The following is a 72,089-nucleotide window of genomic DNA, read 5'->3' as shown; positions in this document are numbered from 1 at the left end:
TGTAGATACTGTATATGAGTAGATTATATAATACTTAGTGAGGATTTAACTGTCAGCTAACCCTGATGGAACAGTGCAGGGTTTTATGTTTAACATTTTTTTTAAATCCTCACTTATCATGCCGGGCTACTGTAAGTCATAAACTGGGACTGCCTGCTACAGATGAACTAATCTCATTCAACTTAAAGGAATATTTTTTTCTTTTGTGCATGTGCAAGTATTTTGGTGACTGTAAACTCCACAGCAAACCTTTAACAGTGACACTGTAGATTTTTACCGCTAAATGAAATTCTAAACATTGGTATAATATATTAATAGTAAATCATTGTCACCAACACAGCAAATAAATCCTCCTGTTCCAGTTTTGCATATGTCTCATATGACATATAGGTAACTCATTTGCAAATACGATTTACCGTTACTTTGACAACATTTTCTGTTAAGGCAGTAAACAATGAGACATAGCATCTCAACACCTGATACCAGGTTTCATATTCTGTTTTTTTTTACTGAAAGTCCATTTAGTTGCCTTAGGCAAATACTGAAAGAAAAGACAAAACATTCACTATTAACATTTTGTGGATATGTTAAATTGTTTAAAATATTTGACAGTAAAATGATATCTGAGCACAATCATGTTTCCCCTAAAATATATTAAGTTTATGCTAAATAGTGGTAAAAACAGTGTTCCTCCATAATGTGACATATTCCTGAATGAACAGTTATATGTAGGGAGGTTATAGTTGAAGAAGGATTTAAACAAAACTTTATGAGCGATGTGGAGCTTCACCTCTGTAGTTTATAGTAGAAGTGGAGGATGAGGGAGAAATGAATTAACCCATGTTTTTACCAGCTGACATCCAAACATAGGTATGACCATAAAAGAGGTATCATGACCATAAAAGAGGTATCATGACAAACAGGAAATGCCGCAAAGTGGCACTTCAACAATTTAGTACCATACTATATAGGGGTTTCACCAGATAACATTTAAAATGATCAAAATCAAAGCAGCAGAGGCTGAGATACCCTGACTTTAAGTTCCTGATGTAGGTCAAGCTCCAAAAACAATGCATCCTGCATTTCTCATAATGCAACCAATGTCTTATGTTAGATGCCTTATATGTATTTCAAACTTCATGTATCGAGATTATACTGCAGGGTTTCTGTTTACAGTCTCCAAACCCAAAATACAAAGATAAAAATATCCCAAAATAACCCTGATGACATCATTAGGGTTATTTTCTTAGACATGGCCAGACACCACAGTACATAACAGACCTTTTGCACCCTCACACCATGAGCCACACCACTACCCAGGGTTTCCTAAGTGTAGCTCGGATAAGTTCTTTAGAATTGGGAAGATTGTTCTCTCCAGTCGGCAGAACCAGACTTTTGGAATAGTTTCCCAATAATCTTCAGGTCGTTGGACACTGTGGACTCTTTTAAAAAGCAGCTAAAAACTGTTCTGACAGGCATTTGGGTAGCATGTGTTGTTTTTATGATTTAATTTGTCTCTTATGTCTGTTCCTCTTGTATATATTATCTAGTGTCTTTGTTTTATTCATGTGATTTGTTTTGATTGTATTTGATGTTATTTCTTTGACTGTGAAGCACTTTGTGGCGGATGTCTGTGAGAGGTGATATATAAATAAATTTTGGTTTCTTGCATGCTGTCTTAGTGGATCCACGGAGGGTTTATATCAATGTGATCTCTGTATTCAGCTGACAGGAGGAGGAGCAATGTGAGTCGCAGTTGTGTTCAGCTGGCTTGCTAACATTAGCCACAGATACAGCTATATATTCAAGAGTATCCTCACACAACTTAAGATCAAAATTGGAGGGTGTGTGAATGGTACAGCTTAGGTTGGTACTCTGCGGTGTTTTGTGCTGTCACGGATGCTTCGTTAACTCTAGCTGTGTCTAGGCTGATCAGTATATTCTTCCTGTGTGTTAAACCACAAAGGTCTCATTTTCTATTATATTTTAAATACATATGCTAAGAACCAAAAGGTTTTTGGACCCATCTGTATATACCTGGGTTACATAGAAAAGCTGTGTGGTGTAATGTGTGGGTGTATATGACAACACTTATGTAGAGCCAGAAATCTCTGTGTTCATTTGCCAGACGTTGTTGTTGAATTGGAGTTCAGCAGGATCAGTTGCCATGCTTGAACAGATACTGGCCAAACAAAGTATATCCAGATCTTGTTTGAATCTGCCTCGCAATCCTTTGATCTCCTCAAAGGAAAATACTTTTTTTGTGGTGCACTCAAAAGAGAGCACATTGCATTCTTTCACTTTTTTCAGTTTGGTCCCAAAGAACAGATGGCAAAACAATATGATCCATCCATCTCTATGTCTGATTATTCCTACTCAGTTTAATTGGCAAAGACAACCCCAAGTAAAAGTTAGTTCATCTTCACTTTGAGAAGTCAAGTGTGTAACACATTTCCACCACCATGTTGCTCTCATGCTAGTTGGTCTTCCTCTCTGATGGTTGGTAATACTGCTATCGGTGTGGAGACTACCTTAAATTACCATAGCTGACCTGTTCATCTGAGGTGCAATGAGTGCAATGCAGCACAGAGAGATCGCCTATGGAAAGAAAACATAGGCCTCTGGTGGCCTATAGATACTAGACACACTAGATACTGTCTCCAGCTACTCAAGAAGTTGTAGATCAGAGGTTTGAAAGAGGAACTGCCCTTCTGAGTCTGTTCCTGGAGAAGGTTAAGTTACGTCCCCTGGCGTTCAGAGTCAACCTGGAGATTCTCCTACACCTTCATTGTTCAAGAGAACAGATGGTACTACATGGTTTATATGGTACTATATGGTCTATTTTGGTTAACTTGCTCTAGAGTTTGCTCTTGACTTGTTGTCTTTTCACAATATAGTAATGTAATGTGAGTTCTTGTTCACTCGGGGGGCCACGGACATTGATGTGGATGTTTTAGTCTCCACCAACTCTTGAGACAAATATCTCTTTAGCACCTAAATGCTCCACTATGTTCACCAGCTAGTTGTGACCAGGTATGTTTGACATGAGGTGTTGAGGATGATTTGGGAACACAACAACATCATCTAAAAGAAGTTTGAAAGGGAAAAAAGTACAAGCAGTTAGAAGATCATTCTGTCTGTTGTACATGTCCATCAAACTGTACAGATCCAGACGTTCAACTTTGGCCTACCATACAATTGCCATAGTCATGAACACACAGTCACCAACATTTTGGGTGCAATTACTTTCAGTTTCACCTCTACACTGCTCTTGTTACTTGAACGATCAGACTTTGTAGCATTGTGGCCATGTTCTCAAATTTCAGGAAATACTTTGGCAAGTGTTATGTTATCATAACCAACAGACATTATGGCCAACGTAACTAACGTAAGTTGTTGTTTAACCCGTGATTCTGTTGTCTCCTAGTGAGGATACCTACTATATGTCATATCAGTCTTTGCATGCACGAAAGGTTCTCATTCGAACTGTTTTAGGGAACTGAGATATATTTTTTTATTGTTGCAGGCACTGACCATGTCCTGACCTTTGGTTCGGTATTTTCACACCCTGTGCAATGTGCATAGTGCAAAAGTGAGAAGAAGTGCAAAGACATGTGAGTTGCATGTAGATGAGGCAGCTATGGGTGAGATGTGGATAGAAGGATTTTTTTTTAAAGCCAGGCAGTACGTAGAGTGTGCATATGCCTGATGACTGGAGCTGGGATTTTGAGTGATAATGCATTCTCATGAAATGTACCTTTTTATTGGTTTGTGGCAGTGACGACCGAGGTCAGTATTTCTATGATCCTGGATACAGTTCACTGAAGCTACCATGATTATTTGGTTAGAATGGTATTATAATTTACACATCCAGCTCATATACAAACAATCATTGCCAACATGCCATGTTGATATTTTAATGGTTGTTTATGTGAAACTCTGCTGGCCTAAATCACAAAGTGGGACTGTAAAAGAGACAGCCTGAATGTCACTGACTAGTCTGAGTCTACTGGCATCTTATAACAAGAAGTTTGGTTTAAAAGATGGGTCTTAAACCTTTTACCTTTACCTTTTTCTTGCCATCTCAGCCTGCAAAAGGTACCTTCATTTGATTATTTTAAATTACTTACGCAATGAATTTTCAATACTTCGACTACACATGTACATACTTACCAATCAGACAACAGTCCTGTAATAAACAGAACAGCAAAGCTTATTTTTTACTGTTATTGACTATTTTCAGAAAGGTTACATATGGTCTTTCTGAGGGCTGCAGTTTGCATGGTGTTTCACTGGACTACATTATATTGAAAGGTGTTTCTTATATTCTGTCCCCATCTTGCCTCCAGATTGGTTAAGAAACACATAATGTAGTCCAGTAAAGTTTCAACACCACCACTCAACATTTTCTCTGAAACCACCATAGAGCCCGACTGATCCCATAAAAACATCACATAAAGTGTATTTATAGTGTATAACCATAGTATAGGTTCAGTACAGTGTACTTCTGTGTGTGTATCTATCTCTTAGTCATCACATTTATGTATGTATGTATGTATGTTTCTTTTTATAGGCACACTGTACCATATGGTATGTCCTCTTACCAGGGTTCTCTGCGTATGACACGTTCTGCTGGGACCAAGCGGGTCAGGAGAGGGGCGGCAGCCCAGCGTTGTGTATGTGCGGTGCTGACTGACTCTGTCTGTAGCAGCTTCTGCACTGACAGGTAAGTGTACATGTCGTATTAATCATCAGCTCACACACACATACATATAATAAATATCACAATAGATGGGAGACACCAACAGGGAATGTGTCTTCAATCTGTATGCTGGTATATAAACAGACAATATGGTAAAACGCAATGATAAATAATTGATGAATACTGTACATCAATACACACTTAGAAATGTGCTTAGATACAGATTACAGTGTGTTCTATAGATCCACTCCAGACATGTTTTATGATATATAGATATAGATAGATATATAGATTTTTTTCCGCAAAAAAAGAACAATCCTCATTAAACCCCCTTCTCTATTGCTGAAAAATCCAGACTAGATAAATATAAATACTGCTAATTCAGTTGCTTTGTTTAAGTTTTACTGTTGGACACAAGATGTTTTCTGCTTGTGCACTGGTGGCTTCAAGTTTACATATCACACTTGTGTAAATTGAACATTAGACCCTGATTGGCTCCAAACTATTTGTGATGTTACAAATCATGCTTGTAGGCCTGCCCCTTAAAATCAGATCTTCAAAGAGCACAGAGAAACTGAACTGTCCTCCTTCAGAAGATAAATGTGAAAGCGGCCTTCTATAGTATCAAACTCTGCACATGCTTGTACCCATATTTCATTCTGCAGAGTGAATCTCAAGCATCCATCCAAAGTAAGAAGAAGAAAAGCACATTTTTGAGCAGAGGAGGATTTTGTGTTTATATACACATATAAACTATAAATGTTAAATAGGGGGGGGGGGTTAAAGCAAAGGGCTACCTATAAAAGGGTGTAAAGTATTGGAACAGCCAGTTAGTGGTCTTTACCATTGTGAATTATGGCTAAACCAGCAACACCAATTAGACGTGGCCTTAACAGTGGTTTTTTTTCTCTCAGCAGGCACAGGAGGCCACCCCGGGCAGCGCCTAAAATATAGAAAGGTTCAGAGCTACTCTGAACAGAGGACCTGTTATGAAATGAACATACTACATAAGTGACATGCTCATAACCTTGAAGGTGGACAATAGTTGGAAAAGAAGCATGATCATTACATGTACATTCGTGTAAGTGGACACATGTTTTTAGTGTGCTCAATGCCTTGACATCAGACTGATGGATGATTAGCTGTCAAGCTGCTTGCACAAAAGTTTAAACTGAGGGGTACCAGTAGGCATGCTAAAGAAGTGCGTGCCAAACCCCTCCCACCCACCCCACCCCCCCCTCGACCCCTCAGCACTCTCTTCCATGTGTCCTTTTCGGCAGGTTGGACGATGTTTTTCATTATCCTGCCAGGATGGTTTACACAGCCAGTTTGTGTCAACTATGAAAGACTTTGGCAGGGTGCGTTCATCACACATGTCCATACCACGTGATGTGGAAGCCACTGCAAGAGCTGTTGCCACCTGACTCCACAAGACATCACCACAAGACACATATCACATGGCCGTGTGGTCTCCACAGGGACAACATGCAACCTGCCTCTCTATGTCAGGCGTCAGGCTGTCATAGCCAGTAACTCAGCATTATTGTTATTTTGGTTAGTTTTCAGCAATTGTTAAAAACTTGGAAATCTCAACTTTTCAGTAAATTACTTCAGTTCTCACTGGTATTTTTGGAGGTTAAAGGAACTGGAAGCTGAACTCAGCAAATCCTTACTTTTTAATTTTGCAGTAATTCTTCTATTAAGCTATTATAAGTCTTGTGTATATGAAATGTGTTTCAATATATATAGGCTATAAATTATATTTTCGTACAATACCTATATGTACAATAAAGATTTATAATAAGATGTTGTATATAGAATTAAATATGTGATCATGCTAATCAACAGTCTTCTATGGTAAAGAACCCAGTCTGATAAAGAAAATTGCAGTGTACCATACATACATTTATGGTACACCTTATTTATCAATTGTTTCCTTTGATTATTGGGTCGTCAATTAATTCCTCAATCGAGCTACCATCGACAGGGACAAGGTTAAGAATGACAACTAGAACTAGTGGTTTGCTGTGAGTTGTGCATCTACAAACTGTCTATTGAAGGTCTCCCCACCATATTTCAGTTTCAGTCTGCGACAAAAGGAAGACATGGATTCCTTGCTTTATATTTAAAATATTCGGATGCATATCTGGCTTTAAGCATATTTAATATGAAAATGTTACCCATGTAACGTGACATGAAAAATCTCTTTGCATGGAAGATTGATCAGTTATAATTGGTGTTTTTACATTCAGTCTTAATTCATATCACCAGACATTGAATTTGGCTATAGCGCTAGCTTATATTTGTTCTGATTGAAGCATGTCAGCAATGCTTATTGTATTGCACAGTACTGCCAGGCGCACTTTATTCATAATGTTATCCTACATGTCAGTATTTGGCAGATCTAGGTATGCAGGATGATCTATAGATGTTTAAAAATGGTACCTGCTTATTAACTTATGCCTCTACACTATACAGTACAAAGATCAAACTATCTATTAAAAGTATAATTTATGCATGTGTTGCCTATGTAGGTGCCTCCCAATCAAGTTAACATTGTAACAATATAATATACATATATAAACAGAATAGTCAGAAGGCTACATGTATAATGGGCTGGACATCATCAACCAACAGGCCATTGTAGACCATAAGGCCAAGGCCATAAGGCAGATTCAGACCACTACATTTAACAACAATAACTGTTCAGCTTGGTAGAAGCCAGAAAAGTGTATGCCCAATATTCCTCAAAATCCTCTTCATATTGGACGATTCTGCAGTGTGTGATTTTGGTCCAATGGCCTTGTTTAATGCCAATCCAAAAATAGTTTTCATTATGTAGAGAAGGGTGAGAAGGTCCACATAGTGGAAGGGGGGATTTAGGCATCAGACTTACCTGTTGAAGACCACATTTTGCTTTTTGCCACAATCCAACATTTAATGTTTCTGGTTGTCTTTTTTACTGTCACCATACTATTTCCCTTACCTGAACCAAGTGTTTTTAGCTACCTAACCTAAACCATACCACAGTGTGGACGCAGGGGTGGTGAATGGGTGTATAGCATTCCCAACTTTCATGAGTGACTGAAAACAGCATTGTCTTGACACGCTGGGTTGGGTCGACTCAAGGTAAACAGCAAAACACTGTGTTAACACTATAAATCCACCAGGACTGTGCATTTGCATGTATGTGATTGGCCAACGAAGCACATTCTTGCGTGATGTTACATTGCGTTGTGGCAAAAATTGAATCTGGTACAGCTTTTTTGCTGGATAACCTTGGGCTGTTTTGCTTGAGGTCTCTGTGTTGGCATCTCTATTTCATTATCACAATGCCCACATTTAAATGAATGAGTTGGAACATAGCCAAAGACAGGAAATTGTATCCTGTCACAATCCAACAGCAATTTTTTTTTATATTGCCATGTGTTGATGTTTTTTTGGGGGGAAAATAATTTTTGAGACATCAGCAATTGATGTTGAATGACAACCTCAATCATAATCTGGGATTTTGTTGAATCGTCCAATATCAATGCTCTGTCTGGTGATACTGTTGATCTAAGCTTTGTTAAACCTGTTATCTTCAGCGTGATAGGGGCTTGTGCCTTGAGGCAGTTCCTTCTTATTTTCTGTTAGTGATCGTTGTGGGATTGTGGCCAATAAAACCGATTCAAGAATGTTCCCCATAAATTCTCGAGTAACCACAAGCGGTTGCAATGACACACCAGAAATGTTCAAGTAAAACATGATAAATGAAATCATTATGTGAATAAAAACAAGAGAAAAAAAACAACTTTAATATTCCTTGTGGTTGTTGCTGATATGCATTGAGAGAAGTCCAAAACCAAATAACACGCTAAGACACCTGGGAAAATACAAGGGTCAGTGCTGGATAAAATGTAATCAAGTTGTGCTTTCTTGAGCTTCTTTTCATCTTCTAATAACACTTGGTATGAGCCTTGCTTGTGAAGGTATAATGAAAGTAGGATTGTTTGTTGTCAGGAATATGCTAGGGGAAAACACCCCATGGTATAACCATATGTAGTGCTCTTAAAAACCCCCAGCTAATCTACTTTTTTAGAACCGACCATATTGTATTTGCAATTTTTACAACATTGAAAAGTCACTGTGTGCTATCTAAGGACTGAAAGTTGTTGCTCTGTCAGACTTTTAGCAATATCATCTGTGGTTTGATTAGATATTGCCTGACTTTTATCATTATTTTGTTAGCAAACTTATTTTATGGTTCTTCCTGTCATTAAAGGTAGAATCAGTGATTCAAATCCAATACACCTTTTGTCAAGTTAAGCAAATATCTCCCTAGGGCCTGCTAGCTGTGTATTCTGTGTGTGTGGTTAAAAGAAATCTGGTGTCCATACACAGCACTGGTTCTGTAAATGGGCATGCAAATACAGTGATGGAGTCTCTTTCTATTACATTTAAACCTTTAGTTTAAATCACACAAATGCTCCGCTGTATATGTGTTTTCAACTTATTAATCATAAAAATGACTTAATAAATACAAACACTGTGGATTTCCTCCCGTTGAGCTGAAACTCTTTGTGAATCACTGAATGCAGGTCGTGGGAGAAGTGGGTAGGCTGCAGAGAAGCGGAGAGTGTGGATGTGTTGTGAGAAGTAACTCTACAGCTGATGCATCACTCTAGATTCCACCATATTTCTCTTCTGGTCATTGCCATAGTAATGCATGCCTGTGAATTTGGGGGGTAGAACTTCAGAAGGAGTACACGGGGAGTTGAGTGCTTAGTTCAAATATCAATAATGTTTCTCCAAAATGACTGACTCTATCTTTAATGCATTAAAGTTTGGCCTACTTTTTGTAGAAAAACAAGTTAATTCTGTGCAGTGTACTGTATCAGAAAACATATTATTGGCTCGGAACCCCAGCCCAAACTGATGCACTATATTACTTTGGATTGCAAGTGCATGAAGAGTACAGTATGATGGGCTTCAACCATCATCTGTTCATATTGTTGTTTTTGGCGAGGCAAACAATTTCTACAGTGAGAAGGAGCAGATCTCAAGGTAGAGGATGTTGAGGGATTTTAGCTGTGCACTTCATCAAAGTTAAATCACCTGGAGGAACGATAAGACATACAATAGAAATGTAAAGACACATTACTGATGTGTCAGTGATGTTCAACAGAAGCATCAAGAGAGGGAAATCATTACTTTTGTCTTTGCGTGATTCTTCACATTCGATTTGTGAACCAGACCTCCTTTATGAAATGAGCTGCATGTGCAACTGAACTTCAAAAAAAAGTCACATCTGGAATGTCTGTCATAGAAGACATAGAAGTCTACACTGATCCCGTCTCATCCTTGGGTGTGTCATGGCCCCAGGTACTATCTGTGTCCACTGCTTTTCATCTGGCATCTCTGAAAAATAGAGGAAATAAATAAAATAAAAAGAATAAAAACACATAAGCTGTAAAGATGGAATCAGGCAGGCGATTGGTTTTACTGAATGTGCAAACATAAAAGTAACATGGTAAGGGACATGACTTGTTTAAATATGTACATAATTAAATAAGGAATCCAAACCCAACATGTGCCAAGACTATTTCTGTATTTCTAGTGTGTCTCCACATGATTAAATAAGTCCCATGCATGGCAGGGCTAAACTTGGATGTTTATGGTTCCCAACCAAAAAATGAGGACAAAGCCAAAGTAGTAGATCATTTTCTGTTTACAAATTGAGTGAATTAGCGAACAATGAATGTGAAACATTGGATATGGATAAAGATATTGAACAAGTATGTGTTACAGAATTTCTAATATTGTGTCTCAGGTGTCAAGAGTTTGACCTTTTAAATGTTACCTTTTGTATTTTTCATTCATTAATATATGGGGGGAAACTACTCCCCCATTTATGACCATGGAAGAGAAATGTTTCCAATTAAAGTTGCTACCTTTGAGACTAAGTATACATGAGAGGAAAGAGAGAATGATATGTGGTTTTTATTCGTACAGCCGATCTTTATTTTCCATGTGTGCAGGTGTCTATATCGATTTATTGGCATTCAATGATGTCTATAATATAATGTCTTTGTGTTTCCAGTTGCACGTCGTCTCAGTTCCATAGAGTGAACCTTAAATAATTTGACACATATCTGATCAGTTTCCATATGACCGCAGTCTGAACTGTCTGTACGTGATGAAAAATTTAAATTAGAAGGTGAGATATACAGTCTGTGATGGCTGTAGGGAAAAAGACGCTGGGAACCATGCTGTATACATGACAGCATTTCACAGCCTCAGACTTCCACTATTTCATCTAAACAGAGAACATATAACTCGATCCTGGAGGCTCAGAAGAAGCAGGAAGAAATAAAAAATCAATCAAAATGAAACTTCTCACACAAAAACTAGTTTTTAGCAATATGTCAATCAGCTGGTGAGAGTACCACTTTGGTCTAGACTGAAGTATCTCAACATCTGCTTGGTGGATTGGCGTGAAATGGCAGTTGACTTTGATGGCTCCCACAGAATGGATCCTGCTGGGCTCCTGTAGCGCCACCATTACTTTGACATTTGTGGTTTTGAGTAAAATGTCATAACAACTTCTGGATGGACTGTCATGAATTTTGCTACACAGATTCATGTCCTCCTCAGCATGAATTGTAATCACTTTAGTGATTCCATGATTTTTCATCTAACACCACCATTGTAAACTACCCTGTTAGCTTAGCAATGAGAAAAAAACCAAGTGTTTTTCAGAGGAACCCCGAAACAATGTGAGAGGAGGACACTAAATTATATTAAATTAGTGTCCACTTACACATCCCCAGACATGGAGCATGGTTAGTATTAATAGGGAGTCATGTTTCTGGTAACCTGATGAATGCCAGTCCAATATTCACTCTCCTCTCAGCTCTGATTTGTTCTTTTTTAATTTCTTTGAAAAATATCAGGCTTTTCTGACTTTATCAGGCTGAACAGGTAGTGTACAGTGACCTTCTTCTGGAAACTGGAACTAACCAAACAGTGCATTTGTGTCACATAAAACCAAAACAATGAGCTAAAAGAAGCTAAACAGTTGGGAATAAGTCTCAGTGGATAATATATTGCTTTTGAAATAATTGCAATAAACAGTATTATTGTCATTTGAAGATCATTTTATACCACTGATATAATGATAATATAATAGCATAATAATGCAAGGGGGTGGGGGTTGGCATTGGAGAGTGGGTGCTACACTTGTGTAAAAACACAGACTGTCATGGTTGGGGACAGAGTTATTTAACTTTAATTCTTCTGCAGTCTCCACCCAGAATGTACACAGTGAGGAATGGAGGACACTACTTGCTTAGCCAATGTGACATGATTAGCCTCTTAGCTGCTAATGTGAAGTGTGGCAATACTGAGGTAAAAAAAAAGATCAAGGTAATTTCCATGTATCATATGATAAGTCCATATAGATATAGTCCATATGACACATGATGATTTCAATAATTACGTTATTGTACAATAAGTTGGTAACATAATTATTGTCACAGGCCTGAGATTTTTACTTCTACCACAATACAATAAATATGAACACAGTTTTGTTTTTGATGTTCATTTCCACAAAATGCATCTACTGACTTTACTTTTTCTGGTAGTTTTTCTTCCTATCTAACTTTTCAATGTTGTGTACAGCACAAAAGAAATTCCATCCATCAATATTGGCAAACATCTCAAAAAGAAACATATAACCCAATTGATCTGTGAAACTTGCAGGTGGGGAAAATACTTTGTGATTAACAGGATATAAGCAACCATATAAAAAGTATTTAGTTGCAGGTAAGAGGCAATGGTGGAGAGTGATTATCCAATATGATTGTCTGTATAGTTCTGGAGCAGCAAAGATGAGATATATGACTAGTTATTGGTTACATGACTTGTCTTGGTTATTGCCTTTCTTGGCGAGTCTGAAAACAGTTTATCACTTTGCTAAGCATGTCAGGTCTCCTCCTGTTTCATGACAGGATTCACACTTGTTTTATGTCCAAGTAGTTTCATGCCTGAGCTCACGTCTCATGACTTTTACTGCAAGATCCTTTATCTTAATGATGTGAAGACAGATCCCACACAACCATACAGTCACTGACGTCTGGTTATAATAACAGTAAATTACAAACACAATTAGTTTTGGTGCAGGATTTTCCATTTTAGCTGGTTTATGGAAGCTGCAAATCAACAGCATTACCAAATGCATGTAGATGAAACTCCAGATGTATCACTTAAAGGACACTTAACTGTAAAGAAAAAAATGGGTCGCATACTCTTTGTACCAATGTGAAAATGATTTTATTCTTCTGATGTATTTTTGTCCACAAGGTTTCCATCAAGGTATGGCAGAGAGAAAAAGGTTAGGATGTTCATAGGTTTGGAAACAGGTGTTCACAATCACAAAAAGAGAGTGCAGAAAAATACACTTCTTGCAGATTACATGGAAGATTGAAAACACCCTCCATACAATAGCTTGAAAAATACCATACATGTCTCCAAAACTTACTTTTGGAATGTCAGTTTTAATTTAGGTCCCAGAATTCAACAGAATCTATTCTGTATATGAGAGCTGGATGAGAGGAGTCATTCCTCTCATACTGCAGAGAAGATGTTTGCAGTCTCAACCACAAAATCCACCCTCATGTCTTTTATACCAGTTCAAAGCAGGACGACTTACTGAATGAAAAGAGACTTTAGAATATTCTTAACATAGGAATATTATAAGAATGCATCTGGTAAAAAGTCATATAAAGCAAATAGCCGTTTGTATCTCCAGAGGGAGTGTTGGATTTTCAGTGAGGATCAAATACAGTTTCACAGCAACTGAATTCAATCTCATAATATTACATACAGCTTTAAGTTTATTTGAATTCAGGTCCAAACTAATGAACTCAATTTGAAATGATGCTGTTCAGATCTGGTGGTTCAGTTCCATTCAAGTAAAACAACACAATTCCAAATTAAGTGATTCAAATTAGTTTAGTTTAATTTAGTTTATTTCGGTCTTTTTACATGTGTGCAATTCAAATACACATGTAACTACCCAGCCAGCATGTCCATGTGGGCCCCATAAGGATTAAATTTGGGCTGCAAATATGGGTCCCAAGTGGATTTGTCCACAGTTTCCATGGTGGCCCCACCACTACACCTTCAAGTGGGTTCTGACTGGGTTTCAAGGGAGGCCCAACTGAGTGAGGATCAGAATGGACCTTAATTGGGGCCCATTGTGGGACCCATGTTTCTGAAAAAATATGAGGCTCACACAATTTATACCCATGCCCGCTTACTTACATTTCTTATGGGGCTCATACAGTCAGCCCACGTGGGCTTCACATGTGAGGCCCATATTACTGAAACCATGTGGGACCCACAAAATGTGCCTAGTTCAAGCCGATGCCCACTCAATACTCATGTAGCCCACATTTAACTCATGTGGGGCCCACATGGACATGCTGGCTGGGTAATCATATGTTATTTTGTTTTCATCTCCAGTGAGTGACAGTGACAAAAAGGCAGTTTTAATACAATTATTCAAGTTGAGCAATTTTAATTAAAGTATAAGTGATTCAAATGTAGTTTCTAGTAACACGTATTTCTTCCCATAAAGTGTACAACATATTATTTACATTCATAGTGAGGAATTCAGAGAAATTGCACACCACTTACATTACTCACTAATGTATGTTATCGATATGGATTCACCTTCCAAGAAAGGTTCAAATCCATGGGGAGTCCTGCCACTGTGACTGAACATACACAAATATAATGAAAAGATTGATTTTCTAGTGTGTACTTAAAAATGCTGAAAACACCTAAATCTGCTGTCAGGAAAGATGACAGTAATTTATTCTGACTTGTGTGGTCGATCACTGTCAATACAACATTATCATCCCCCAAGCAGAACACTGGCCCTGAGTATCATCGCACCATCTCAAATGACATCCAAACATTTGAGGTTGTGGCTCCGCCGTCAAGATGAGTGATGAGTCTCAGAGCAAAGAGAGGTGAGCGAGAGGTCCATTACAAATCTCAGGGGACTTAAGAAAGCCCTTCACTGCTCTCTCATAACATGCAGACATCAGTCAGTTGACTTAGATTAAAACGTGGTATTTGTTTTGGACAGATGAACTGTGTCAACTTCAAAAGACATGTTAAGTAAGAGGCGCAAATGACAAGTTGAGGACAGAAATGATAGCTTTTTAAAATGGCAGCTTTACACACCTAAAAGTCTGTTTTTCTGGATTTTAAATAAGGTAAATAAGACAGCATCTGGTTAAATGTTAAAATTTCACAGGCAGTAAACATAGTATTTAAAGGGTATTTTGCGATTCACCACCCTGACCTCTGTACCCTAATGTTTTACCTTGGTATGTCAGTGTCAAAAGTCCTTCATGCACCATATGTCCTCCCCTATTCACCTTCTCCATGCATGGAGCACATTTCCGCACTATACTAAAGATTTTTCTGCTTTGTGCCCCCAGTGAAGGATTCAGCTTTCGGACGCTGTCAAAATTGATCATCTTGGTTTCCAAAAGTAAGTAAGTAAGCAGGTTACTGGTTACTGGCTTTCTTCTCTAACCTGATACCAAAAATGTCAGGCACAATTGAAGCCTGAAGTCAGGGAGGTGATTATAGAGAAACCTGATTTCTCCAGCTCCCCCAGATATGTATCTGCATAACCAGGTTTCTAACCTTTCTTTTCTTCCTTACGCACATGTGCACAACAGAGATGTCAGGGAAAGCACCGCGGCAGTGTGGATAGGTTGACATTTTTAATTCTCATCAAACTGGTAACTACCTCATTTTGAGACTGAAGTCAGTGTGGCTTAAAGTGCCAGCAACAACTCCAAATAACCCCCATTCAAAAAGCATCAACTTCTCTATAGCCAATCAATTGAGTCATTATGGTCTCCATTGCTAAATTTGGGCTCTTTAATAAGTGTGCTAGTGGTCATTTTTGGAAATATTGCTACATTATTAAGATTTAAAAGCCTTTAGTAGCTTTGATGATGTTGAGTGACAACTGTGATTGACAGTTGGTTCACCTGCTGCTCTCTCCAGCTGAGTCCAACTACTATCATAATATTTTGGTAAGTTTAATGTTACTTGATAATGACGAGTGTTGGTGAACCTTTATTTTTAAAAGTAATCAATCACATTACAAAATGACTGCTGTTAAAAGTAACATCATATTACAGCATTGCCTTCTGAGAAAAATAACTGGTTAGAGTACTTTTGTGTGTAATTCCTTACACTAATAGCAAAAATGCAAATTAAAGTGATATGCTTTCTAAACACACCACATACCTTTCTAAACACATGCTTCTTCAACTTTAAAGTACAGTTCCTCGCAGTTGACAGGCTCTGCAGGTGTCCTTATCAGTGATAATGAACTACTTTTTTCATTCTATGGTGGCATATTTGAGGGTACTTTATAGTGGATATATTTACACACTCAGCATTCAGATTCTGTGTTGTGGGACGTGTTTCTAGAGCGTGACCTTATTTGGAAGGTCCTTGGTCCGAACAGAAAAGATAGCACCAACCATAATCTGACTCCAATGCAAATGAACAGGTCACCATCATACTTTGTTATGTACATCTTGAAATATAGTCAGTTTTCACATCTTAAAACAAGACTTTTATGTCTGGTAATGTCATGTGATAATGCCAGTAAACTCATCTGATATAGATGATAGCAGTCCCATCATGCCTACTTATTTAAGGGGACTTATTTCAAGGGATCTCTACATAGCAAGTTTGGACTGTAGAAATTAGTTCTGTGAATTTTGATGGACCTATCTGTACATATGTGTAGCCTACCCAAAAAAACCCAGATTTTAAGACAGATTTCAACTGACCTGACAGTAACCAGATAGTACAGTTCATTTCACCTACTGATCAACTAGAGAAGAGCTAAGCTGAGTTCCAAGAACATCATGGGGCTTGTACCAATGTTCAGTTTCATTGGATAATTTGGGGGGAAAGTTTGAGTTTATTGGCTTGGTTACCTGACACGGGTGTCAGCTAATTTCATTTAATATGTATCCTGTGAGACTCCGAGAATCTCTATTGGAATCATAAACCTTGAACAACAACCAAAAAAATACTTAATCAGATTGCTCTTAGGAAAAATAACCAGCCGCTCTTTTGTACCCAGGCAACTCCTGAGAGTGAAAATGTGCGTGAAAGGTGAATTCAACAGACCTCATGCTGCCTTGTGTATTTCTCTCTGATTTGTTCTGGTTATTATCTGGTTGTTTTGACTGCATTTTGTTAAGCAAAGTCTAACAGAGGATGTGAGCGTATGTGTAATGTTGCTTAGTGTTGTTTGAAAGACACTGCTGGTTAGATTCCATGACCCATTGCTTGTTTTACATTTGCACAGAACCCCCAGTGCATTCTTGTTATGCCAGAAGATACACAAGCAATTTATTATTCATTCCTTCCGAGGAGTCAGCATTTCTGTGTCGAGTTAAAGTGGCGCAAATCAGTGCAGCTGGCATGAGTTGAAACAATATTAATACAAGAAAGATTGAAACCAAAGTCTGTGACCCATTCTTCTTCTTTGTGTTCTTATTTTTTGCTTTGAGCCCTGCGCTACAGCTTGAGAGGTGAGGACCTCACAGGAGACTGCACGCAGCTTTCCAATGAGGTTGGTCTCAGAAATATGACCTGTGGTGGCCTTTACAGCACAAACCTCTGACTGGTGGAGAGAAAGAGGGGAAGTCAGAGGCAAGTGGAGATACCCACTCATCTCAACACTTTCACTGCATACTGTATTGAGTGTCATTTATATACATTACTCAGTCTAGCTCTGTCAAACACAAGCATTGGAAAGTCGCCCAGCTGGATTTCTATGTGTGTCTACATTCTGAGTCCACGCTGTGTGCATTACGCTCATGGCACAGCATTATTACAGTAGAGAGGATATAGCAGTAACTAATATTCAGTTTTTCTGCACATCAGATCTGTAAGGTATTACACACAGATTCCAGGTTTATCCAGTGAAATGATTTGGAATAAAGTAACCCTCCTCAGGATGACTCCTGACCACCATCGGGGCAATGAGGACATTTTGTTTCCTCTCTAGACAATGGAAATGATTTGTTTCTGTCTTGTCGGGTTTATTATTACATGCTTAAGTGCATTGTTGGGTAATATTTGCAGAGATATTAGTGGCCTTACACTGAACTCTTTAATCGTTAAACCAAATAACCAAAAATATGGCAACAGATATAAATACTGCAAACACATTTTACAGGACCCTCTGTTACTTTGTTTTGTCTCATTGCTCAGGTAAGAATACATCATGAATTCAGCTATTAGAAAGATATTCTCTGCCATTGTCAGTAGAGTGATATTTGAGGTGTATTATTGTGTTAAGGTACTTCACAGTACATAATGGAAGTGAACCTTTTTTCCTTAAAAATATATATGAGGGCATTTAAAGGGTCAATTCAACCAAATTACTAAAAACAAAACAAAAAAATCTCTCTTAGCTCTAGAGCAGGGGTGTCAAACATACAGGTCATGGGCCGGAACTGGCCTGCCAATGGGTCAAATCTGGTCCACTGTATTTTTCTGCTGCTTCAAATGTTGTCAATCAGCAGACCCTGTGCATAATAATCTGTAAAACATAAATAAAAATTACGCATTTTTCTTAATACATTTCAGGCTGTTCATCTCTTTTGTGAATAATTGGTTTATTAAACATATATACATTATTTTTTGTATGTTATTGTGCAGTGGTTTTACTGGTTTGGCCCACTTGAGATGGAATTGGGTTGTAAGTGTCCCTTTAACTAAAATGAGTTAGATATCTCTGCTTTAGAAGTATTTCTTTGTGCTTTCTCTGAGATTTCTACCTCTACCCCAATGCAATGGTGGTGAATGAAATGTAATTTGTGCTGTCACAGTATTGCAAAGCAATTAGCACCATTGACTCACAGCAAGAAGGTCTTGGGTTTGATTACCAGGCTTGGCCTTCCTGTGTGGAGTTTGCATGCGTGCCTTTCACCAAGGTACTGACAGATGACTGATCTGGAGTTGGTCTTATGATTGGTTAATACAGAGACTGAATGTCACTGTATACGACTATATATATGACAAATGAAGTACCTTATTTAAAAATCTTTGATCATGTCACCTTAATTGTTGACTTAAGATATGTCCAAGAGAGTCTTAAGATTTTTAGATTCTAATGAAAGTCTTGAGGTGAAGGGCATTTGAACTGTGTCCTCCAACCTGATGATAGCTTCATAAATTGTGTATCATATTCTCAGTTATAATTTATCTTTAGCTCTCACTTTGGCAGCACTTCTTGCTACCAACATTCCTGCAGATGAGCTCACTATTCCTGCAGGTTTGATTTGTTTTCATTTATTGCAAAAACAAAATTTCCTTCACTAATTCATGTTTCCCATTCTTCTTTGTGGTATTGTAGTCACTTTGGTATGCCATACACAGTGGGATCTCAATGTATTATACAAGTCTATTAATCTATGGGGCCCAGTGACAGCTTTCTATGACCTACTACATTTGAGTAATGAAAAGACGGGAACTGTAGAAGATCTCGTGGTCATTGTTGTATAAGTTATGTTTGAAGTTGAAGAGCGCTCAGAGACCAGACCAGGCTTCTGTGGCTTTTTATTTCCAAAGGAACTCATTCATCTGTCAAAGACAATCATCATATGTGAGGCAGAATGTAGGAAGCCAAGGTCTCCAGAGCAAAGTGTTAAGTATGTGTTCTCTGAGCTCTCAATGTCAATGTATTTCTTTTTCTTCACTCAAACAGTGTTCCTCCACATAGGAGGGTTAGCTACAGTTCAGGTCAATGCATAGCCTGTACAGGACTAATTTATTTATCCTCCCATACAGGTGCTTAGGGTGCTTATGTTAGTTTAACATATTGGGGAAAATGTCATGACATCCTGTACATCACATACATTGTTGAAACTAAGCACCTTATCCATGAGGGAGAGGCCACTGAAAGTCTGTACCAAGGGTCATATTTTTGTTAAATTGCATACAGCTGGTATCCGGTTAGTTTTGGTTTCACGTTACAATTATGTGAGCACACTAAAGACATACCTACATCCTGTCATCATGTAGCCTGTGTCTCCCTATATGTGGTATTAAATGATTTGTTGACGGGCGCATGTCAATTATTGGCATGTTTCCTTTTTGGCCTTCTATCGATGTTTGAATTAATGACTGAAGACATTTATTTTGTTGCCACTACACTATATCATTCTACTACAGTTTCTTTATCTTTATGTGGCATTGCTTTCCATCCTCTCATATCCTCTCTTTCTCTCATTCTATCTGAAAATAGATGGAAAGTGTCAGCAGTTTTTTTTCAGATTGATTTTTCATCAGACCTAATTAAAAACTTGATCTCTTTCTCTTCTTCCCTTTCCAAATTCTGAAGATAGCTTGTTGGAACTTCATGTTCCTGAAGGTCCAAAGCATCCAAAAAACAAAGCATGGATTTCAAATCAGACAGTAAGAGTGTCTTAAACTGCTGTAAAAAAAGGTTGAAATGTTCATCTTCATCAGAGCACAGTTCTTTGAGAAACATAATTTAAAGAGACCCAACATTCCTACATGAGCAGCATTTGGCGATAGTAGCAAGGAACAACTCTGGGTGATCATCTGCCTTGACTGGTTGGGGTTGAGAGCAAAAGAGAGGGAAAGAGAGAGCAAGTGTGTGTGTGTGTGGGGGGGGGGGCAGAGAGAGGAGAGAGAGGCGCAATAACAACAACACTGAAAATAATAGGAGTATGACTAATGATGATAACAATAGCAGCATGCATGGCCAGCTGTCAGGGCTTGGACGTCCATGGCCTCAAGGCCTCTGCATCCACCTGTGAGGCGAAACAGCACAAGGAACTCAAGGGAAGACGTGAAATGTGTTGTCATATAAATTAAGATATTGTTCAAAATTCAAGCCTGGTGTTTTTTTTCCCTCTCACCTCACTCTCAAGCGTTTCATCCCAGCGCTCTAAAGCACCTTGCCAGAACTTTTCTGCCAGAGAAAAACACTATATGGACACACGCCCTAATGAAGTCACACAGGCCTTTGACAGCTACTCAAACTCATATTTTTTAAACTATATTACCTTTAAACAGCTGCACATACAATCTATCTCACCACCTCCTCGTAGAGTTGATATGCAGGCCTAGTACATTATGAATGTGATTTCATCTCTCTGGCTCCTTATCAGTTGTCTCCTCTCTCTACTGAAAACATTAGTATCATTTGTTACTAGTGTCACATAAGTTACTGGTACTTTTAACTATCTCAATTTCAGAAGACAATTCAAAATCTTATATAATTTAGAGTTTCATTCCCCTGCATTTTTGCAACGGCTTTAATGATGAATTAATGCTACTTTGCAGATCATACTTCAAAGCTCATAAAATGGAATTCATTGCCAGAGTTGAAAGTACCACCTGCAGCCTTCATAAAGTAGTCACCATTATGAAAAACATTTTTACTGCTTATTAAGAGTGCTTAAGCCAACAAACTGACTAAAGCTGAGATATATAGCAACAAGCACTTTCACCAATATGCAGCCTAGAAACACATTCCTGCTTGTAAAGTAATGTCACTTACATTAGCTAAGATCAGCTACAAATCATACCAGACTAAGTAATATGTTATTCATTGGCCTTGTACATGTTATTGTTTATGCATATTTGCACTAGTATATCAAAAGCCTAATCAAATCTAAAGCATTGATGTGTTGGCTTAAGCTGAAACAATTCATTTTAAGTTTATATAATAACATTATCATATTTTTTTTATGACGCATGCCTCATAACACACCAAGGTATTTCTAAATGACCAGTTAAAACAAGACAAACAAAACAGCCCCCCCTCCCCCCCAACAAACAACAACTGCACTTTAAAAAACACTGTTGTAGCCTACAATATATGTTGCAGCTCTACTGTATACAGTATGTGAGCTGCTGCATCTATACATGTATACATAAATCATGTTTTCTACAGATATGTTGAAGGCCAAACAAGATATTGGTAATGCTATGACACATTTTTCTTGTCATCACTATATACCAAATGATTCTGTTTAATAAGAAACTACAAACAAAATGTTCATATTTCTTTTAAAAAATTGGAAACAAGGCATGATTCTCATTACCATGACCTATCTTATTAAAACGTGAAACTTTTCTCATAACATCATAATTCAATTCAATTTTATTTTTATAGTGCCAAATCACAACAAAACTTATCTCTCACTTTTCACATAGAGCAGGTGTAAACCATACTATTTAATTCAATTAAAGAGACCCAACATTCTCCCATGAGCAGCATTTGTTGACAGCGGCAAGGAAAACCTAATCTTTATTGGGAAGAAAGCTCAAGCAGAACTGGGCTCTAGGTGAGCGGCCATCTGCCCTGACCAGTTGGGGTTGAGAGAGAGGGCTTCAGGACAGACACCAAACAATCTGCATTAATGGCACATGAATAGATAGAGAGAGGGAGGAGGAGAGAGGAGCTCATTGCATCATGGGAAGTCCCCCGGCAGTCTAAGCCTATAGCAGCATAACTAGGTGCTGGTCCAAGGCAAGCCTGGCCGGCCCTAACTATAAGCTTTATCAAAAAGGAAAGTTTTAAGCCTACTCTTAAACGTAGAGAGGGTGTCTGCCCCCCGGACCAAATTTGGAAGATGGTTCCATAGGAGATGGAACCTTCTACTTTTGGAGATACTGTGAAGCACAAGTAAGCCTGCATGCTGGGAGCGCAGTGTTCTTAGTAGGTTGAAAGGATTAAGAGAAAGATTTTAAATTCTATTCTGGAATCCAGTGCAGTGAAGAAGCACCGGCTAAAGTAATATGATCTCTTTTCCTTGTTTTTGTCAGAACACGTGCAGCTGCATTTTCGACCAGCTGGAGAGTATTTAGAGACTTGTTAGGACAGCCTCATAATAGTGAATTACAATTGTCCAGCCTAGGAGAATCGAATGTGTGGACTAGTTTTTCTGCATCATTTTGAGACAGGATGTGTCTAATTTTTGCAATATTTCGTAGATGAAACAAGGCAGTCCTTGAAATTTGACATTTCTGATTGGATTCTTAAAATTACATCTATTCCTTCTTCCATGCTGAAAATACAGAATCTATACAGAATCTTTTCAGTTTAACTGCTGAATGAAAGGTGTCTCCTACTACACAGTCCGTTCTCTGTGTTTGTGCTCTGAAGGTTTCATGTTTTCTCATTGAATTAAATATTGGACCATGATTGGCTCCAAACTAGTTGTGATGTCACAAAATCATACAGTATGTGCCTGTATTAAACTGACGAATTTCTCAGCAGATAAAAACAAATCTGTACACTGCTCAATGAAGCTTAAACATCCAAGAGAACAATTTGCAAAATACATTTTTAACTGGAGGGGGACTTCAAATATTTTGCATTATATGGCTCTGAATATTACTCAACATACTGAAATAAGATACACATTCACTCACACATAAAATAACAAAATAAACGTGTCAACCCTCGTGTATATTCTAAGCCTAGGATTTAAATAAATAAGCCTGCTATTCATAAATCAGGAATCTGTCAGGCAAACAGTTTCAAAATACAGACTATCCACACACAAGGGAAATTTCAATACGTATATCTCAGGGAGGAGTTACATCAGGATACTGTAAACCATTTAAAGTTTTGTTTAAACAAGTGAAAAGTGATTGCAGATGTCGCGCCTTATTCACCATGTCAACTGATGAAGGCTAGAGGTGAACGGCAGAGCCAGGACTGGCTTCACTGGACTGTGGAACTGCTATCTCAGCGGAAACACTTCCCACCCAACACAACAGAGACTACTAGTGTCACTGAAGTCTAGAGACAGAAAAGTTTGTTTTTATTCTCGCAGAAAAATTATGACATCTGACATTGTTTGCTGGCAATGTCAATCATTATTAGTTTAATAGCTTAATTCCTCCAATGTTCTGCCAATATGAACAAACCACGTGCCTGATTTATCACAATCTCATTTCATCTTTAGGTGGTCCGTTTCATGACATGATCAGTCATCACCTGTCATACCAATATAGTCAAAGACAGTTGCTTGTATAATGAAATACTTTTAAAGCCTCCATCTTAATGCAGAGAGAACGCAAACTTTGATGTGAGCGTAAGTTAAGCCACTGCAGCTGGAACTGGATTTGACAGCTTTACAGAGATTTTGGGAGTATTTGGCCAGGGGTTGATCTTCAGGTTGCTTTGTGTAAAACACGCCTTTGGGAGAAGGTAAAGCCAGACATATTCATAAACTTGCCACACATAACATTATGTCTGCAGTTCATCATGTGATTGGATTATAGTCCATATTGTTTAGAAATGAGTCCAAAGACATGTTAGTGGCTCTTTGAGGTTGACAGATATGACATGCAACACAGGTCCAAACCAGGGATAGTGCATTTATATATTATACATCTCAACCACAAGGCCAATAGGGCACCCAAGAGTGTGATTAGTTTTACAGGTATTTGGTCATAAACTTAAATATTTGACAAATTGAAATTTTGCTAAATAAAAAGTCAGAGGATCCAATAATTGAAGACTAACACCTGTATTAAAGTGCAGTTATGGTACAGGTACATGGTACATTTTGCCCGTATATGCTTACTTAAGCTGTGTTTATGAGTGTTCTTAAATGTTTTTCTGTTTTGCTTAAAGCATAATGTAAATACCTTGAATGTATTTTCAGTGGCCGAAGAATCATCACACGTTTAACTTTTACTAGAAAGTCCAATAAAACAGGGTAGAAAGTAACGGTAGAATTAAAAAAGTATGTATTTATAATAAAGGTGGGGCTATTTATAACAAATTTAAATACTGCTGGATAGTTTAATCTGTAATAATATATAATTAATTAATTTGATATTTTTGCATTAGTAATCTGGATTAGTAATGTAACTAAAGTAGTAGTAACTAAAGTAGTAGTAACTAAAGCTGCACAATAAATGTAGTAAAAAGAACAATATTTCCCTCTGAAATGTAGTATAGAAGTAGTAATATATAGAATAGAACAGAATAGAACAGAATAGAATAGAATAGAATAGAATAGAATAGAAAACCTTTATTGTCATATGAGATTTGGAGAGCTACACCAGTTCATTGCAAGCATTTGTCTATCACACCGCCAGATAGTGAAGTATAATTTATTGCTCCAGAGTCAATTAGCAGTGTGCTTTACACCTCGGCCCATGCCTGCCACTGACACGGTCATCTAAAGTATCTATGCCACTGCAGGTAGTAGAGCCAGACCGATATTGGCCAATATTGGCCTATCACAGATATATCAATATCAGCATATGTTGTCCGATATGCACCGATATTATATATATATATATATATATATATATATATATATATATATATATATATTATATTATAAGTTATATAGGCAGCTTTTTCTGTATATTTGATTCTTTTTTTAAATTCAAGTTTAATATAAATTTACACTTTTTTTTTGTTGTGTTGTATTATTTATAGTCATTTATAATTATTAAATTCCCAGTGTAGTTTCAGTGCATTAATGTTGTTTTATACAGTAAAAACAGCCTCCTTTGTCACGTGTTTGACAACTACATTGCAAAAAGATTACAAAGATTATTGGCTAATATATCGATATCAGAATATACCCCTCCCTCCCCCCCCCACCTCAATATTGGTATTGGCATCAACCCCAAAAATCAGGCTCTGGAAGATAGACACTGAATGCAAATGATGTATACCCATTTTGACACTGAGCAGTAATGTTCTCTCCTCAAGAGAATGAGAAAATGTGTCCAGACCTTTTGCTGGTACTCTACTATAGTATTGGGCAATTCCAAACCTCACGATTTATGTCCAGTGCAGGAATTAGTGAGTTCTTTATGTAGTAAAACATAAAGTAAGGGTGTGTAGGTAATGGTTGTGGATGGGAATGTAGCACATCTGACTTCCATGCAGTAAACTACAGTTCTCTCCAATCACAGACTTGTAATTAGATTTATCCTTTCCATTAACTATAGCCACAATTTGTCCTGAACCTTAGTGTCGCCTAATCTGAACCATGCTGTAATTCCTCTTGGAGATATTGGAGAAAGCGAGAATTTGAGAACACATTGCCATAAGACATAAAAACATGTTGGCAGTGAACACAGTTTGTCAGTGAGGTTGCATGCTGGATTTTATACAGTTGTTAAAAAATGAGTGAGACTGAACAGCTGAACCCACTAATTACAATGTGATGTCCCACATACCACTGTGTAGTTTGATATTTTGTGTTCTCCAATCCAGCACAATGGAGGTGAATAGTATTTCATTTCTGCTGCTTCAAAACAAAGGATTTCATCACAAAACTCAACAGAAACATGTCCTTGGAGATATTGTTATTATTATTATTATTATTATTAGCCAGACTCCCTGTTCCTCCCTTATGTCCATATATAGTTTAATCTCAAAGAGGTTTTCAAGGCCTGTTTGAAGAGAGGAAATGAAAAACAGGGGGGAAGGTAATGATAACTGTGAGACGCTTTCAGAGTAAGACCTGTCTTACTGCCTCTCAAGAGGAATAACACAGGTTCTTTGCAAGGACTACAAACATTATTAGAGAGCATTACCCGCCCCAACATCAGACATTCCATCGGGGCAATAGAGCCGAAGCTCCATGCCAAACTCGGCCGGAAGGGAAAAACAGGATACGATTACGGACTATTTGAACATTTAGTCAATGTTATATGTTATGAGAAGATAAGATAAAAATGAATGAATTATTCCTGTGAGGCAATTGGATTGTTTCAACAGTAAACGGTGAAACAAAGATTGGAAATAAGAGAGAAGTAAAATTGTAGACTCAACAAAAACAACGGTTGTAAATCAATGTACTTGTTTGTATGACATGAAAAATATACTGAAGTTACATAAGGAAATATGGAGTTATCCCATAAAATATCGTTCATGTATGGGGGAGGCACGGTGGTGCAGTGCCTAGCACTGTCACCCCACAGCAAGAGGGTTCTAGGTCTGCTTGCTTGCTTCTGGGTTCAAACTGAGGAAGAAATACACATTTGGGTTCAGACCTGATTGTCAAATGATGTTTCGGAAATATGCCTTGATCACTCTGGCCCGTGATGATCTCACCTTTAATCTAGTGATGTCTGGGAACAGCCCCTTGATCATTCCTGCCCCCTTCCGATTTTACCTTTTACTACAGTACCCCCTCATGTTTTGGACCCTTTTCAGTTAACATTGACAACTGACTGTCTGAGAATCACCTCCCCCTACTGAGATGGGGGTGGTTCTTGTTTTCCCTCCTTGCCTTTTGTTTCTCTTAACCTGCCTTGACCTTATTGTATAAAATACTTCCATTTCTTTTGTTCTGGGTCAGTCCACTGTCTCAGACCCTCACCAATATTCCAGGATATCGATAAACACCATCATCACGGCAAAAGTTGAACAAGGAGTGACTTTCTTTAACAGAACCAACCAATCAATTGGGGCCCTTTGGTGTGGAGTTTGCATGTTCCATACTTGTGTGGGTTCTCTCAAGGTACCTCCCACAGACCAAAAAATGTGATGTGAATGTGAGTGGTTGTCTGTTATTGATAGGCGACCTGTCCAGGGTGTACCCCACCTCTCGCCTCAGCTGAGTTTGGCTCTAGCTCCCCTGCAACCCTCTAGAGAGAATAAGCACATAATAATAATAAAATAAAATATTGGACTGGGTGGTAACTGTCCAGTAGATACATTCAGAGCTTAGCAACTGACTGCAGAAATACGCATCTTCCTGACTAGATGAGACCTTGGTTGTTCCGACAGGAAGTGTTGTATTACAAAGCTTTCCATCATCCTATTTTAGCTTGGAGGAGAACAGGTTGTTCATGTTACCATGCTGGAATCTGCCCAAAGGCCAGAAGGTTAGTCAGAAAGAGCTTACTCAACCTTTTTTAAGAAACCTAAGGGTTTCTTAAAAAAGGGGGGCATCAGTGAAAGACACTAAAAAAAAGTAGCAAACAGTAAGGGTGACGGGTTGTTATGGGACTACTTCTGATTTCAATTTACACCAGCAGTGCGGTTTTACTTCAGCTGTCAAAAGGTTGCAGGATTTGCCAGAGAATCTGAAGAACGCACCGCATATGTAGAAACACACACACACACAAACAGACACACACACAGACACACACACACACACACACAAACACAACACAGGCCCGTAAACAGGCAGCCCTGCAGACTCAGGTGGCTTTAAATGCAGATCAGATTTCCTCTCATTACTGACTATGTTAAACTTCACAGCATCAGTCTTCTCTGCTCATTTAGAAAAAAAACATCAGGTCAATTCAGCCACATTACAATGTCAAGAACTGGTTTTCTTCTCAACCTCATACTTTAACGGCATTATTAGGCCGAACAGGTGGAAAATTCTTCTTCTAAAGGAAAACAGTGTGCAGACACTGAATTATGAGTCAAATTTGACTCAATCAGACTCAAATGATCTTGGTTCAGTGTTATAGGCACAGATAACAGTCTTTGTTATAAGTCAAACTTGTCTTTAAAGGTTTGAATGTGACTGTGGTGTTGGGTCATTTTATTTTAATCAATCTGATGACAGATTTGAATTGGACCGAATATTTTTATTTGATCATGTACGATTATTTTAAGTAAATAATCAGAAATCTCCTTTATATTGACATGTTGGCAGAAGCTTGTGTGATGTTGTGTGCTAATTTTGGTGGTAATATAATGTTGTGTCTTGGTTCCAAAAATCTTTCATATGTTGTCTAGACACAAGCAAATATAAGTTTTCCATTCACTGATGTTAAATATATTATAGTTTGGTTGTTATGATGTACAATTGGTTCCAATATTCCCCAAACCGAACTCACTGAAGATCTTATTTTAAGGCATCATAACTAGTTTGGAGCCAAACCTGGTCCAGCAACTTACACAAGTGTGATGTGGAACCTTGAAACCTGGAGTGCACAAACACTGAGAATGGACGTTAGTGGACATTTAAAGTCCCACTCTACTAAAAAAAAAGAGAGATCTTGCAGGAGATATATTGTAACTAGTAGTTCAGCTTTTTAAATGAAATACAATTACATATTCAGAGTTTTGCTGATTTTTAATGAGGTAGAAGGAGTAGATGTAATTTTAAGAATTGTACAGCTAGTCTTTTTTTCTGGCCAAATCATATCAGATTACTGTTCCAAAAAGAGACTTTTTATGTCTTGATCTTTAATGCATCATGTAGGCCTACTTCATGGTTGTTTCTTAAATCTGATTGCATTTCACCATGTTACATTTATTAATAAGAGTAAAAACACAATATTTCAATGCCCCCCCCCCCCCCCCCCTCCTTTTTACTGCTGGAAATGAACCAACTGTCTGAATCTGATCGGATGCCATTTTCAGTACTTGACAGCATGACACTCATTTCTTGATATTGATTGATTTGATTGGTTCCTTGTTAAACCAGAAGACATTTTTAGATAGTGTACTCAAAGGGAAAAGGGCACATAATATTTGTGTTCCAGATTTATATCCTTAACATTGATTTTGTGTAAATCCTGTCACTGACCTTTGAGTGAACCTCACAAGGGGTACTTTCTGTTTGAATATTTTCCTGCCCCTGTTTAAGATATGACACACCTGCTTGGATTCAACACCAATCATGTTCACTTAAATGTTGTTGAACCCTAATCAACCCAACAGGAGCCAGGTCGGATTTACACAAAAGGGAACAGCAAGATGTCTAACACTCTTCACTTCTCACTTACTTAACACCCTGTCAGTGACTAATGAGTGCTTAAATCTCCTCCGCTCACCTTGCACGCACGTGAAAACAAACCCTCTACTTATTTCCTCAGGATCTGACTTCTCACTAGTATTCCTACACTCTCACTAACAGCCAATAAATTACATTACTCTATCTCTGCAGATTGAGATGACATGGGAATGACGGCTAAATGAGGTGTTTTCTCCAGAAACTCATTAAACAAAGAACTGTAGCGCACACACACATACACACTCTTTGGAGCCAAGGAAAACTCCAAACCTCTCTACACGCTTAGTTTAGAGTCTGTATTATTGAAATGAACAGCACATTAAGAGTGACAGCTGTTGGATGTGTTTATTATAGTTTGTTAATCCAACTGTTGCAGCAATATCTCAGCTTTCTGGCACATGTTAGAGCATGTGACCTTCAAACTGAGATTAATATGTCAATACAGATAAAGCACAAAGAAAACCAAGTTGGCCTTTGATACGTCTTCACACTGTCAAACCCATTGAGTAAATGACGCATATTTTACTGCTTTATTTTCATTCCTCTTGGGTGTGAATAATTCTACTCCTGTAGTCTAAAGCGGAGACAAACAAGCTCATCGGATCATCAATCATCAGTTTGATGTCTTGATTTGTAGTTTCACAGGTGGAGGACACTTTTCTTGACATAGTAGTGGTGTTGCGTGTCTTGTTTGGGATAATTGTCCAACATTTGAGGCGATCAGCAGGTTCCTGTCCTTTGACTCATACATTCATCATTCGGAGCGTTCCAGGTCTGAAGGGGGTTGCACGCAAGCATCGTCTGAGGAGACTGTGAAGAAGAACCCCCCCCCCCAAACACACACACACACACACACACACACACAATCATAACTACTCTGTGACTGTCATTGTCCCTCCCTTTCTCTCATTGCCTGAGGCTATTCATGTCTTCTCATGCTCAATGGCATGTCAGACGGAGAAATGAAACCACAATACACCTATTTACAGTTTATCCCTCTCAGGGCAGCACAGTAGCTGTTTATCACTCATACGGTGACTACAGGTGTATGGTATGTCTCATCTGAAGGAGGAAACATATACACAAATTGAATGCATTATCTGCCACATATTTCATACATTTACTTAAAGATTACATAAAGTTGAATTTCCAAACATGATGAAAACAGCAACATCTTGCGAACATATGGGAGTTTTTTTAAGGATTTTATTCACTTTCCCAAACAAGTATTCTGGTGTGCGTTTCAAGGCTGTCTACAGAGCGAAGCAGCCGTAATCCTGGGGTATTTGAAGACTAACTGACAGGCAGTGCACGGAGCAGTGAATTAATCATGGCAGCTGCTCTGCTGTACACCTGCACTGCGCTGCCATCTAGTGGCCGTTTAGATACATAGCCTGCTTTGATTTTCACTGGACCCCAAACTAGTTCGTCCTATTGTCCACTCCTGCAGACAAATGGGCTCTTTGTTATTAATACTGCTTCAAGGAACACTAGTTTATTACAACCTGGGCTAGATCTCCATTCAGTTGTATTGGTTGTAACAATATTGCTAAAAAATAAGTTAAACGTTGATCGTAGTTTTGTGTTTACATTTTCCTCTGCAATTATCAATATTAGGAGTTGTCTCACTTTCAGTTTGACCTCCACAAAAAGTGGCTCATATAATGTGGAAAACCTTTGGCTTGTTTAAAATCTACTCAATCACTGTGTTCATACTTGTTACCCTGCTGAACCTTTTTTGGGCAATGTCCCCAGATCACTGTGGTGAGTGAAACAAGTAAATAACCAAAGCTATAAAAATAAAAACCCAAAATGTAATAAACTGTAGCTTTCTTTTTAAAAATGTACCCAGTCCCCCTGAAATGTACTGAAACTCTTTACATTCAACCTCAGAAAAATACCAGAGACCTTATCTCATAATAATGATTTGTAAGATATGAATGATTGTAAAATAAAAACTATTTCATTAGCTTTTATTTCTTCATGGCTTCTGTCAGTGGGAGATATTTGTGTGGATGAGCAGATGGTTTTTATCATTCTGTGTCTGGAGTGAACAACCACATAATAATCACATATGCAGGTAATGCTGTAATGTACATAGACTAAACTAAACTAAAAAATGAGACGCAGAACAATTCAAGTCAACACTGTGCAGGTCCTTTATAGATAAAGTCATGTATCTGAAATGAACCCAACATATCAGCATTTGTAATCTGAACTACATACTATGATGCTATTTAGTAACACCTATCAGAATAAAATATGCAATGAAGTATCATAAACATGTTTGCAGTGGAAATGTAGCTGAACTAGATAGATAGATCACAGAATGCAATTTAACATCTGATATAGTGACTTCTAATCATGAGATACTGAAGTCATAATTATAACAAACAGTCTATTTCCTTTCTTTGGTGAATGCAATGGGCTTTCATAGAACTGTGCTTTCCAATGACATCATTCTTGAACATTTTTTATTATTTTGGAACTTCATTGCTGTGGATATGGTTCACAGTAAGCTAACTAGAACGCTAGCTGTCAAGGTAAGGCCAGTGAATACAGAGCACAGACAACACAGCAGTAGCAACAATTGCAAAAAAAAAAGAAAAAAAGAAGAAAAACAGAGCAGACAAGACTCCAGAATATCATGAGCACTGCTTTGAATACACAGAGTAGCTGTGCTCACACTCAGCTTTTACATGCAGGTTTCCTCTGACTCTAGTTACATTCTGTTTTAAAGCACACAGCATATCAAGATTATTTTGAGGGGGCTGAAAATTGTTGATATAAATGTAAGTACCATTGTGGATTTTGACCAACTGTTTTACTGTCCTAACAATCCTAAACTCATTATAGCAGTGGTGTTAATTCATTGGCATCGATGTTACTAAGCACTTTTTCAAGTACCTCCTTAGTTGCTCTAACTTAAATAAGGCATTCATGTCTGAATACTCGTACAAAATGACACTTTCATCCATATTGTCCATCACTGGTTTTAGTGCAACTTCACCAAATCACAGGAAAGAGAGAACAACTTCCTTTCTTGCTTTTCTTTCTTCTTTATGCTTTCATATACTCAGAATATGACGTTGGACCATGTGTCTTCAGGTTGGGAAGATGCACCTGCTGTCATCCAGAGGCCGCCACATTCTAGCACCGTTTACACAGCTGAGATCTGCGTGTGGAGATCTGTGGTCGTATGTCACCTCTTTAAAAGACCGTTAATAGCTTTGACTTCGTCGGTGGACAGAGGAGACAGGCTGTAGCCTCTCAGCTCAGGTTTGCCTAAAAACAGAAACACAGAGACACACGTCATCTTACAGTCATCTGACAGCAGACTGCTGGGAGAACATTCAGAGTTATGTTGTTGATTGTGACTGAGAAATACACATGAAGGATTTTGTCCTTTTCACCTGATTTAACCGAGGAGCTGCAACCCTTCACTGTTTATTCCTCCAAGTCTACAGCTATTTTACTGAATTTCAGACTGGACTCAGTTCTCACTCTGTCTTCCAACAGCTAAACCACTGGGAGACATTTGGAGTTTAACAACATGTCATTTTCAATCACAGATCTACCAGCAAACTATTTTCTTAACAAGCACAAATTACTGGAGCAAAGACTGAAGAAATATCCCACATGGGACAACAGTGTTATTCTACTGATTTTTCCTCTCCAAACAATTAAAGGTCAAAGGTCAAGACTCCAAAGACGATCTCATCATCCAATTTTTTGAGGGATTTATTTGATCATTCTGCCTGCGTTTATATAATGAGTGAAATCTGCAGCTCCAGTATCAGTTTAATCTCTACTAACACAGCACATAGTTAACAATGTCACTGCTACAATATTTACTGTTCATCATATTTACTGCACTGTGAGCTCACCACAGCAAGCTTCACAACACATTAGCAGCTAAGAGGCTATTCATGTCACATTGGTTAAGCAAGTAGTGTCCTCCATTCCTCACTGTGTACGTCCTGAGTGGAGGCTGCAAAAGAATTAAAGGTAAATAACTGTCCCCAACCATAATGACAGTCTGTGTTTTTATACAAGTGTAGCACCCACTCTATAATCTCACCCACCACCCCCCTTGCATTGTTAAGCTATTATATTATCATACTATCAGTGGTATAAAATTATCTTCAAATGACAATAATATCATTTATCTGGATAATTTCTGAGAGAATATATTGTCCAACAAAAGCAGCTATCATAACAGGTCTCTCAAAACCACAACACTTATCACAATGTTGTAGGGATATATTACTTATGACAATGTCAGATTATTGAAAACGTGCTTATTTTTGCAGTCGTTCAGCACTTTGATTGGTTTAGTTTGATCGTTCAGCACTTTTGTCAAGTGTTTTATAAATAAATTTGACTTGAATTTGATTGACAGCTTTAAAGATGTTGGTATGTGTGTTTCTGACGTTGGACAGAACCAGTTGAGCTGTGTGTCTCCCTGGTTCCTGTCTGAGTAACCGTATCGGTCCAGAAGTTCAGAGTCCACTCACATTCTCTCAGCCTAAATGGTTGTTTTTTTTCAGTCACATCTTTACACAGACTAATATGAAGTGAGATGACAGACTGTACATTTTTAGACATTCTTGTCTCTAAATGGCCTAAATACATAATTGTGATGGAAACAGAGAGTAATGGAAACAGACAGTATTGATTTTATCATCTAAGTCTCAGCATGAAAGCAACATGCGATCAGTAAGAAGCCTATTTCCCAAAATGTCAAATGATTTCTTTAAAGTAGCATGTTGGACTTGACCAGCTGAGTTCTACTGCTGCAGTCACAATGTTCCTCGTACCTTGCATCTCATTGAGACGATTGACTTTAGCTTTCAGTCCCTTGCGAAGGTCATTGATCTCCTTGTCCAGCTGTTCCTGGTCTAGAGATGAGACACAAACATCAACAGAGTTTAGAATAATCTCACAATCAGCCACGTATACTGTACTGGAAATCTATCAAATAAACAGTATTTTGATGAATGTGGCAATTTTTACCTCTCTGGATCATCTCTCTCGTCTTAGATTTGGGAAATTTGATGAACATGTTTCCAAAGCAAACCTTCACTTTTTCTGCAAATGTTAAAACAGCACTGTAAAACAATTCTTCACTGAGTCAGCATCACACTCCAAGCACATGATAAAAAAAAGGATCAAAATCAATTCAGCAGAACCAGAGATATCGTCTTACACCTCTTCCATATCAAAAACTTACGCAACTCACATCATGATATTACACTGTTGTTTCCACTGTTAAATTAATGTAATGATAGTTCTCAAATATTACCCAGCATCCCGTTATGATCCCTCACTCACCTGAATCTGACAGTTCATTTTTCAGTGCGTTCAGTGCCTCTCTGTTCCTGTTTCTCTTTGAGTCCAGGTCCACAATCTGAAATACAAACAAATATCAACAGAAGATGTAACACTGTGGACCTTACGTGCCTTATACCATTTTAAATATCTGGTACCATTGTCCATCACACACTATGTACAATGGACTGATTGATTTAGTGATTTTTTTTTTTTTACATCATTTTCATTGAAAAACATTAAAAACATTATGGTGGGATTTTTTGCAGGAATGTGTACCAAACAAAGAGGTTTGTTCTAAGTTTGTAGAATATTATATGTAGGCCTGGATATCTGTGCAGCACAATATTTAATTTTAAAGTGGTATTTTGACCCACATTGTGCCTCCTGCAATTAATTATTCAGGCCTGGTGGCCACTCTTACCACATCCCTCTGATAAAGCCCTCTAACTGAATTTTAAATGAGAAATCAACCTTGCATAGAGAAATAATACAGCACTCAACACACTCGGGAATTGCTGTGCTTTCATTCTTCACAATACAGAGACTCAATTATTCATTCAAACTCATATTTTTGCTGTAACTGATGTATAATGTTATCATGTCTCCATTCAACACGCATAGAACTGTATGCATGTTTAACTGGGCCAGGTTGTCTACATGTCAGCTGATTTGCGGTTGTTTGATGAAACACAGCTTTATGAAAGTAGATAATATGAGCTCAATTTTAGTAGTACTAAAGGTGTTCAAACTGGACTTTGACACAATGTCAGAAAAACTAAACGTACTCTATTATGAGTAAGAGTACAGCTAAATGTATTTAAAGTATCAAAAACCTGAAGTACTGTGCAGACTGCCTTCTATTAGAGTGTGATATTATATTTCATTTGTTTTTTATCACTAACAAATACATGCAAGAGCACTTTAATCCTGGAGTTACACATTTTAAATGTAATCTGTTTTTATCAATATAGATTTTACTGAACAAAAGAATAATAAAGAAAGCCGTAAAACCACTAATATTCAGACTATTTAAGTGCGACATCAATAGTTTGCCAACAGATTTTAAACTGTGAACCACTTTCAATACAATTCCCCATCACTACTTTATACAGTATAATACATATAAAACTAAGAGGAGTCATTTTATATGGTGAGCTCTGAAGTTAGCAGCTAATACTTGTATACATATACTTAAATGATATAGTTAATAAAAGGACTTTTCCTTGTAATGTAGCCTGCTCATGCTGCCGTATTGCTACTTTTGCTAGGCTAACGTTATTTCTTCTACTACTGGATATAATATGCTACGTTTTTGCTTTCTGCAACAATGATGATAAGATATGAATAACACACTCTTCCGTAGTGTGGTTGAGATTATTCAGCAAAGAAAACAAAATATTAAGAGTGAAAAAACAGTAAATATGTCACTGAGTCCGGAGGACATTTAGCCTGTTAGCTTAGCTGCTAACATTTACAATTTCGCCTGCGTCACGTTGTTTATATCCGCCTTCTGCTCGTTATTAACATCACAGTGTGGTTACCGGCTGAACAGACAGCTACCTGCTGTTTAGAGGTGAGGACATCCTCAGCTGCCTCCTCTACTTCTGACAAGTAGTCCAAAACACGCTGCGATTCAGCGTCCATGGTGGTTGTGTTGCTATGAAAATACGTCCGGGCTGGAACACCGACAGGTAACAGAAAGGACCGGGGTGGAGAGGCGTGAAATATAGTCCGTCTATTGTTTTTCGTTCATTAAAGTAAACACACCCACAGACTGGATATATGTTGTTGAAATGTACCATTCAATCATAACGTAATAACACTACATGGGAAGATACAGTAAAACTAGGATAAAGGACAAAAATAGCAATGGTGGATCAATCAAGTGTGGTCAGTTTGTCTGTAATTTAGCTGCTTTATTCTTCTGCCACGTTGATGGTCTACTAACATAGTTTGTGGTGTGCACACAAAGTTCTGAGATTTTCAAAACTGCATTAAGGAGACAGAAACATTCACTTTGTCTGTGTAACCGAAAGTCCATTTATTTGTTGCAGTACACAGAAATATACAGTAGATATGGTCACATCCACCCTTCAGATTTCCCTTACAACAAAATGTGAAATGTATCACATCTCAACCTACATTTCATGTGTAAAATTGACATATGCATATGCAGTTTTTGAAAATATATTTTTACATGTGAGAACACATTCTACACTCCTTTTGTTGGCTTCCTATCCAAGTTAGATCAGACTTTAAGATGTTACAGATGATGTATAAAATCCTTCGGATCTCCTTCAACCCAACCCAGTCTATCCCTTGCTCTCCACTATCAAGAGTGCAGAGCTGCTGTCTGTCCTTTTCCTACTAGGCTTTCCTACCTTTGTCTGGAATAACCTTCTGACAGACAATCTGATTCTGTTGAGTTGTTTCAATCTAAACTTGAAACTGATCTTTTCACCTTAACCTTCAGTTAGTTCTACTTCAGGTATTTGTACCTGTCCAGTTTTTTCCAAACTTCTCTTGGCAACGTGTAACTTATTCAAATCGAGAGTCTAAGGCTAGGATATTGTACCCTGCACAGGTTTTAAAGGTGTACTATGCAGGATTTGTCAGTAGCTGTTTGTAAACACAACATTCAAAGTGGGCCCTCCTCCTCCCAGCTCAGCAAAGGAGAGCACCAGTGAGCAGGCAGGAGAGAGAGAACGCAAGAGAGTAAGAGAGTGAATGAAGAGAGGGAGTGGTGGTAGCAGTGAGTCAGATAAATAAAATGTTAATTGTCAATCACACTTCTAAAGCATAACTTACAGAATTACGCTTGTCAATCAACGTCATAACTTTTGTTGCAAAGTTAATTTATTGACAGACCAAAACAGAACTGACTTCTTTACTCACATCACTTGTAAAACTGTTGGAGTGCTGAAAACTCCTCCATACAAATATATACATAATACACTGTGCTGACAAAGGCTCACTGGGTCAACTAAAATGACAAAAAAAACAAAAAAACTTTTATATACATATCTGCATGCTCACTAACATTTCTGCCCGTAACATTAGCTTATTTGTCTGCAATCACAGCATTTGATTAAACATGATAATATGACAGTAATAAGATGAGAATAAAACAATCATCCAATAGTGAAAAATACCTGCTACCATCTATGACCCGTTTGTCTAAGAAAAAAAAGATACATTCATAATGAAATATTTAGTTTGGTAAGTGCGGCTGTGGCTTACAGTTACACTAACAGTACTCAAGTTGTTATGTATCAAAGTCGACCTGTTTCAGCCTGTTTGGTCTGTTTACAGGAGAATATTTGGATACTGGTAAATTGTCCATTATTGCCGTCACAGCATCTGGTTTAATCTCCCGTTCCTTAATCTCAGCCGCTCTCCTCCTTTCACCTCCTCCTCTTCTACACTCAGAGCCGCTCCGTCTCCTCTCCGATGCATCTTGTCTTTCTGCCACACTTTTTCTCTGTTCTGAGCCACTCCTTTTCCTAAACCCTCCTGTCCTGTAGTCCAAAACCTCCCCCCGTGTTCCCAGCCGGTCCCTCCCAGCCCCGACGCTGGAGTCCCTGGCAGAGTGAGGCTTATTGTTAGCACCTTGAACAGGATTGCGAATGTTGCCCAGAGCTTGCATCCGTCTCATGTGGTTGTTGGCCCTCACGGGGCTGCTGAACCTCAGGGCCCGGTTTGCCGAGCCCCTTTCTGACGAGTGTACCCGGCTCTCGCTGTAGCTCCTTTTAGGCAGTGAAATGGGACCCCTGCGCTCCAGCGTCGGGCTCAGTCTCGACTGACGGGTGTGGCTGTGGGTGGAGCGGCAGCAGGAGGCGCTGCAGGTGGTGTAGCGGATTCGGCAGAGGGTGCAGGCGCAGCCGGAGAGCAGGGCAGAATGACTGGCCATGGAGGAGAGGAGTGTGAGGGGGAAGGCACGCTGACACTGGAGGATACACTTTGGAGAGCTGAGGCGTGACGTGGCAGCGGCGGCAGGCCTGTGGCAACTGGATGTCACCTCTGAGACAGTTGACCTCCCACCCTCTTCTTGGACGCTCTGGATCTGGCGCCACTCCAGCTGCAGGAGTCTCTCCAAGTACCTCTCCAAAGGGCCTACAGGCCTGGGTCGAGGAGCCCCGCGGCCCTCCATGTTGTAGAAAACAGCGAGCTGACTAAGGCTCCAGGAATTAAAAGGTGGAGGGAGGAAGTCTGGGAATTCAAACGTACCTCGACCGTGTCCTCTGGGTCTGCAGCTGCTGTGAGAGGAACGGTCTTCAGCTTCGATGACCTCTGGCCGTAGCTCCAGCTGTGGAGGAACCTGACGAGAGTGTGACACAGGAAGTCTCTCTGAATCAGACAGGTCGGTGTCACTGTCGCCTTCTTCTCCATGAACGCTCAGACGTTCTACCTCTGGGTTCGACGATTGTCTCTCCAGTAGATCAGGACTGGAGTCACACAGGCGGCGGCAGGGAAAGGCAGCTGTGTGTCGGCTCCCTCTGTGTTTCTGTTCTCTGTGGCCGCGGCGCTGAGCAGCCTGCTGGACCTTCGGTTCCATCCCGTCCTCTGCAGGAGGACACGAGGGACGGGACTTTGACGCTGAGGTTCCCTGAGCACTGGAGGATGGAAAAGTACATTTTATTATCTCATCATCCAAGCAGTGCAGAATGACATAAATGTTACGCAAACATAAACAGCCATTCTCACCTGTGTTGTGACATATTGCACTTGGTTGATGGAGTGTTAGGTTTGTGCTTTCTTCTTTGCTGCAGCTTCTATACAGAGAGACACTATTACACCTGCACACATTTTCTGCTCATACTAGAACTGCAACTACCAATTATTTTCATGATACTGTATAATATGACAGTATAAGGTGAAAAATGTTTCCCACAGCCCAAGGTGATGTCCTCAATGTCACAATGTTTCCTGCATGTCTACACAGTGTTATATATTTTTTTTACAGCTCAGTAGGGATCTCCGATATTATCGGCTGATATTTACTTAAAAATGTAATATCGGAAAGTATCGGTATCAGGTTTTTATAACCGATGTTTGTTCTGTAGGCTTCAGCATTTCTGAGCCTGCAAAAACATGAATATTTTCATCCTGAATTAATCTGACAATTATTTCTTTGATAAATCGACTGTCCATTCTATACATTTACAGAAAACTATGAGAAACGCTAAAGGTGAGATCTTCAAAATACCTTTAAATATTATTTTATTCTCTTTTAAGTCGAAATATTATTTAATTTACAGTGAATACAGTAAAAATATTCATATTTGAGAAGCTGTTATCAGCAAATATTTGGCATCTCAGCTTGAAACATCAACTAATCAATAGCGAAATACAGTAAATTGATGCCAATTGATCTTCTGCTGTACCAATCATCAATTAATCGATTGATTGTGACTTACTTTGTCATGATTATTCTCCTGACTTGTGCGCGTGTGCTGTGGCTGCAGTGACTTCCTCTGTGACTGCCGTCTGCCCATTTTATTGCTTCAGAAAAAAACACAAGATAAAATATAGGCTAGTGAACACAAGCAATGACCGAAATCGCAGCGCATAAAATAACACAGATGCAACACATGGACAGTGATGTATTCGGTGATGTGTGGCTCCAGTATTGGGTTTCTGTTCAGTAATCTGTCTGCACACACACACACACACACACACACACACACACACAGCGTTTACACATCAAAGCGCAGTGATCAACAACAAGCGTCTGCGCATCTCCGGTGATGCGACAATGGAAATGGGGATAGCATTACACAGATAGAACATTCCGATCTACAACATACATTAGATTCATATTAAATAATCATGTTTGAATGCTACCTGGCCACATTAGGCCTGCTGTTGCTCCAGAGCACCTTCTTCTTCCATTCCCTCTCCGCGATGGAGAGCCTCTCCAGACATTGTTGTGGCACCCGCTCTTGCAGGACTGTGCCCATCCCAGCCTCCGACGGGCACCAATGAAATGGGCGAGTGAGCTGTTCACGCGAAACACGGTGGTGTTATCATAATGAGTGGGGGGTCGAAATGCACCGAATTTATCTTCTCCTTTCAATACAAGAATTCAGCTTGGTGAAAGGTTCACCTGCTGTCCAGCAGAGGGCGGTGCAGGCAAAGCGCTGAATGCGATGAAACACCATCTGTTCTTCATATCTGAAAGGACAGGTTCACAGTGTTTCTAATGTCTTAAAACTACAACAACCAGAGATCGAATTTTCTTGGTGTAATCCTTCCTAAGATCCCTTCATAATGCACTTACAATGGACTAACCACAGTTCTCCTTCTGTGTAAAGTATCATATTCTATGTGAAAAATCATGAGGTATTCATATACAAAGCTGCATTATAGAATATATCTACCACAACAAACCCACATCCCAAAAATGGTACAAGTGTCAACAAGTAAATACATATCATATAAATATACATAATCTCAGTTGTTCTGACCGCAGAGAAGAGCATGTGTGGGAAGTGTAAAGTTGGCACCCAGTCGCAAGCTGCGGAGAGACAGATATAGAATTAACAAATAGCAAAACTCATCATAAAAAAGGCTTAAACTCCTCATTCAGTCCAAAAGGAGCCAGTGTTGTTAGTGCATGTATGTAGAATGTTTCACGCTGCAGAAGTAACTGTTCGTGATTCCCACCCCTAGGTGGGCATTCAACTTTTTCTAGGCCCACATATCGGAGGGAGCTGATATTATCTTCATCATACTAGACTCTCTATTTACAGGGATATGTGACCTTACTATCTGATCTCGTATATTGGGTGCACGTCTGAAGACTAGTCTAGGTGGTGACTTAAATATCTCATCTAGTCTCAGATCGGACTCAACTAGGCTATGTGCCAGTGTTTGTAGATAATATTTCTAAACTCTGATCCCAACGGTGAGTACTTAGTCACACAGAGGGTAGAGTCGTTTCTTTGCTTCCATGCTTTAGGTTGTAGAGATTCATCCTTTTTTTTGAAAGTCTATAATCATGTCAAAGTCATTAGCTCCGCTGATATCGCGTGGATGACGTTGTGTGGGATTCTCCACTTTCAAAACTATTTTAGGTCTTTGAGACTTTAAAGAAATGTTCCTCTGTGTCTTATGCACTCACCTGATGTGAAACAGTTTCACATGAACAGTTTCCGATCAGGTTAAATTGAGACAAACTGCACATCCTCTGCTTTACACTCAGTGTGTAATTTAAGGTTGTTTTTTTAAAATTGCTTAGGCACTATCATTGAAACTATAGGCTTCTTTTTGCAGAACTAAAACGTCACACCAAACCATTTAAACATTATACATCTCTCACAAAAAGAAATTATTCTTTCAAAATTCTTCAAAACGCTTTTAGAAAATGATCAATACACAAACCATCATTTAAATAAACACACAAAGCACGATTACACACTGACAGTAGAAATGAAGAGCATTTTTTTGTGTGCGGAGCTGCAGTCTGTCATACATGTAGGAAACACACATATACACATAGGTATCCATATGTGTAAAGTATGGATGTGTATTCCATAGCCTACACAGTATGTTGCTCACTTGCTCTTAAGAAGGATACTGGAGAACTCTGGTGACCTGATTTGGGGGATGTCATTAGGTAGAAATGTAGAAAATAGCAGATCTACATGCTCAAACCAGTCATGACAAAATGACTCATGACCAATGGTGCACAGACTTTTTGAAGGGCAGGTGTGAAAAGAAAAAAAAAGGGCACATACAGCGCATTCTCACCACTGAAGAGGGCACTTTAGCTCGTGTTTTTGCCACCCAAGAGGGCAGTTTAGAGTGTTTTGCCAACCAGTACTGCAACTTAGCACGTGTTTTGGCTCCCAAGAGAACACTTTGGCACGCGTTATTCAACAATTGGGCCACGAGGGGGAGGGCGACCGCCTCCCCTGCCCCCCCTTGTGCACACCATTGCTCATGACTCATGATGAAACTGCCCATGATGCCTCCCTCCCCATTCCCCTACTCGCTGCAGCTAGCGGTTAAAAACTGTGTGTGTGTATGTCTTGCAGACTGTCGACACCATGTTGAGGGCGGGGAAAAAACATTTAAAGATTGTGGCCAGTAGCAGATGCTATCCCTAAAATTCAATCTTTTTTCCATCCAGCGAGTGATTTGAGACCAATTCGGGCAGAATCTATGTTCACCACATTCATTGTAACATAGCTTGCCATTATCTGCTGCAGGTATTGTAATCAAAAATATAGGTTTATTGTTTTTTTATAACTGATTTCCAGCCAGTGAATGGGGAAATTACTGTATGCAAAGTTGCAACAACGAATGGTCTTTAGAGTTACGATGGTGGTTTCACACCTCATTAACAGTGACGAGGTGTGAAACTGCCACTGTAACTCTGTAGACAGGTCTGAATGACCTTGTAGAAATACATCCACCTTAAAGAAGCAATATAAGACTGCACACATCCCCATTTTCGCTCCATGTGTGCCAACACTTGAATTGAAAATACCGCAGAGCACTTGCTTGGTAAACATGAAACAGAGACTGTACTAATCTAGCTGTACAGCAGGTATATAAATAATAAAAGTAAAGTAATAATCCCTAGAAATAAATCTGCCCATACACAACACAGCGGGGTTCACTTCAATGTCTAATAACCTGTCAATTCAAGTTACTGCTGCTGTTTTGCTTTAGAAGAAAACAGTTATATTACCAACATATAAACTAATCTCAGTATGTGAGGGTTAATATTGTTGTTGCACATTTAAGCCCTAAAATAACCACAGGTAGAAGCTAATAGTAGTAATGCCTAGAAGTAAAGAATTATTATTGAGAATGACCAATTCAACTTTCTTCCTTTTTATATCTTGTACTATCTTTATAGGCCTACATGTGAAATATGCACAGTCGCTTCCTATATGCTAATTTGAAGAAATGACACTTTCACATGATTAATACAATGTTGGTGATGTAAATGTTTCTGTTGCAGGTTACCATTTCAGTCTTCAGTAATACTGATACCTAATGTGACAGATGAGAAACACTGATATGATTTTACAAACCAGACAGATTTATTGGTAACGACTGGAATGGACACAGGCAAAGATTCTAGGATCATGAGAAGATGCTGGTGTGGGTGGGAGAAGGTGACCACTTTCAGAGGGTTAAGGATCCACCAGGGAAGGAAGAGGTGTGGAGTTGAAAGCCAGCAACAAAATTGCACTGCAATGGGATGCTCGATCTCTCCCATCCTGTTCGTTGCAGCCTTCGAGATCATCCTCATTGGGGCAAGGGAGATGGTCGGAGGAGTGAAACTGCCATCAGGTCAAAGGCTACCACTAGTGAGAGGCTACATGGACGACATCACAACCATTCTCCAGACAGCAGCATACACATCAAGACTGCTGAAGAGGATTGACAAGCTTGTGGGTTGGGCAAGGATGAAGATCAAACTCTCCAAATCGCGTAGTCTGTCCCTCACCACACCATCTTTGTCGCAGGCGGTGAGGAGATCCCGCTGTTGGTGAGTCAACCCATCCGTAGCCTGGGCCGGACCTACAGTATACAGCAGAGCTCTCTGACAGGCAGGTGGGGGAGATGGTGAGGAAGCAGATCGCAGATGGCCTGGCTAAGATCAACCAGAGCCAGCTCCCCGGCAAGTATAAAGTATGGAGTTACCAGTTCATACTGTACGCAAGGGTGATGTGGCCTCTGAAGATGAGCGACCTCCCCTCCTCAGTGGCAAGCAAGATGGACGGGCTGGCAAACTCGTTCAGCAGGAAGTGGCTGGGACTGCCGAGATGCCGCTCAGATGTAGGCCTTTTCGGCAGGACCATGCTGCAATTGCTACTTCGCTCCATCAGCTTGGGATACAAGCAGGAGAAGGCTCGGATGGTGCTGGAGCTGAGGGAATCCTCTGACCAGCTGGTGAGAGCAGCGGGCACCCAGGTAAGAACAGGAAGGAAGTGGAAAGCCCAGGAAGAGGTCGACAGGGCAGTCAGCAGGCTGAAGCACCTTGAGGTAGTCGGCAGAGTTCAGGAGGGTCGAGCAGGCCTTGGGAGGGGCAAGACCCCCTTGTTCTGGTCGAAGGCGAAGAGCGGAAAGCCATGGTGGTGGCAGAAGTGGCAAGGACTGAGCAGGAACGCCTCAACATCAAGGCAGTGTCTCAGAGCCGGCAGGGAGGTTGGACGTCATGGGAAGGACTCACAGAGGCAGAGTCGTGCAGACAGAAGGCAAACAGCAGACCTTCCGCTCCAGTGAGACATCCTGTTCACAAGGGCTGGAGAGAAAATCAGAAAGCAGAACATCGGAAAGCCGTCAAAGAACTGGTTGAGGGCAGCTTCTGGCTGTGGCTAAGGAGGAAGCATAGGAGTTGGGGGCCAAACAACACTTAGGGCATCAGCAGGGGGTGGCAGGGAGAGATCGCTGCCATTGCTCCGCCACCAGGAGATGTACTGGGGTTAAAGGAGCGAAACATCCATGACTGGTGGTCCCCAGCTGAGGCCCCCAGAGGTGTTCTTAGGAGGTGCGTCAGGCAGCAATGCCCAGCAGGTAGACCATCAACCTGTATCATGATGAGTACAAAAACTATCCTGGATTTAACTTTATGTCTCAACACTTCCACAGTACATCTGTATAAACAGGACCCTCCATGTTTACAATTACTTTTCTTTTTAGTATCTTCTTTAGCATTAGAAAACAGTAACAGTGGCAGCAGTAGCTAATATCAATTTTAACAAGCACTTTCCAAAAGTCACAGGAAAAAAATGTTTCATGTGACACAAAGTCCAACATTTATCAACAAACAAGGATTTATCAACAAATGTCAATCTTGAAAATTGCTAGATTGCAGCTTTTTTGGTTTCTATATTTGGTTGCACAAAATAAAAGTTTACTGTTATGTACTGAAAAATGTATTCCATATAAATTGTATACCCCTAGTACATTACATTAGGAGGCCTATACTTTCTACATAAACTTATACTTCACTTAGGTTAACTTAATAAAATGAACCTTGGGTATACCATTGCTTTAAGGGTTATTTTGATTATATTAAATGTGTTTAAATTAATTTATTTCATTTTCAAGTACCACTAGAGCAAACTCACATACCACTGGTGGTACCCGTACCACAGTTTAGGATTATGGATTTACAGTAGACCCATTGACAGTGACAAATGTTGTGTCAAGTTCTCTTTATGTCTGCTTCATAGGGACAAAAAACACATTTTTATTTCTACTGCAACTTAATATTGTTTTAAATGGAATTTGATGCTGCTTGATCATGTTTAGTTTGCCCTGAGCCAGTAGATCTCAGAGCCCTACTGGGATTATATTCTTTAAACATGTCATTAATGTGTTCTGTACTCATTACAATCTTTCATCAATGAAGTTATGGGTGTGTGATTTTTTTAAAAGCACTTGACCCACACATATCCTGCTTTTATTCATTGTTACCTTTTTGCTGGACAGTTCCTACATTAGCAGCAGTCCCAATTCCCTGGTGGTGGTACCCCTTCACAGTTCCCTTTTTCCGTTGGTGTGCAGCGTCCTGGGTGGTGTTTCGTTTTTGGTTCTTCCCCCTTTTGGTTCCCTGCTGTCATGGTAACCCCCAGCCCTGTCATTCACTTCTGCTGCATTATTGGCTGTTTTATTGTATCACTGTGTAGGGGATACCCACAATATGTCAGAGGGTCTAGTTTAGTCTCCCTGTGGACTGTAACTGCACATTATCTGTTTGACTTCATCTGTTAACACAGAACACACATTTACTGAAAAATGAAGTCTTTGTGTCTGTTTGTACCAAACAGCAGATGAACAGTCATAACTTCACAAAGCTCTCAAATTACACACGTCTGACTTCCGGTAAAGAAGAAGTAGGGAGGAGCAGACAGGTAGGGAACAAAAGTGAACATTCGTACAGACTTCATTTTACAGTCAGCAGAGCAGAAGGAGGAAAGCAACAGCAGTCTGAGGCAGGTGAGTGTTAATATCAGGGCTGCAGATAATGATGAGTATTGATCAATCTGCTAATTAATTTAATTAATTAATTAAACTACATCATAAAAAATGAAATCACATTGTTTGGGGTCTTTAAACATTATTTCCAGTTTATTTCCTGGTTTCTGCATCCTCACAGCGTTTTAATGTGACACTGCTGCGCTCTAAATAGAGAGAAGTCACAGTTAAGAAGCACACACATGTTTATCTGAAGTCTGTTTGTTGGATTTAAACCAGAGTTTATCTTTGTGTTACTGGTTTACCTCTCAGACTCTAGAAGATGAAGAAAGATTAGAGGTAGAGTGTCTAATGGTTTAAGTTTATGTTCATGATTGACTTCATGTTATAAGTTGTTACTTGTAAAATGTAACAACAAGTGATAATGTTAAACAACATGCATGCATCAGACCATAAAAAGAAATTATGAATTTACAGGAGATACATATTCAGTTTTAGATACAAAAAGAAGCACAGACCTGATATTCAGACTTGTTATTTAGTCTTTAAACGTGAAACATTTTTTTTATTATCACAAGCACCATTTATCAGGACTGGAACATTGCTGGCTTCCTACTTCATTGTAGATTGTGGATTTAGAGTAAATGTTGTACTGTTGTAGACTCACAGTGAACTTTGACTCCTCTGGAACTGCCATCAGACCAGTCCAACTGCTTGTTCAGATGCAAAGAACCATTCACCATAATCTTTCATTCGTGAAGTTATGAAAAAACAGCAGCCTGCACACACCCAGGTTGATCTTATCCTCGGAGCGTCCCACTCTTTAAGTCAAGTGATAACATTAAACTACATGCACTACATTTAATTGATGACTAAATCATATATGTAGCCTACTATTAAAATCCTGCAATTTGTCCTTTTTATTTTCACAGAAAATCACACAGGAGTGCACTTTGAGGCAGACCCTCATTTGTAGGTGCTCTTGGCTCACACCAGCATTAACAAACCAATCAGATCACGTGAAGACACCAGAGGTCCCTGAACTACAACAAACAGGTGAGACTGAATGGACCTTGTGGTGAGTTTACTTTGTTGAATATTGTTTAAGACTGAACTTTTATTCTCAACGTTAAAGACAGAAAAAGTTAAGTTTCTACTGGGAGACAGACAGAAACACAACTGTTCTCTTATTCATGTTCTCTGATTTCACCAGACAGCCAAGATGAGGAAGAGGGACCTCCTCGACATCCTGGATGATTTGACAGATGATGAATTTGAGAGGTTCATATGGTCCCTCAAGAATGAAAAGGTGGGCGACATCGAACCAATCAAAGCGAGCCAGCTGGAGAAGGCAAATAGGCAGCATGTTGTAGATCTGATGGTGCAGAAATATGAACTTGCTGGAGCTGTGGTGTTGATGAAGAGCATTTTGAAGACGATCGACAGGAATGATCTGGTTACAAAGTTATCAAACACTGGTTCACAAACAGGAGGTCAGTCACAGGAAGAAACAACCATGACATCACACCCAGACAGCAGAACTGTGAGGAGAAACAGCATGTGTCATGATACTTTATTTGGGAGTAAACCAGAGCAGCCAGCAGAAGCCCATGCTGACATGGGTTCAAACCCAGGACCTTCTTGCTGTGAGGCAACAATGCTAGGCATCCTGCTGTTCACACATTAAGTATTTGGATAGTTATGCATGTTTTATTTGTCAGGCTCATCAACAAACATAAGTACTTCCTGCAGGCTGGTTGTTATCAGATTATTGAAAGATTTCAGATGCAATTGTGGAAAACATGAATGAACTCTTGTCAGGTGGGCCATGATGTCATTCTGACAGGTGGTCCTACAAAATATTTGATATTGGTTACTGTAATCATGGTTGTAGATCACAATGTCTACTGGAGAACATTGATTTCTCTGCCATGTTAATACGTAACATATAATTAATGAACAAAGACTGTAGAGCAGCTCAGTGACAGCAGCTGAATGAAAGCAGAGATCATTACAGTGATTTATCCTTCAATTTAAAGTCCAACTCAAAATTAAACTAACACAAATGATCCTCTAGATCCTCAGACACATTCAGGCTGTGAGGAAAAGTTCTGACTCAGACTAAGAGCAAAACATATTAAAAAAAAAGTCAGGACTGATAAATATATGCTGTCACTAATATTAATAATATAGGAAAGACAAGCTTTGAGAATAAGTGTAGAGGAGAAATATGATCACTGATTTGTCACAGATTAACAAGTAACCAGTACTGTGCATGTACACATTTAACCTGCTTTCATTACACATTATTACACATTACAATACATCTAAACACATTGATAGTTGTTCAAATATTTTTTCTATTTTTTCAGCCGATACTGGCCTGCAGAAGGATTTAGATCCACCTAAGACTGATGTGACTGATGGAAATGAAGAAGCAGAAAGACCCCCAAGGTAAGGTTTATTGAGAAATGTAAACTAGGTAGCATTTTAACCTTTTCAGTTATTTAACACCATCACTAGCAAACTTATGGTGAGTTTCATCACAGTTGAATAATTTTGTATACACCTGAAACTGGTGTGTGCACAACCTCTATCAATGTCAATACAAAAAAAAAGTAAAAAAAAAAAAAAAAACACATTAATACCATCCAATCAGTTAATCCAATTGGAAGCCAACAATTATGACATTATCAATAATTTCTTATTTGAAATGTGCAAGAGGTTGGAAATGTCCTTGTTTGAGGTAGGAAATGATCTTGTCAAGTCACCATAGCACTGAAATATTTCATATAGGTCAGAGAACATAGACATATTTAAAGTCTAGAAAAAAACTGTAAAACAGAAAAATAGCAAACTCAAGTGTTGCTATCAAAGCTTATGAACTCAAGTCCTTGTGCTGTCCTTGTGTGAGCAAAGGAGTATGTGTAACCTTAGCCACCTTAGCTAGTGGTGTCTCCTCAGTTGATGCCTTTAAGCACAACTAACTTCTCAAACAGTGTTGCATTCAGACGACGCCTATGGGGCCTGTTAATCAGTCCAGCAAAGGAAAATAAACGCAATGTGTATGCCCATAGTAAGTGCGAAACAGCGCCAAAAATTCCCAGTGGCCGAGAGCGGTATCACAAGGGCTTGACCATGCGAGGGGGCCACAGACAGAGAGACAGAGATTTCATGCTTTATAGATAGATAGATAGATAGATAGATAGATAGATAGATAGATAGATAGATAGATAGATAGATAGATAGATAGATAGATGTCATCATAGTGTTTCACAGAAAGTATTGATACAAAATACGAAGGCATTTTTCATAATCTCAATAAAATATAAATTACAAAATAGTATTTTGTATTTGAAATATGTATTTTAAATACATGTATTAGAAATACTGCCCATCCCTGAACACAAGACCCACACACTGCACACTATACAGACAACAATAGCAGACGGAACAAAGAACAATCTATAACTGGATCTATAATATATAATCTATAACTGGAACTCAGAATACAGAGGGGGAAGAGAGTCAGACACAATGGACCAAGCTTTTGAGATGAGCCTCTCATATACACTCATGGCAACAATCCGCCAATCCTCCTCCTGTCTTCACACACACATACACAGAAGATATTAATAATAACTAACAAAATAATATTTAAACAGAAATTACGACCACAGTCGCAACATGATGGAGAAATATTTCTTTATTCTTTCATATGTTTTAATGAATGTCTTATCATTGTTATTAACCCTTCAGAACACTCCCTCTCTCTCTCTCTCTCTCTCTCTCTCTCTCTCTCTCTCTCTCACACACACACGCACACACACACACACACACACACACACACACACACACACACACACACACACACACACACACACACACACACACACAGATCAATGCAGGTGTTTAAAGTATTTTTATGACTCACTGTTGACATGAATATTGTGGTGTCATTTGGATGATGTTTGGAGAAGGCTGACATGATGATGATCCACAATAACACAACATGTCACATGAACTCTTTAAAACCTGGATTATAAATGGATTTTAAACTACATCATTTATTCTTTATTCAGATCCTTTAACTTCAATATGTCAGAGATCAGCTGTGCTCCCCTGGGCTTAGCTGTGATGTCCAACTCCTCCTTCCTGGATCTGAGTAACAAAAACCTGCAGGATCCAGATGTGAAGCTGCTGTGTGATTATCTTAAGAGTCCAGGATGTAGAGTGGAGACTCTGAGGTCAGTTCACTGACTGCTGAACCTAATTTATGTGGGTCAATTGGGGGTTGGCAACATGAGCAATTCAAAAATGTGCTAAAAATGGTTTTAAAAGCAGCATCAGGTTTGTTAATGTGTATATTTTGTGTTATGTATTTTATGTTTGTTTTGTCATTTGAAATGATATTTGCAACATTTATTTACCAAAAGTAAGACAAAGTGCTCCTGAAAATGTCAAATGGTGTAACCACAAAAGAATGATCTATATTATATGTTTATCCATCTACAGTGTATTTAAGTGCACTGATACTTCTTTTTAAAACATCATATGAAAATAAGAAAATATTTTGGAGTATTCCTTCATTTCAATATTATCAATATTGAGTATTGAATATTGAGTACTACATATCCTAAAAACAACATTTAAGTAATTGTGTGACATTTGCATTGCAAAAGTGGATTGTATTTACTCCACATCTTAGTTCACATTTATTTTGCTATACATAATCAGATTTTTATGAAGAAATACTGCTTACACCAACTGGACACTGGGCTGCATCAATGGGTGTAACCAGTATTTTTTCATGAAAATCTGATACACTGCCTGACCATCTTCCTACTACAGTCAAACACTGAAATGGACACTGAAGGATGGATGGATGGATGGATGGGTGGGTGGATGGAGTAAAGAAGTATCCTATTTCATGATAACACATGTTGTAATATATGTGTCATTACAGACTTACTGATTGTGGACTCTCAGAGACTCACTGTGAAGTTGTGGTCTCAGCTCTGAAGTCCAATCCTCATCTGACAGAACTGTACCTGAGCTACAACAAGCTGTCTGATTCAGGAGTGAAGCTTCTGTCTGCTGTACTGGGGGGTCCAACCTGTAGACTGGAGACTCTGAGGTCAGTTCACTTACTGTGGGTTTGGTAGTTTTTTTTATATTTATTCAGTTCACATCCTTCACAGAAGTTTCAAATGTTTGTTTCATCATTTTCAAGATTTTCTTGAGCACAAATCAGTAGAATTTAAAATCCACAGTCTTGTTCCCTGTAAAAAAAAAAATGATTTCCAGAGTTTAAGCTAATATGAGACTTCACATATCAAGTAAGTAGCCTATATTTGTGTTTCTTCAATGTTTCCTTGCTTAACTGCAATGAAGGGATCGATCGGAACTCAGAGGGAATTTTGTACTAAAGGTTTTTTGTTTTGAAATTGCTCTAATTTACTCTATGAACGAGAAACATTTATTTAATATATTCTTTAAAGGTGTAAAAAGCATTTCAACCATTTAGATTTTAATTGTGGAGCTAGGCTTCACAAACTGTGTTTCAACATTTCGTGGGCGGGTTTTAAAATCACAGCCGTGTTAAACCCGCCCCTGCTGCTATAGAGGTATAAATACATTCAGCACACACTACTACTACTACAGTCTACAGTTAGCCAGTTAGCTGCAGAGCTAGCAGCTGAGTTAGCAGCAGAAAGCTCTCAGACGTAGCGTCCATGTTTCTGGTAGAGGTGGTGACTTTGATTGACAGGTGACACTTGGTAGGGGGCGGGGTTTCAGCAGACTCGGAGGGCACTCCCACAGTTTGGTAGCAGAGAAAGAGCCACAGAGTTTTACACAACTTTGAAGCCTCATTTCATATATTTTGTGATTTTTTTAATCATTCAAATTTGGCAGGGTGGTTAACAACACACTTTTCTGTGGTATTTCAAACTCAGAACATATATTTATTCTTACTTTACACAGACTTTAAAGTGTTTTAATGAGTAATGTCTGGCCATTCATATTGATCTTTCAGAACATATAAATCTGCATACACACACACAGACACACATGTGTGTCTCTGTGTGTGATTTATATGTGTCTATGTGCACATAGACACACACACACACACACACACAAACAGATCAATGCAGGTGTTTAAAGTATTTTTATGACTCAGTGTTGACAACCTGAACACATCTGATTGGATTATAAATGGATTTGAATCTACATCATTTATTCTTTATTCAGGTTGGTTGGCTGCAATTTATCAAAGGCCAGTTGTGATTTTCTGGCCTTGGCTCTGATGTCCAACCCCTCCTCCCATCTGAGAGAGCTGCATCTGAGCTGGAACAGCCTAAGCGATTCAGACGTGAAGCAGCTGTGTGATCTTCAGGAGAGTCCACGCTATAAACTGGAGATTCTGGGGTCAGTAGAGAGTTGGAGTCAGTCTGTGCTGGTTTCAGCAGTTTAGTATTAAACACAGTCAGTGTCAAAGCAAAGATCCTGTATTTCTTCTTTCTACGCTGCACAGCTGTTCCACTTCTGGTCTCTTTATACTGGATGTGCTGCATCACTTACTGACAGCTGATGAAGTGAGTTTCTGTTCTTTCTTCTTCTGTCATCAGATGGAGGAATTCTTGATCTGTCAGAGTGAGAGTGAACATCCAGAAGTGTTGAGAGAGGATCAGCTGGATCCTGATGATCCATCTGGACCGGAGTCTGGATCTAGATTTTGTCATCTTCACTTAAGTCTCTTAACTGACTACAAACTACAAACTTAACACTTTTCTGGATTTTGCTGAAGTCAGCACTTTGCAGATTTGTTATACATGAGTCTTTATATTAATTAACAATAACTGTATAATTTCAACTTATAGGTGAGCTCATGTGATCCAGGCCTATCTAATCACACCCTTTAAATCTTGTTTTCTATATAAGTGCAGCATCTTGCATGTATTGTACATTACTGCACACACAGTAATAATGATGCAAACAGACTGTGGACACAACATCATTAAAAACATGAAATTCATCTGTCCAACTCATCTCCTGTTGACTTAGGCTCTGGATCTGGACCTGTTAGCTAAGTCTTTATCTTCATTTAAATCACTTCTTCAAACTCAAGTTATTAGGTTTTATAAGCTGCACATCTTAAATTTGAATCTTCTGTGTTTCCTGCTTTATTTACTTGCTGTATGTTTGTTAGTTTTGTGTAAAGGGAGGTTTCATATTGTTTTGAGAGGTCTTATACACGTCTGAAGGGAGGATGGTGGGATGATGCTGATGCTAAACAAAGACCAAATTCTAATAAACATGTGGAAATAAATGACATGTCAGTATTTTTACCCTGTGTTGAGATTCAGCTTTATGTATAACATCTATTTGTGTTGTAGTTATTATTTAAATGACTATAATCCTATCTGTTTATTTCTATTCACTTAAAGTTTGATTTTCTTATATATATTGTTTTGCATTGTTGTTGTTTCTTGACACCATTGTAAAGGAGGATTCCTACTCAATGGTCTTTGGAGGTTAAATACAGGTTAATAATAAATGAATCTGTGTTCTTTGGTTTGGATTTCTGTGGATCTGTCTGATTTTTTTTGTCTAACCACTGGACCACCAGGACACGCCATCATAGTTTATGTCACACTTTAGTTTAAAGCTCATTTATCATTCATTTCTTCCCAGTTTCAGGAAAGAGTTGTCTCTCAGCTTAGTTTAGAGGTGTCTCTATGAATGTTTCTGTCTCTTAAATGTTAGAAAAATAAACAAAATAAGAGTGACTCATTTCAAAACAGCTTGATGCATCAAAACTCACATAAAAGAGGATTCTGACATAGCACATGCTCAAGAACTAGGAAGGAGTTGCTAGTGAAACTTTGGAAGAGAGGAAACTTAATGCATAACAGTTCATCATTTTACTTTGTAGCTTATTTGGAGTTAGAACAAGGCGAGAGGAATACGCAAAAATGAACAAAAGAGTTTCTTTTCGATCAGCAATTTGCTGCCATTTAGCTCACCTTGCAGAGACACCTCCCAGTGTCTGGGTCACACACGTTAGGTGCCACACCACCATGGTTACAGTCACAAGGTTAACATTTCATTTATTTATTTGTTCTGATCATGGCAATTTTCAAATCATACAAACAAATAAAAAAATAAAAAAGCAACCATCATCTGAATCATATTCCATGACCGAAAAGGAGAAAGAAGAAGAAGAAATCTTATTTTACCCGCCCCTCCCTCATAACAAAATAAACTATAGAAACAGATGGTCTGCCTAATTACACATACTCAATACAACATTAACATCACAAGAAAAAGAAAAAACAGAAAAATTATCTGTCTCAACACTTGTACACAATATAGATCCCAACTCTCTAGTTCATACAATGCAACTATTCTTAAACAGTTTTTTAAACTGAAATATATTTAAGTAAGCCTTTAAATCGATCTTTAAAGGTATTCCACAGCTTTGTCAGGCTCAGACAGACAAAACTGGGACCCACAGAGCAGACCAGAGACAGACAGGTGTGGTGAGGCAGTTTATTTCACAGTCCAGGTTCGGTACACAGAGGCAGTCAGCACAGGCAGAAGTACAAAAACACGAAGCAAAAAGGGTAGTCCAAAAACTAGGCAAGAGTCAAAACCATCAAGGTAGGATAAGGCAACGGTACAAAAGACTGGCATCAAGGGGAAAAACAAGGTCGGAACACGAGTAAAAACATACACAAGGAAACTACCGGAAAGCTACTCACAAAACGATGCAGACAATCTGGGGCCTGTTTCAGAAAGCAGGTTTAGTGAAAACTCTGAGTTAGTTAAACCTGCTTCCTGAAACAGGCCCCTGGAATAAGCCCCCTGGAATTGCTGATCTTCCTCCTACCATTGCATGACACTGTGCCAGCTTCACTACATACCAATGTTTCCAGTGAGGCCACACCTTATCCCTCTTCTTCCTGTTTGCGATGATTTAGTGTCATTCGACGTCAGGAATGACTGAGACTCCGCATCTTGTATTTTCCTCTTAAATTCAAGGTATGAGCTTTTTCTACTTTTATTTGTGTTAATTTGCTTAATGTTTACACCTGGTTACACTCCACAGTGCGTGGCAGCCACTCTCTGAAGTGAAACTGCTGTTTTGTATGACGTTATTTTAGTAATTACTTATTACTTAAGTAATTATTTAAGTAAACACCTTATATTTTGATCAGAAACTGTATGTGTTCAGCTCTGCCTGAATGATGGCTGAGGGAGTAATTCTGTCTGTTTTGCATCCAGCTTGCATAGTTGCTGAGGAACACAGTGTTATGATTTTCTGTCATAGAAGTTCTTTTTGTTTTTAGAATAATTAAATATTTGTTTTGAAGAATAAAGCTTACTTTGATTATAATTAGTGGTGGGCCGTGAACGTGAGACTCTTATCGGGCGATAAAAAAACATCGCTGTTAATCTATTCTCAAAGTTGGGTTGGGAGCTGGGTCTATACTAGACAAGCTATGATGACTTTCACTTTGATATTGTAACGCCCCTTAATAACCACACGCCGAGACGTTAACCGGTTTAGCTGGCTTTTTATTTTTGACTGTTACACACACACACAAAAAAAACCCTAACATCAGTAGCTCACTAGCCACACCCAAGGCAGGTTCTAGGCAGGCATATATGAGGGGGCAGTCAGAAATGTGAAGGGGGCATCATGTGTACACATCATGCTCCAGCACTTTTTTTCTGTGCTTACAGTAACGATGCTTCCTTCATTGAAAGGGGTCTATGTGTCCAACCCCAACCTGGAGAAGTGGATTGCACTTTGTCAGGCCTCTACCTTCAGACCTGTTCAACTTGGGTGTCCCACCTGAAGACTAACTGAGGCACGCAACAACCCCTGACCACAATAAGGTGGCAATCCCTCAGGGGGGGGGGGGGGGGGACTGAAAAATATATTTAAAAAATGAATAAAATAAAACATCCTTCATCCAGATTGTATCAACCAACAACATAACATTTATCTTAACTGGATGGCCTAATTCTCCAATACATTTTAACCTAAAGTAGGACTTCACACACTATAGTTAATATTTACAAAACTGAGTCACGTGGGTACACCGAGCAAGATGGCGGCGCGGTAGACGAGCTCCGCTCACCCACCAATATTTACATTATTTTACTGTATGATAACCCAAAAACGTTTAGCAAAAAAGTCTCCCCTAAAGTCCATGACCTATATCTGAGCGGGCCGAAGTGTTTTTTGGACCTCAATGGCGACCACATCGAAGTATTTTAAAGACGCGGCCCGAATGGCTACCAGGAAAAACCCTCCGCCGACTGAAGCACAGGTAACTTCAAACTCGCCGCTGTCGGCGCAGTTAGAAAAGCAACAGGCTGGAAAAGTTGCAAGCATGGAGAATATGTTTGCCGAAATCTCCAAAATGAGTGCCACGTTGCAGGGAGTGGCTGCAGACATACTAACTATTAAAGCAACTACTAATGAGCTAAAAGACACGGTGAACGGCATACAAGAAAGGCTGGAGGAGGCGGAGGGGCGGATTTCTCACCTGGAGGATACTACTGAGCGGCTTGTGTGCAACGGTGAACGCGGTGAAAGGAGGATGGAAATTTTATGGGATCGTATTCAAACACTGGAGAACCACAGCAAGAGGAATAATGTGAGGCTACTGGGACTGAAAGAAACATACGGGAAGAACGGCACAATGGACGACTGCGTGAAGAAGATACTGAGCGACGGGCTCGGAGTTGATGTCGGGGGTGAGTTTGAAGTGGAGAGGGCACACCGAGCACTAGCTCCCATCCCCAATGAGGACCAACCTCCCAGACCGGTGCTGATCAGATTCCTACGGCAGTCAGCGCGGGAGAAAGTTTTGAAAGCTGTCAGAGGAAAACGAGGGCTTGAATGGGAAGGGCTGAGACTCTCCGTGTTTCCAGACATGTCGAGAGAATTGGCCGAGAAGAGGAAAACTTTCACGTCCGTGAAAAAAACACTACAGCAGCTGGATGTGAGATATACGCTGGCCCACCCGGCGACTCTGCGCTTTACTTGGAAGGAGAAAAACCGGAGCTTCACGAACGCCAAAGAGGCAGAAAAATTCATCAAAATGAACTGCAAGGCAGATGGGTAAGCAGGAATGCTCTATCTAAAAGCAGAAGTATTGCACAATAAAGGGTAACATGGAAAATGACAATCAGATTGATTTAAAAGTGGACAATGTGTAACAGATATTGGTGGGGTTTGGGTTTGATTCTGCGCCGTCTGAGCAGAAAGTCAGTGAGAGCTGGCTAGAGGTGAAATACCCCACGGACCAAAACGTCCGTTAATTTTCTTTCTTGTTTTGTTTTTCATTTGTTTTAGCATGGCTGGAGAAAAGCCAGGGGCCTCAGCTAATGTTTTGTGGGGCTTGTTTAAGTTTAGTCTTTTGTATTTTTTCTTTTTTTCTTATAAGAGTGTTAAGGTTTACACCACTGTTCATAAGCTGGTTTGCATAGAGTTGCTTTTGGTGATGACAGTCAAAACTAATGAGACAGGTGAGATGTTTAGATTACATGAAGCACTAGTAAGGGACATGGCCAATATCGATTTAAACAGAATGTCACAAGGTATTTTTCTTTTCTTCTTTCATACGTAGAATATGGCTGGGAATTATGTTACATGCATAAGCTGGAATATTAATGGATGCGGAAGCCCTGCAAAAAGAGGGAAGGTACTGACTTATCTGAAGCATAATAAGGCGGATATCGCTTTCATACAAGAAACACACTTTGTAAAAGAAGAAGCAGTTAAGCTGAAACGAGGTTGGGTTGGACATATTTTTCATAGTTCCTTCTCTAGTAAGCGGAACGGGGTAGTCATACTGGTGAACAAAAACTTGAGTTTTATTTTACTGAGGGAGTTTAAAGATGATGAGGGCAGAATGGTATGCATACAGGCACTAATAAATGGGACTAAGGTGATATTGTGCAACATTTATGCACCGAACAAGGGAGACCCAAATTTTTTCCATGAAGTAAATAAGACATTGGGTGACATGGAGGGTCAGATAATACTGGCTGGTGATTTTAATCAAGTTTCAGATCCCTTCTTAGATAGGAGCAAATTTAGTGGCCCAATAACGTCTAAGGATAGAGCTGCAATACATATGATCAGTGAGGATATGGGATTGGTGGACATATGGCGACTGATAAATCACAGCGACAGGGAATATACTTTTTTCTCTCACTGCCACCAATCCTATTCCAGGATTGATATGTTTTTGATATCGAACACAATAGTAAATCAAGTTGTGAATTGTAAAATTAATGCAATGGCTCTCTCAGATCATGCAGCAGTAGAGCTTAGTATTGACATAAATACTGACACTGAGAAAAAAGGTAGATGGAGAATGAATATATCATTATTACAGGATGAATCCTTCAATCGCCTGCTGAAGGAAGACCTTATATCTTTTTTCGAAATTAATGCTGGTAGTGCGAGCTCAAAAGCGATTGAATGGGAAGCATCAAAAGCGTACATCAGGGGGAAAATGATAGCACATTCGTCTAAAAAGAAAAAAGAGGACATGAATAGAATAAGGGAATTGGAATCTGAAATTAGAAATTTGGAAATAGAACTATCAAAAAATTTCTCAGATAAATTATATCAAGATATATGTAAGCTTAAGTTCCAACTGCAAGAAATTTATAATAAGAAGGTGGAATATGCTTTATTCAGGCTGGGGACAAATTTCTATGAAGGGGGAGAGAAGACAGGCAGGTTACTCGCCAGGCAACTGAAGCAACAAAATTCCTACAGTGTTATATCAGCAATTAAGAAAGGTGATGAAATAGTCTCCTCGACAAAGGAAATAAATGAGGTCTTACAACAATTCTACAAAGAACTGTATACATCAGACATCAATCCCAAACAAGAAGAACTGACGGAATTTTTTTCTAATATTAATCTCCCTAGATTGGCACCTGATCAAGTGGAATTATTAGACAATTTAATAACAGAGAATGAAATCAGGACTGCAATTTCGGGTATGAAATCAGGGAAGTCGCCGGGCCTCGATGGATTCCCTGTGGAATATTATAAGCAGTATGTAGATACCCTGGCACCAATATTGCTAGAGATATACAATGAAGCTTTTACATTAGGTACCCTCCCCCCAACATTTAATGAGGCCTTAATATCAGTGATACCTAAAAAAGATAGAGATACTACTAATCCTGCTAACTACCGACCTCTAAGTTTAATAAATCTGGATTGTAAGATATTGACCAAGATCCTGGCTACACGCCTGGAGAAGGCCTTGCCGAGCGTTATACACAATGACCAAGTTGGATTCATGAAAAATAGGTCTTCAACGGACAACATGAGAAGATTACTACACCTGATCTGGTTGAATCGGACAGGAAAAGACCCAGTCGTTGCCCTCTCACTAGATGCTGAGAAGGCATTCGACCGAGTTCAGTGGGAATTTTTGTTTGCAGCCTTATCACATTTTGGATTTGGAACAAACTTCATTAAATGGATTAAAACTATATACAAGAATCCCAAAGCAGCGGTAATAACTAACGGTGTGATCTCACCTCCTTTTGACCTCACCAGAGCTACTCGACAGGGCTGCGCTCTGTCACCATTACTGTTTAATATTGTACTGGAACCATTGGCTATTGCCATCAGAGCAAATGCAGCAATTAGAGGGGTGGAAGGTGGAGGGAAAGAGCACAAATTATTATTATACGCGGACGATATTTTGATGCTGATAAAAGACCCATTAAATTCGATACCGCACCTGATGACCACGATACAATCTTACTCCAAACTCTCAGGATACAAAATTAACTGGACAAAATCGGAAGCTATGCCTATATCTGGCCTATGCAATTCAAACTCACTGACAAATTTCGGCTTTAAATGGATATCAAAAGGTATGACATACTTGGGAATCAAACTAAGCAGTCAATTGGAGGAAATGCCTACTTTAAATTTAGAACCATTGCTGCAAAAAATTAAAACTAATTTGGATAAATGGGGTAAACTTAGGCTTACATTATGGGGGAAGGTCAATGTGATAAAAATGGTGGTTGCACCGCAATTTAATTATGCGCTCATGATGTTGCCAATAACTATATCTCCTCAAATCTTTAAACAGTATGATACAATAATTAAAGAATTTTTATGGGACAGGAAAAGACCCAGAATCAAATCCACTAAAATGTGCTCTCCTAGGGACAAGGGAGGTCTGGGGTTGCCAGACCCAAGATTATATTATGTCTCCTTTGAAATGGCCAAACTAACCAAACACTGGAATAAAGATAGCCAGCTAGAGTGGGTTAACATTGAAAATAATCTGTCATCTCCTTTTACTCCTATAGATAGACTATCCCAATCCTCACATAATATACTGAATCCTATTATATCTCACTCCAAAGAGATCTGGACTAAAATACATAAAATGCATAAATTATCACATTATAAACAGATATATTCTTCTCTGTGGCATAACCCTATGATCAGCATTGGAAAGGCATCAGTATACTGGAAGGAATGGCACCGTAATGGACTATGTAATGTTGCTGACTTATATGAAGAAGGGGTGTTCATGCCATTTGCTGACGTAAAGAGAAAATACAATCTTGAGGGAAAGGAACATTTTTGGAAATATCTACAGATCAGGGACTGTGTTACCTCCAGGATTCAGTATAAGGATGGTGGCCACATCATGGACTATCTTGCACTACCTGCTGAGTACCACCGAGCCTCTATATTCTATAGAACAACCAACCAACTGCTCAGCGATGGCTGTCAGAGCCTGAAAACAATATGGGAGAAAGACCTGGGATGTCTGATGTCTGACGAGGAATGGCGGAGAATTATAGCTAATAATGGGAGATACATTAGGGAAGCCAAAGGAAAATTCACACAATACAAAATAACCCACAGGTATTACTGGACACCACAAAGACTCAACAGAGCAGGTATAACAAACAATAACCTGTGTTGGAAATGTCAGAAGGATGTAGGTACTCTGCTACACTGCATCTGGGAGTGTCCTATCATTCAACCTTTCTGGAAAACTGTTGTGGACAATTTGAGTACTTGGCTAGGAAGTGCCATACCATTATCTCCCAGATTGTGCCTGCTGGGGGACAGAAGCCAAATAAACAATGTAACAAATATAGAATTCACTATAATCATGGCAGGGATTACAACGGCTGCCAGGACAATACTTAAATTGTGGAAAATATCCAAACCCCCTGAAATGAAAGAGTGGGTAAACATCATGATAAAGACTGTTTCATACGAACTTATGCTCAACAGGATGAGCAATAGCAACAGGAATAAGGCACCAACCTGGGACTTGTTTTGGACTCACATCGTACTGTCTGATGGGCCTGTAGTGTGATTACCTTCCACATAGTATATTTAACATTCTAACTTGCTGTATGGATATTCTACTTAGTCATGTAACTATCAACATGCCCTTTTATTTATTTATACTGTATTTTTATTTTATTCTTGTTTGATTTTTGATTTATTTTTATTTTATGCCATTGAAGGTCCATGTAGTATGTATGACAAGAATTGTCTCACAATGTAAAATGTTGTACTGTCAAACACCAAAGAGAAAAGAAATAAAGAATTGAATTATAAAAAAAAAAAAAAAATATTTACAAAACTGAAAGGTACAGCAGAACATTTTTTGTTTGTTTTTTTGTTGGCAGCTTAACAGGCTGCTTTGGGGGAGCACTTATTGAGGGGATGGAGGGAGCTGGTGCAGGAGAATCAGTGCTTGCTGATGCTAAAGGTGCAGTATTGCTAGCTGCTGTGATTATTTAAAAAAAACAGTAGAGAACTACAGCCTGGGGCGGGGCTTTACGTAGAGGTCCGTCCATAGACTGTATAAAGGGTCAGACACAGGTCACTTGTCTTCAGTTTGTCACATGCAGTGGACGTGGACACTCATCTCTATGCTTGTAACGCTGCTGCTCCTTCAAAGTCTAAGCCACTCCGTGGCAGTGCTGAAACCTGACACCAACTGTCAGGCTACGTCTTGGCTCATTTGCATAATGCAACAGTGATTGGATGTTTACTGAGGGCTGAGGGGTGTGTGCGGGTGCGGGTGTGCGTACGCTGTGCAGCCTGTGAACACACGCACAGCGGAGGGACAGAGAGATGAGAGGGAAGCTGACACTGTAGACTATCGTGTGTGTCCCTTTTTCAGCCGATTTCTGTGCTACTGCAGATTATTTTGTCAACTTGTAATGTATATTAATTTTGTGAGTATATTAAAATGTGCTTTCTCAACTTACAAAATTTTGATTTGAGGGGGCAAGACTGTCATGTATTTAAGGGGGCTCTGCCCCCTCTTGCCCCTTAGTAGAGCCGGCCTCGGTTAAATTTAACCTGCTTTCATGCAACCGATTTGAGGCTAAATTCAGCCAGGATAACTAACATATACCGGCTTAATCCCTTATCCTGGTTTCGTGCAATACCCCTCTGGTAACGGAGAGATGTTAATCCAGTTTCGTAGTACAGGCCTCTGCTTGTTCACATTTTCTGGTGACAAACTAGATCTCCGCGCTACCACTACATCCGTGCTAAAATATTGTAACGAACTGGGCATGTTACTGTTTTGTGTTTTATAAATTTGAGAGTTTAAGACAGATTCTGTTCTGTTCAGTTAAAGTGCTGTTTTTTCCGAGTGTCTGTGAACGCGTCTTGAGAGTGAGACTTGCAGCTAGCGTGTAGTGTGTTTGTTGTTGTTAGACTCTGCTTAAGAAGACTGCAGCATGGGTGTGGCCGAGGCCGGCTATACGCAGGGGCAAGAGTTTTGTAAGCAAAACTTTGTAAGTTGAGAAAGCACATTTTAATATACTCACAAAATTAATATACATTACAAGTTGACAAAATAATCTGCAGTAGCAGAAAAATCGGCTGAAAAAGGGACACACACGATAGTCTACAGTGTCAGCTTCCCTCTCATCTCTCTGTCCCTCCACTGTGCGTGTGTTCACAGGCTGCACAGCGTACGCACACCCGCACACACCCCTCAGCCCTCAGTAAACATCCAATCACTGTTGCATTATGCAAATGAGCCAAGACGTAGCCTGACAGTTGGTGTCAGGTTTCAGCACTGCCACGGAGTGGGTTAGACCAGCCTTTCTCAAACTTTTTTCAGTCGGGGCACCTTTCAAAAGTGCATAAAATCTCAAGGCACCCCAGTGTAAAATATGATTAAAAACGACACTGCATAGCCTAAACGTAAATACAAATGCCCTGTTTATTTAGACAGGACAGTGACAGAGCATACAACTGTAAATATTAATAATAATAACTTCATAGCAACTTTATAGCACCTTTAAAAACACACGTTTACAAAGTGCTTCACAAAACAATAAATGAGAGACACAAATGCCTTAAAACCATAACAGGTGGACCGCCCAAGCAATACAGCAACACAGGCAATACAAGAACCCAACAAATTGAGACCAGGAGAACTCAAATGAAGTGCAGAGATAGCAGGAATGTTTTTCCATCATAGTGCTTGTTTCCATCCGTGCCATACGCACGCGCGCGCGCGCGCACACACACACACACACAATAATCCGCAATGAGAGAGGGAGAGAGAGGTCTACATGCGCGCATACAGCGCGCATACGCGCTCCCACACACAAATGAACCGCAATTGAGAGAGAGGGGAGAGAGGGGGGGGGCGGGGGTGTGACTCACAATCAGTGAGAGAAGTGAGCCTGGTGCGACGCACACAACCGGCCTATCCTGGCAGGGATGGATGAGAGGCAGACACGGAGCTCCTGGTCCACAGTCCTCAGTTGCTCCCTGTACTTGTTCTTGATGTATGTCAGGCTTGAAAAGCTCAGTTCACACAGATAAGTTGTGGAGAAGGGAAGCAAAATAGCAACAGCGCTACTTGAAGCCACTGGATACTCTTTTTCTATTAAAAAACGATCCATGATGCTTGTTCCTTGCTCTTTGTGGAATGTATTTTCGCGGTTAAAACAATGTGCTGTGTGCTGCGCTGTCACGCTGACACCGGTGGGAACGTAATGACACGTTACGTGAGACAGATGTTTATGGTTCATTTTATATATTTATTTATTTAGAATAACTTTACAATTTTATTAATCCATTCATATGTAAGAAAGAATGTATTTATGTATTCAAATATTTCTATGAAATGTCCGATTTTTTTCCCCTTTTTTTAATTAAATGTCAGAATACGGAATTTTTTGGCGGCACCCACTTTGAGAAAGGCTGGGTTAGACATTGAAGGAGCAGCAGCGTTACAAGCATAGAGATGAGTGTCCACGTCAGGGCAGGTTCTAGGCAGGTATATATGAGGGGGCAGTCAGAAATGTGAAGGGGGCATCATGTGTACACATCATGCTCCAGCACTTTTTTTCTGTGCTTACAGTAACGATGCTTCCTTCATTGAAAGGGGTCTATGTGTCCAACCCCAACCTGGAGAAGTGGATTGCACTTCGTCAGGCCTCTACCTTCAGACCTGTTCAACTTGGGTGTCCCACCTGAAGACTAACTGAGGCATGCAACAACCCCTGACCACAATAAGGTGGCAATCCCTCAGGGGGGGGGGGGAACTGAAAAATATATTTTAAAAAATGAATAAAATAAAACATCCTTCATCCAGATTGTATCAACCAACAACATAACATTTATCTTAACTGGATGGCCTAATTCTCCAATACATTTTAACCTAAAGTAGGACTTCACACACTATAGTTAATATTTACAAAACTGAAAGGTAGTCTTATGAATAATAATAAAAAATCTTCTCAAACTATTTTATAAAACACAACAGATATACAGCAGAACATTTTTTGTTTGTTTTTTTGTTGGCAGCTTAACAGGCTGCTTTGGGGGGGCACTTGTTGAGGGGATGGAGGGAGCTGGTGCAGGAGAATCAGTGCTTGCTGATGCTAAAGGTGCAGTATTGCTAGCTGCTGTGATTATTTAAAAAAAACAGTAGCCTACAGTCCATGGACTGTATAAAGAGTCCGTCAGACACAGGTCACTTGTCTTCAGTTTGTCACATGCAGTGGACGTGGACCGAGGCCGGCTCTAGGCAGGGGCAAGAGGGGGCAGAGCCCCCTTAAATACATGTCTTGCCCCCTCAAATCAAAATTTTGGAAGTTGAATTAATATACATTACAAGTTGACAAAATAATCTGCAGTAGCAGAAAAATCGGCTGAAAAAGGGACACACACGATGGCTTACAGCAGAGACATTATAATAAGACAGTGTCAGCTTCCCTCTCATCTCTCTGTCCCTCCGCTGTGCGTGTGTTCACAGGCTGCGCAGCTCACACACACCCGCACCCGCACACACCCCTCAGCCCTCAGTAAACATCCAATCACTGTTGCATTATGCAAATGAGCCAAGACGTAGCCTGACAGTTGGTGTCAGGTTTCAGCACTGCCACGGAGTGGCTTAGACTTTGAAGGAGCAGCAGCGTTACAAGCATAGAGATGAGTGTCCACGTCCACTGCATGTGACAAACTGAAGACAAGTGACCTGTGTCTGACCCTTTATACAGTCTATGGACGGACCTCTACGTAAAGCCCCGCCCCAGGCTGTAGTTCTCTACTGTTTTTTTAATAATCACAGCAGCTAGTTTCACAGTCAGAACCAGAGTCAGTCTCCTTCATCCCATGTTTGATAAATCCCCTAAACTCTTTATAGATGAGAGCCCTAGAATAACTTTTCATACTGTAGAAGTAATGGTTGAGGCCTTCACACTCTAAAGTTAGACTGCAGGTCTCATAGGTCTTTATAATGATAATAATATCGGTTTTTGTTATGTGTTGTTGTTATTTTTAATTAACTAATTACTCTGACCAAGCAGAGAAATACTTACATGGACCTGCGTGCACGTGACACCGAGGTTCCCTGCACAGCAGCAGGTTTCCTGCGCTTCAGTCGCGCTTCTTCTGATAGAGAGACCTGCCATTAGAGCAGTGAGCTCGTCCATGCTGTTATTTAGAAATATTATTTAAACATTTAATAAACATCACAAATATACATTTTAAAGCTTCAAGACAATAAGAACTCACTTGTCACAAACATATGATGTGTTAATGAGTGATTAAAAGCATCCGACCACAACCAACGACAAAGAAAGATGAATAGTTGAACTGTTGGATAGCAAGTCATCTGATGTAACAACATATGTCTCAATTTATTTATTTCTGCCTTAATTAAACAATGGCAGACACACACACACACACACACACACACACACACACACACACACACACACACACTTTACTTTTCAGTATGCCATTTATGAAAAGACAATGACAGTCCTGGAATGATGAAACAGGAATAACTTTGAAGCTGATGTCAAAATGCTCACCTGCAAATGCAGAGTCAGTATACAGCGTGGCTCACCTCGGCGACTTTGTGGCTAACAAGTGATTAAACGCAGTCTGAACAGTGTGAGGTACTCACAGAGCAGTAGGCAGCACTTGTCCTCTTGTCTCTCCTCCTCCCTCAACACTCAACGTAGATGACCGCCTACTTCTTCGAGGGAAATCATATACATTATTTTTCTGCACTAATAAGCCTATTCTCTGGAGCACAGATGTTGCTTGGTGCAGCCTGAGTTTTACTTCTATTCAAGCTGCAAGCGTGCTAGTGGATGCGCACAAATGCACCTTTCTTTTCAAGCTGCAATTCAGGAACAAACACAGTTGTCTTTTCGCGTTCATCAAATAAATACAGTGTATCCCCTAGACACTTTTTAAATATTGTACTCAAAAGGAAAATGACACACATATATAGTGATATTCATTGTGCCAAATGGTTTCACAATTAGTGGATTATGTAATGTGGGACATTATTTTTTAGGCTTAGAAATACTTTGCTGTATACAAAGCAGCCTTATCTAACAAAACATTCTGAAATGTGCGCACCCATATTTGCTCATTTAATTTAGTAGGCCTTCCATGTTTTGCTTTCTTCGCCAGAAAGGTTAAATAATTAGGAGGCTGTATGTTGACAGTTAGATTTAAAATTAGCGGGGGATAGACTGACCTGTGATGATTATGATCCCAGGCCACACAACACAAACTGCTGCTTCCAAATAAATAGTAATACATTTATACAATTAATACAGACCAGTTATAGCTACATGTAAGTTATTGAGTTATGTGAAAATGCAATGAATAAATAAAATGCAAAAAAAAAAAGAAAAAAAAAGTTTTACATACTATTTCATTTATTCACCTTATTTTTGTGTGGTGAAGGATTTGTGCAGTTTACATTGGTGTTAACATACTACATGTCATTATATATCTTCATTTCTTTCTCTACTCTTGTTAACTTTTGTATTTAATAACATATGTAATAAAATAACATAAATAGTTCAATATTGTGCTTGTGACCACAACACCCACCGTTATTCTACGGTCATGTACTGTAATACGGTAATATACTGTTAAAATAAATAACAGTCGTTGCAGAGGCCCAGGAGTCCCACCCACGAATGTTCTAGAAAAGAAAAAAAAGCTCTCTCGACCAACGCTGCTAAGAGCTAAAAACTGGCTTGGCCAGAGTTAGCAGCAGAGGTTCCCCTCAGCAAGAGCAGCAGCAGCAGGTGTGTCAGAGTGAAGCTCCCGCTGCCACCATGTGGAAGAGAAGTGATGGTACAGTCTTAAGGTGTGTGCCTTCCAGCATGGTGTGGTGGATAAACAATGGTTACTTAACTGTCTTTGAAGTTTACTTGACATAATGAATAGCAAACTCTGCATAGTGTGTTACAACTAGGCCTAAATCTAGTTATCTAAAGTATTGGAAAACAATCATATTCATATACTATCCTGATTCATTGATTAGTTGCTTTTATTAACCACTTAACCACTATTTTCATCAAAGGATGCCACATTACACACACATATTGCTATTTTCATAATTTTTGATCATTTCTTCCTATAATGACTTCCCCCAAATCAGGTCACCAGAGTTAAAGTGTTTCAAGTGTCAACATGCAACTTTCTTCATTGATCTAACACCATAACATATATGTAGCCTGGGATGCTTTACATATTTTTTCAATCAGTGTTTATGGTTTATTGCTCGTTCAACAGTTTCACATTATACAGTTAAAACTAATTCAAGCCTATTAAAGTCTCCAGAATATAAGGGATATTGTTCAGTATACTATTGTTATTAAGGGCTTGTGTGTTTAAATGTACATCAATGTGAGTTGGTACAGTATCTGCACACGGATTGTAGTGGGCCGATCTGGACCAAAAAGTTTGCAACTCTCTAGTCCAATACTAACTATAATATTTACTGACATGAAGTTGTGAAATTATAACACTGTGTAGACATGCAGAAAACATTCTGCATACAGAAATTGACTATTTGATGCAAGAAATAATAATATAGATAATAAAAATAGTTTTATATGAATTAGAGCTCAGCCACGTTGTTCTAGACATGGAAACAAAGTTTTTTGCCACTGATATCAAGTCACGTATCTCTTCCAATCTCTTTCCATATTGCTGTTATCTATGACCCGATAGTGAAGTGTGGTCAGCTACTCGCTCAGTCACATATAATAATAAATGCCTCTGAGCACATTATGAGCAAATACTTGAAATTATTTTATAAGAATAAAAAATATGTAATGATGTAAAAATACTGATTTCATGACATATTTGGCTACATTAGAGATAAACCAGGGCGCAAAACTAGCCAGGACCGTCTCTGTTTTGGACCATGCGCCAGGCGCACTGACCATTTTTCCGCCGTTAAAATAGCAAAAGTGGAATTGGATACGCCCTAAAGGCACTTGCGTTAAATAATAATAATAGATCGTTAAAATAGGGCCCAGTAAGTTAATGAATGCGCTTCGACTGAATCTATGAGGAAATGAAATAGTGTAACACAGATGAACTCAGAGATTGTTGAAGAAAATCCGTCAGTGATCAGGTTAGTTTCACAGAGTTAGGACTAGAGGCAGTAACTTAATGAAAGCTATTTCCTACTGTAGCGGTTCAAAGACAAGACAAAGGGTGGGGCAGAAAAAAGAGAAAGCAATCTCACTAGACAGGGTGGTTTGATTTTCTTTTTTTAATCTCAGTCCGTCAATGCCGTTTTTTTAAATGCACCCCTAAACTCTTTATAGATGAGATCCCTAAAACTTTTCATACTGTAGAAGTAATGGTTGAGGCCTTCACACTCTGCAGGTTGCAGGTCTTATAGGTCTTTATAATGATAATAATATCGGTTTTTGTTATGTGTTGTTGTTATTTTTAATTAACTAATTACTCTGACCAAGCAGAGAAATACTTACATGGACCTGCATGCACGTGACACCGAGGTTCCCTGCACAGCAGCAGGTTTCCTGTGATGGATCTTCGGGTCCAACTTTGGTCTTTTCGCAGGAGGGCTTTAGTGCAGGAGAAAATATGTGTTTAATTGTCTGAAATCTGACATGTTTACATGTGTAAATAACATGTGGAAAAGTCACATCTACCTGTCGCTGTGCCTTGAAGCAGCTGCTCCCAGCTTTCTTTTACGTGCGCGCTTCAGTCTCTCACTGATAGAGAGACCTGCCATTAGAGCAGTGGATCCGTCCATGCTGTTATTTAGAAATATTATTTAAACATTTAATAAACATCACAAATATACATTTTAAAGCTTCAAGACAATAAGAACTCACTGGAAGTCACAAACAAATGTAAGACATCTTAATAACATGGTAGATGTGTTTGTTTTAAATTTCCTGATAAAATCATCAACTCAGTTTGTTCTGCACGCACACACACACACACACACACACACACACACACACACACAACCACACACACACACACACACACACAACCACACACACACACACACACAACCACACACACACACACACACACACACACACACACACACACACTTTACTTTTTAGTATGCCATAGAAATATATGAAAAGACAATGACACACCTGGAATGATGGAACGGGAATAACTTTGAAGTCGATCTCAAAATGTTCACCTGTAAATGCAGAGTTGGGTGGTTGAAGTAAAGCATGTGCTGTACTCATGTGAGGCTAGGCAACTGTTGGTCCTTGTGACAAGAAAAAGATGGCATGCCGCGCCCAGACTGTATTCTCTCCTCGTCTCTCCCTCCCTACCTCCCTCCGCCCACTTCGAGGCCGGTTCTAGCTAGCGGAGTTTTACCTTGCTGCTCTCACGAAGTGTTGCACATCCATAATAACGGATCACCTTTATTAATATTAGCACAGTGCCCATGTGTGCAGACACAAACCTCCATTACTACAGCTGTTAAAGTCAGCTGACAGCTGATCCAGATGTGATCTTCTGGAAATCTGCCCCTCACCTGATATCACAAACAAAGTAGGTTATAAGGCATAAAGGACACATTTGAATAGATAACACATCATGTTTGGAACAATAATTAGTATAAAATGCTGGACACAACTAACTCAATTCTTTCTGTGTCTCTGTGTGTCTTATTTATCTGAGCCTCATCAGTGATCTGTGGGTTCAGCATTGCAGTTTCCTTTAGTACCTTAATTGTCACTGTCATTGAAATGCTGATAAGCAGGTTCAACCTATACCCGTTATTCACCCTATTCAAGTGTACTATCCTCTGCAGCTCTGCACTCACACACATCTCTTACATCACATGTAACTGACGCAGAAGCTCTGTTGTAGCTGGTTCCCTTTTCTGGTTTGCATGTCGAGCTTTCTTCTTTTCTGCTCCGGGCTGTAGTGCAGGAAAAATATGTGTTCAATTCCAGAATATAAGAGATATAGTTCAGTAAACTACTGTTATTAAGGGCTTGTGTGTTTATATGTACATCAACAGGGCGAGTTGGCCCAGTATCTGTGCGCGGTTTGTAGTAGGCCGGTCTGGACCAAAAAGTCCAGGGCCGAATTTTTATCCCAGTCCAGGCCTGTGTATGAGTGTGTGTGTGCGTGTGTGTGTGCAAAGAAGACAGCGCCTCTTTGTTTGCACTTAGGCATGTGTGCAGGTGCAAGAGTGTGCGTGTGTGTGTGTGTGTGTGTGTGTGTGTGTGTGTGTGTGTGTGTGTGTGTGTGTGTGTGTAAGCACAGAATACAGCGTCGGTGATGTATGTGTGTCGGAGAGGGAGAAAATCATTTCTGTATACAAGGGGGGCTGACTGAAGTCAAAAAAGTGAAAAAAGAAAAAAGTTTTTTATGTGTGTCCATGTGTGACAACAAAACTCTTTGGGCACGCAGATGAGTTGTT

At 39.3% G+C, this 72,089-nt stretch overlaps 2 protein-coding genes across 3 annotated transcripts; both read right to left on the bottom strand.

Moving 5' to 3' along the window:
• Positions 1-31,708: 31,708 nt before the first annotated feature.
• pdrg1 (p53 and DNA-damage regulated 1) lies at positions 31,709-36,524 on the bottom strand. Of its 2 annotated transcripts, XM_053315102.1 has the most exons (6): positions 36,424-36,524; positions 34,864-34,939; positions 34,546-34,620; positions 34,350-34,430; positions 32,698-32,814; positions 31,709-32,556 (listed from the first exon to the last, which is right to left on the bottom strand). In XM_053315102.1, the coding sequence occupies exons 1-5, from the start codon at positions 36,505-36,507 to the stop codon at positions 32,732-32,734; spliced, it is 399 nt and encodes a 132-aa protein (XP_053171077.1). In that variant the 5' UTR covers positions 36,508-36,524; the 3' UTR covers positions 31,709-32,556; positions 32,698-32,731. The 2 variants fall into 2 exon arrangements, with proteins under 2 accessions (XP_053171077.1, XP_053171076.1); XM_053315101.1 differs by having other exon boundaries at positions 31,709-32,814.
• A 1,604-nt stretch (positions 36,525-38,128) lies between these two features.
• Positions 38,129-40,823, bottom strand: LOC128354972 (uncharacterized). Its single transcript, XM_053315098.1, has 4 exons — positions 40,708-40,823; positions 40,281-40,365; positions 39,568-39,635; positions 38,129-39,476 (listed from the first exon to the last, which is right to left on the bottom strand). The coding sequence occupies exons 1-4, from the start codon at positions 40,821-40,823 to the stop codon at positions 38,129-38,131; spliced, it is 1,617 nt and encodes a 538-aa protein (XP_053171073.1).
• Positions 40,824-72,089: the final 31,266 nt, after the last annotated feature.

This window comes from Scomber japonicus, chromosome 3 (genome assembly GCF_027409825.1).
Source record: "Scomber japonicus isolate fScoJap1 chromosome 3, fScoJap1.pri, whole genome shotgun sequence".
Lineage (NCBI taxonomy): Eukaryota > Metazoa > Chordata > Actinopteri > Scombriformes > Scombridae > Scomber > Scomber japonicus.
This window is presented reverse-complemented; position numbering and strand designations above follow the sequence as displayed.

Coding starts and splice junctions, on each gene's coding strand:
- LOC128354972 (XM_053315098.1), bottom strand. CDS start 40,823: ATGGGCACAGTCCTGCAAGAGCGGGTGCCACAACAATGTCTGGAGAGG. Junction 40,366..40,707: donor AGCAGGCCTAATGTGGCCAG/GTAGCATTCAAA, acceptor TTTTTTCTGAAG/CAATAAAATGGGCAGACGGC. Junction 39,636..40,280: donor AGGAGAATAATCATGACAAA/GTAAGTCACAAT, acceptor CTCTCTGTATAG/AAGCTGCAGCAAAGAAGAAA.
- pdrg1 (XM_053315101.1), bottom strand. CDS start 36,507: ATGGACGCTGAATCGCAGCGTGTTTTGGACTACTTGTCAGAAGTAGAG. Junction 34,940..36,423: donor TCCTCACCTCTAAACAGCAG/GTAGCTGTCTGT, acceptor TTTGTATTTCAG/ATTGTGGACCTGGACTCAAA. Junction 34,431..34,545: donor GAGAGAGATGATCCAGAGAG/GTAAAAATTGCC, acceptor TCTCATCTCTAG/ACCAGGAACAGCTGGACAAG.